The sequence below is a fragment of the Mixophyes fleayi genome, chromosome 3, assembly GCF_038048845.1.
Source record: "Mixophyes fleayi isolate aMixFle1 chromosome 3, aMixFle1.hap1, whole genome shotgun sequence".
NCBI classification, from domain to species: domain Eukaryota; kingdom Metazoa; phylum Chordata; class Amphibia; order Anura; family Limnodynastidae; genus Mixophyes; species Mixophyes fleayi.
The window spans coordinates 305,572,433-305,644,521 of NC_134404.1; the positions used below are offsets into that span (position 1 = coordinate 305,572,433).

The 72,089-nt window shown below is 38.8% G+C and overlaps 1 protein-coding gene across 1 annotated transcript; it reads right to left on the minus strand.

Moving 5' to 3' along the window:
• Positions 1–12,776: 12,776 nt before the first annotated feature.
• PROKR1 (prokineticin receptor 1) lies at positions 12,777–28,438 on the minus strand. The gene is made up of 3 exons (XM_075203935.1): positions 28,294–28,438; positions 25,457–26,070; positions 12,777–15,426 (listed from the first exon to the last, which is right to left on the minus strand). Exons 2-3 carry the CDS (start codon positions 25,903–25,905, stop codon positions 14,730–14,732), a joined length of 1,146 nt encoding a protein of 381 aa, XP_075060036.1. The 5' UTR covers positions 25,906–26,070; positions 28,294–28,438; the 3' UTR covers positions 12,777–14,729.
• Between the last annotated feature and the right edge of the window lie 43,651 nt (positions 28,439–72,089).

The window sequence follows — 72,089 nt, forward strand, 5'->3', positions numbered from 1 at the left end:
GCCAATCTGTGTTCTCCACACTACATCCCCATCACCCCCACACATCCTCCCTCTCCCTCTCCCCCCCCCCTCTCTCTCTCTCTTTTCTTTCTCCCTTCTCTCTCTCCCCCCCCCTCTTCTCTATCCACAGGCTGCGCCACGGCAAAACCAAGAATAGAAACAAAGAGACCGGCAAACGGAACACCCGAGGAATCCGTAACGGCAGCACCAATCCCTATCAAACCCCTGACAAGCGCAGACGTCCAAGGTAAGCTCACGAACGAGAGCCCCCCCACCCGACAAATATGGCTGTTTATTGTTCGTTTTTTATTCATTTTTAATTATGGTCTATTGGGATAGGTCCAAACCACTTGACTACAATTAACTTTTATATAAGAATGTTTTCATCTTCTGTACACCCTCAGCCTATTGGTTGGGGTAGCATTTATCTAAGGAATTTCAATAGCTCTCTATGCACCCTGAAAAAGACTTGTATAGTTGAAACATGTTGGAGCAAGAGAGATAAAGATTAGACTTTGCATGAGATTACACCCTTCCATTTTCTCCATCTTGAATGTGAGGAGGTTCCAGTTGCTTGGACTGATCCCAGGGCCCATGTGATTATATCTTTGCATACTGCTGAACATGCATACTACCTCTGGTAGGAGTGTATGTACCATTACTTGTCTGCTGTATATTATTTATTGCTGAATGTGAGTGTTCTCACATATGTTTTATATTGTTACATTTTTTTAATATATTAAACGGTATTATGCTAGATACCTTTTTATTTTTTTTATATATACCTACTAGAGACCATAATTCTATATTGTGACACACTGAGGAAGGTGGATGGAACAGGAAAGATTTGATTTAAAGGCTTATATTCCACTGTTGTCTTGTGAGTACCCTAACATTGGGGGACAAGATTCTGGATTATTCTACATTTCTCCTATAAACATTGCATGAACTATTTATTATTTAATATTGTGTAGAGGTTCATATTCTCTACAGTATTATACTATTTATTTTTATTTTTTATGTGACTGTGACCACACTGAGTGACCTGCCTTACCAGAGACGCATTTACATCTTGAAGACATCTATATACTAAAATATAAGTATCCCTTTATGAGATTACATTTGCACCTTTAACCTTCCTAGATCACCTAATGGTTCTAACAGATGAAAAAGTAAAAGAAAATCATGAAAACAAAGGAGGATTTGGATGTGTTAATTATTGACATTACATTTGTAGACAAAAAGCACCAGAGCACAATAAATTATTTGTAAAAGGGAATACAAATACAGAAAGTATTAAAAGATTACTATAAGTTTATCAAACTAGTCGCAGTCCGTTTTGGAAATTCAAGGAGGCCAGTTGAGTATTGAGTTATACAAATCAGCTTCAACGTATACACAATTTTGTTCACATTGAAAAAGATGCCAATTTTATTGATGATTACTTGTCTGAAAGATGGGACATTTAGAAATAGAGTGCCATTTCTATATTGTCTTTAATAAGACAATTTATAAAGGTATTGGCGACATTTTCACAGAACAAACTATTTCAAGTTCAAGTGAGCAACCAACTCATTCCTCCTACTAAAAAGAATATGGGCCTGCAATATTTCTTAATTTGCACAAGTGAACCTATTTCAAAGTGCACTCCAACTTCATTGACCTTTCTAAATTTGGAAGTGTGGGATGAACCTGAAAAGGTGCATGTTGAAAGAGTAAAAAATGTACATCAATATCCAACCTGCGTGTATGTTAGGATCACCCCCTTCATTAACTTAACTGCAGCTGGAAGGTGAAAAATGTATCACATTAAAATCCGATCTAGGTGTGAGAAAATTCAACAATTTATATAGGCTCCATCAAGGAAGAATTAATGAGCCCATATATATCCTTCAAGGTACTCTTTAATGTTCACATGACCAAAAAACTATTTTCTCAATCAAATAAACATTGACGCTGTCTGGATAACAGAACAGTTCATAAATATTCCCAAAGCATCTGTTTGTTATACGAAAAAATCTATTACAACAGAACATTCCAACTGTTTCAGGGTTAGTGTCCAAAAACCTTATTACAAAAAAACATTAATTCTATTCCAATAAAACTTTGTGATTATACTTATTGATGTTAAAATCTATAAATTGAGCAGATGGAATTGCTTGACTTGCCTAAAATAGTATATATAAATTTTAATTAAAATACATCAATCTCTGGCATTTAATTTCCTAATAAAATTAGATGGAACACAATTACATTAAGTATACATTTATATTTAAATAAGTTTACTTTTCACATGACCTAATTAGAAAAGTTAATCTATGAACACAGGAAAATGTGAATGCGGAGCACCGATATGTGATGTCATGGACCTATTTCTGAGTATTTATGCCACTTTCTATGGGTACACGTATGGGATAGCATGTCAATATGATGGTGATTGTAGGGTACAAACAGTTGCTCCCTCTGATTACTCATTACTAATTCATCTAAATCTATCTATTTCTCTCAATGCTGTAGACCATCAACTAAATTAGCTTCTTTGGTCTAAAAGACACTGTGATGTGTTGGTTCTTAGTGTATCTCTCTGAACATTTTTAGTGTATGTTTTTCAGGTTCTCCACTTCCTCTATCATTTGGGATAACCCAGTATTGAATGTTGGAACCCCCTCTGTTCTATCAGAATTATTCTCCACTAGAAAACACAATGAGCAGGTTTGCATTTTCAGTACTTTTTAACTCACACCAGTGAAACTTTCCAAACTGTCCAAAACTGAGCTCCCTGTCTTCTTTCCACTAACATCCCTACACCTGAAATCTCTATTTGTGTTTACAACGTTACCATCACTCCAAAACTACAAGTCCACTATACTTGTTTCTGACTTGTACTTTACTTCCCTACAATGTAATGTTATCTCCACCTCAAAAATATCTCCCACATACCCCCTTACTTCATTAATGACACCACCACAATACCAGCTACAAGGTGACTCAGGATGGGCTGTTACCAGGACTGAAGCAGACTTTACAATACTTATCATCTGCAGTTTCACTATGCTAAACATGCAGGGCTATGTTAATTATATAAGTGGACACAACGTTTACCTCTGTAAGTGTACAGTATTTTTAAACGACATATTTTATATAAGGTACTGCTCAAATATTGTTTTATTATTACAGGTTAAGATAATTTAGAAAAGCATAAATATGATCCTGAAGGGCCCTCCACTTCATTTGCTTTCAAAAAGCACTTTATTACTCATCCATAGGGTGTGTTATTTTCAATAAAATTCATATACACTTCAATTTAAAGAGTAAGCTCTATATTTATTTTTACTCAATGAGAACATTGTGAAGACTTTTCCTCACTGTACTTAAGTCATTGCAGTTATAACTCACAGATTATATTAATTTCTTGATATTGTGCGCACTACATTTTTTTTCACTTTCTGTCACACAATGAAAAGACATAATTCATTGTGACAGGAGAGAAATCTTATTAAAAGTTTTGTATTGAAAGAAAAGTTGTATTCTAAAGGCTTAAATTCAACACCATAACATGAGCACAATATACCACAATTATACATAAAACAACATTACATGGTGCACAGAGTTTGAATTTTGTGCAACTCTTTAAAATTACATAGAAAATACGCATTATATATAATACATTTTCTTCTTTTCTGAGTTCAATCTAAACTAGAGTATATACAATTCAGTTAACTAATGCAGCCACTCTCTGCCAGTCACTGCACTATTTCTTACAGCATTGCACTTTAAAAAATACATATCTAACAGGAGAATAGAAAAAGAGGGGAGGGAGGACAAACCTAATTCTATCGCACCAGTGATTCAGAGCATATTCCCATCAATTCCTATATTATGGCTAATCCTCAAATGGTGCCATAATCCAGAGAGTACAACCTATCAATAGTAATGGTTCATAAAGCAAAAAGAAGAAAGAATATATAAGGTGCACAAAAGCTCTGATTAACTATGATTCTCATAGAGAGGGGATGGAGCTAATAAATAAAACTTAACTTTTATTAGCTGTTAGAATTCAGCGAAATATTAAAACAAATAAACCTTTAAAACAACTGTGTGCTTTAAAATCCGCTGGATGAACTTTAGCCATATATTCAAAATATTATTGGGAATAAGCTGGAGGTGGCATTCAAGACTTTGCAGATTTCTAAAATAAAATATATCCTAAGCAGAAATTTGTTCTCAAGATAAAGCAATCGCTATTACTAGCTACCAGTAGTCACATAAATTAATCCTAATATCGTGTCTTGCTGACTACCTATCTAATGCTCCGTCTAAGTTTGGGTCTATTGGAGCAAGTAGATTGAAGAGAATTCCCTTGTATAATTAGAGGCAACAGATACAGCCAGCGGAACGCCTGGCGATTGCTTTATCTTGAGAACAGATTTCTTCTTAGGATATATTATATTTTAGCAATCTGCAAAGTCTTGAATGGCACCTCCATTATCACCATTTATTTATATAGCGCTACTAATTCCGCAGCGCTATACAGAGAACTCATTCACATCAGTTCCTGCCCCTTTGGAGCTTACAGTCTAAATTTTCCCAACACACACACACACACAAACACACAGACACAGAGAGAGAGACTAGGGTCAATTTGATAGCAGCCAATTAACCTACTAGCATGTTTTTGGCATTTGGGAGGAAACTGGAGCACCCGGAGGAAACCCACACAAACACGGGGAGAACATACAAACTCCACACAGATAAGGTCATGGTCGGGAATTAGACTCATGACCCCGGTGCTGTAAGGCAGAAGTGCTAATCACTAAGCCACCGTGCTACCCATAGCTTATTCCCAATGATATTTTGAATATATGGCTAAAGTTCATCCAGCGGATTTTAAAGCACGCAGTTGTTTTTAATGTTTATTTGTTTTAATGTTTCCCTGAGTCCTAACAGCTAATAAAAGTTAAGTTTTATATATTAGTTCCATCACCTCTCTATGAGAATCATAGTTAATCAGAGCACTTGTGCACCTTATATATTCTTTCTTCTTTTTGCTTTATGAAGCATTACACTTTAAATTCTGATTCATTTACAAACCCTCCACCATGTAGCACCCTCCTACATCTCGTCTTTAATCACTGTTTACCACCCTACTCATACTCTTTGGTCTACCACTGACCTATGCCTATCATCCTCACTTAGCCACTCCTCTAACCCACATCTGCAAGACTTCGCCTGTGATGTAGCTATATTTTAGATGCACTACCCATGGATAATCACACTAACATCTAACCTTAAAATTTTAAGCATGTCATGGGGTCCATTTATCTAATTTAGTAAATGTCATAGTACTATAGCTTTTAGATATTTAGATAGTGCCATCCCTTTTAACCTACACCTGCACTCCACAAATTATTAACTCTTCATCTACAACCATAGAAACTACCTGGATGGCCACTTAATACAGTATTTTCTAAGACTATGTTCATCTTTGTGATCACACTGTACTAAACAAGAACTTCTGGCGTGTATCTCATTTCCCTCATTTGCTTGATATTGTGCGCTATAGCAAGGAGGGTTCTGACTTCTTTTATTTCATTGCAGCGTTTCCTAATATGTTGCCCATTTATATATTGAAGGATACTGCTGTGTTCTCATAGTCTGCAAGTAGAATAAACCTTATCAAATTATAATGGTATTGTTGAGAACATGGGGGAAAACTACAAATTAGGATGTTATGGGTTATGAGAAAGACAATTGAAGCAAGACAATGGAATAGCACATTCTTAACACTGACAAGCCAGTGACTTTGTGGGACTTGAATTGATTTCTTATGAATAGCAGCCTTTTGCAGACCACAATCAAAGTCAATAAATCACTTGTAATTCAGTGAATATTTTCAAAAGCACGTATTATCTTAGTTGAAGATAATTTATTCTGGAACTGTCAAAAGGTTAACTGTCTCTGAAATCCGGAAAGATTTCCAAATTTTTATTATTGTGTCAGTATCCATAGAATTTGCAGTGTGTCAACAACATAACTAATTATGTTTAACATTGAAAGGAAATTTGATTAGTTTGGAATAATATCCACTAAATGGTTGCCTGGGTGTTTAATGCCGAAAGCTACACAAACCATTTGCTGTAAGGTGGTATATAATTTAAACACAGAGATAAATAAAAAACAAACAAATTGCAATTCAGGCTGTAGAATTGTAAGTGATCACTGTGGATTAAACTAGCACAGTTTTCATTCTGAACATTGCAAACGCTTTCTAAAATGCTTTTTTATGCCTTTCTTATCTTGTAACTTTATACTTCGTTTTTATTGCAGATGACCAACTTTTTCAAATTTCCCCTCAGTTCACATTTAGCTGCAACATTTCAAATGAACTTGACTGTATCCTGGAACTTTTGTCCTTCAGTTTGTTCACACACCAAAACTCAATGTGCACAACAGTACACCACATTTTCACTCACCTCTAATTTATACTGTTACTTTTTCAATTCTCCTTGTAGTTTGTTCTAGGTAGGATCTCTATTTCAATTTGACAGATGTGTGTCATTACATTCATTTCCTAATCTGTATGTATGCATTTATAGATATGAAATCTATTTTCTGAGAATATGTTATCCAGAGTTCCAAAAACCACAAAGAAAAATATATTTTATGTATATATATGTATATATATATATATGTGTGTGTGTGTGTGTGTATGTATACGTGTGTGTGTGTATGTACATATATATATGTGTGTGTGTGTGTATGTATACGTGTGTGTGTGTGTATGTGTATGTATATGTGTGTGTGTGTGCATGTATGTACATACATATATGTATGAGTTTGTGTGTGTGTATATATATATATGTGTGTGTGTGTGTGTATATGTACACATATATAAATATGTTTGTGTGTGTGTGTGTATATATATATATATATATATATATATATATATAATATGTGTGTGTATATATTAGAGATGCTCACAGACCTCCGTGAAGTGGTTTTGGTTTTGGATCTGTATTTTTTTTGAACAATTGCTGAAATATGCTAAAATCACATAATTTTGCCCTTTTTTTGATCCTACATTATTATTAACCTCAATAACACTAATTAACTGATTTTTTGGTCTTATGTCCAGGCATGACAATGGCCTTCTTCTTATCACGTGGCAGAACTGCTTCCACCGGTGCAGGACTTACACAAACAACATTATCCTCATCAACAACCTCATTAGTGCCCTCGTCGGCTACATAAATATCCCCCTCATCCTGTTGCAATTCCAAAGTAGCATCCTCAATTGGTGTATCACTGGCTACACTCGGGCTGTTCAGGCACACATCAGCAGAAATGCTGAAAGGAGCCTTCTTTATGGGTACACTATCAGAATGGCCACGATTACACATAGCACTCATGGATGGACTCTCCTCAGGACTTTGTGTCATTTCTGAATCTGAGCATACATTTTCCTCTAATGCCTTACTGTTTTCTTCCAGCTTGGCTTTTACACGTAAAAGTATTTGAACACCACTTTTGAGTCCGAATGACAAGGTCTTGCTTGGTCACGGCTGACCTTCCAAGAAGATGCCTCAGTGACAGTTGCAGAACTCGCACTCATAGAGAAAGCCGAAGGCCTCATTCTTTCTTTTCCACTGCTGGTGTAGAATGGTATGTTGGCAATTTTATTTTTTTCTGCACACAACTTTGCCTGGATTACAGCTCTTTTTTTCTTGACCAAGGTAAAAGGTGTTTTTTTACATTTTTGTTTCCCTGACTTAAAAACCCTATGTACTTTTACATAGGCTTTACCAGATGACGTACAGGGATTACAATCATCATGACTGGTGTCAGCAGCTGCTTGGTGCTCCTGCTCTTCTGTGTACTGCTGTGAATCCATTTTGAAAACACTGTACACTTTGACGGCAAATTCAGAAGAAAAGCCTGCAAGGCCTAGTACTTGTATTTCAGTAATGACAATTAGCAATGGAGCAATGAAACTCTTCTCTATGTGTGTTACCTATATAACACCGTACACTTTGACTGCAAATTCAGAAGAAAAGCCTGCAAGGCCTAGTATTTCTATTTCAGCAATGACAATTAGCAATGGAGCAAGGAAGCTCTTCTCTTTTTGTGTGTTACCTATATAACACAGTAGATTTTGACTGCAGAATTACACCAACCCTGCCAGCACTAGTATTTGTATTTTTCTGCAACGAGAATTAGCAATGGAGCTCTCCTGAATTTCACTATAGACTTTCTTGAACACTGCTACCCTTCCTCTTTCAATTCTGTCTATTTGGCTGCCCAACTGCTCTACACACTGTGCTACCCCTTCTGTGTAACTCTTTCAAATGGCGCTAGATTGCCACGGAGGGCGGTATTTATAGATTTTAAAACTCCCGAGATCTGACGATGTAACAATGACGTTTTGCCTAGTTTCCAATACCTAAAAAGCGCGAAAGATACCAAGCCGGCTCGGCTCGGCACTCGGATCCCCTATGTTTGGGTTTGTTCAGTTTTCCAGGAACTGAGCCTGAGCATCTCAAGTGTGTGTGTATAAGTATATATATATATATATATATATATATATATATATATAGATAAAGCATGGCATTCACTGGAGTCTCACACAGCTTGGCTGAATCATTTCACTGTTTGTTGTCAGTTGTCGGGATGAGTTAAACAGTTTCAGCGATAGTTACAGCAGACATGTCCAGTAAAAGCATCACAATTCTCCCACAACCCTACATCTGGCTAAACAGTAGTCCCCTCACTACTAGCCGGCCACTAACTGGCATCGGTGACCTCACCCATAATTACAAAAAGTGTTTTTATCCTCCACCCCAGCACTACAAACAAATCACAGCAAACAAACCAATTAGACCCATGTGGAACACCTGTGTGTGTGTATATGTGCTGAAAGAGGAGCCGTCGGATAATTTTATCCTGTCTGCAGCCTGCTCCCTCCTGCACACTGCCTGGGTTTCTACATGTTTCCCTATAGGAGAGGTGTGAAATAAGCCTCCTCGCCACACTATATATAATATATATATATATATACATATATATATATATATATTACTGTGCAGAAGTTTTAGGCAGGTGTGGAAAAAATGCTGCAAAGTAAGAATGCTTTCAAAAATAGAAGTGCTAATTGTTTATTTTTATCAGCTAACAAATGCAAAGTGAATGACCAGGAGATAAATCTAAATCAAATCGATATTTGGTGTACCACCCTTTGCCTTCAAAGCAGCATAAATCCTTCTAGGTACACTTGCATACAGTTTTGAAGGAGCTCAGCTAGGAGGTTGTTCCAAATATTTTGGAGAACTAACCAATCAGACACCTCCCTGATGGTATTGCATGATTTATAAGTACCTGCCTGTATTTCTCAGCATTGAGGACACCATTAATCCTGATCAAATCCCCAACTCCATTTGCTGAAATGCAGCCCCAAACTTGCAAAAAAACTCCACCATGCTTCACTGTTATCACCAGTTCAGTGTTTTATAAAAGTTTTATGATTCCTTATATAATCTTTTATTTTATGTACACATTTACACATACTACTGTCTGTCCTGTGTACTTACGTATGAAAAGTACTGTTTAGACATAGCATATTTTCACTCATATTCCAATCATAACATATCTTGGGATACACTTGAATTTGAATACGAGTGGAACTATGCACAAGTTGCATGCTCTTCTGAAATACGGAACTTAAGTCCAAGTTGTGTTCAAACACGAATCAGGCCCACATTATCTAGTTCAACATTTTATTTTAAAAAATCTGAGTGTGGAAGGAATATATCTTTCATCACTGTGCTCTGTAGGCTGCTCTCCTTCAAAGAACAGCCAGTCTCGTTATGCCTTGCTCCAGTGTATTGTTCTACTGGTAGAGCTTTTCCTTCAAGATGTGTCTTTGTCTTGTTCCGTCAATTTTGCCCCTAAGTTAAAAAGTTTGCCAATCCCTGAAGCCCAGGAGAATCGTCATAGCATTAAGCTGCCTCCACCATGCTTCACGATAGGGATTTTTCTTGGGATAATGCACAGTGTTAGGCTTGCTCCAAACATAGCGCCAAATATTGATGTCAAAACGTTAAATCTTGGCCTCATCAGACCATAGAATCTTCATCTACTTTACTCTACTACACCCTATGTGAGTCTCCCACATGCTTTCTGGCAAATACTGTCTGTGTTTTTATTTGTTTTCTACTTCTCTCTCCCATAAATCTCAGATTTGAGAAGTGTGTTGGGTAATGTTTTTCATATATCTGCCATGAAAGCCTGTAACTCTGTATCTGAAATAAATTTAAACACGTTAATTGGGCACAGGTGGAGGCTAATCGATTAAATATGTGACCGCTATATACAGCTGATTACACCAGGGTTAATTTAGATGCACCTTAGCAGCTTATATAATCAATTAGTACCTGTTTTTTTATTCATTATGTAATTATTTAAGAAAAAGTTTTTTGTTTTTTTTTAATTTGACACATAACGATTCATTTGGTAATTTAGTTTTTAGGTTTCTGATATAACAGGTTTGCGCAAGAGCGCGTGAATAACAAGCTAATCATTTCAGCAATATACTATTTAAGGAATCTATCGGTATAAACGATTTGAATGAACATCTAATGATGAAATAATAAGCAAAAGAAAGCATATATAAACCCAACTTAAAATCATATGAAAGACATCAATATCCTGGGTACCACAGAATGAATGAATACATGTGTTCAAATAAGCAGCTCACTGATTGAACTGTGGGGAATAATAATTAAATTATTCCTCTTCAACAAATATTATAATAGACTGAGTAATAATATACTATAATAGATTTCTGACATATGGAGGAATAATTTTATGACAGAATACCAATTGTAGTGAAATTACATACTATTCAATACACACACGTGAATCTGATTCATACAGCAGCCTGTCAGGGCTCCGTATAAGTGCTGTAGCTTCAAGATACTAATAAATAATTATACCCTATAGAAATAGGGATATAAGAGAGTCTAATCTTGTTAGATATATACATATGTGTACTGGTTACTTAATGTATCTTATATGTGGTATTGTGCTTATACTAAGCATTATTAATTAAACCACATGTGGAAGCTATCAGCAGGTAAAACACTAATGTCTGGGAGAAATATACACTGCTTTAAGAAGGAGATAGAACCTGATGATATATATGAATTATGTGAGAAATTATTATTATGACCGCGTGTTTATAGAATAGTGAACGAGGCCGAAAGAGATTCATACGGGTGTAAAAGAAAAAAATATATATTTTAGAGCTGATAAGAGAATACACAATAGTGTTACTAAGACAAAAGGGAAAGTTAAGTAAAAAAAATTAGTAAGTAGTCTCCTGGACAAAACCATGTTCCAATGCAAGGGGTGCAAATTAGTTTTCTATTTTGCACATAAGTTAAATACTGTCAGTTTTTTTCATGCAGCACACAAATACTTGATAGCTTATTTGTACACTGAAATTTAAAGTTGGTATTTGTTTGCTACATGAAAAAACAGCCAGTATTTAACTTATGTGCAAAATAGAAAACTAATTTGCACCCCTTGCATTGTGACATGGTTTTGTCCAGGAGACTACTTACTCATTTTTTTTACTTAACTTTCCTTAATGAATCACACCCTAAGCCCAATTCATTAAGGAAAGCAAAGCAAAAAAAAAATGAATAGCTTTGCATCTTGGCAAAACCATGATGTGGATGGGGAGGCAAATTTAAAATGTGTGGACACATTTATAGTTGGGGTAAAGCATGTTCTAGATCAACTTTAAATTTTCAGTGTACAAATAAAGCAAGTATTTGTGCGCTACATAAAAAAAACAGCCAGTATTTATCTTATGTGCAAAATAATAAACTAATTTGCACCCGTTGCATTGTAACATGGAGAAAACTTACTAATATTTTTGCTTTACTTTCCTTAATGAATCAGGCCCTAAATGACTAGAATTTTTGGACTCAATTATACGATTGCCCATATCTGACTTACATGTTTTAAATTATTTTAAAGGTATTTTATTTATGCATGATAAAGGTTACATTTTAAATTATTATATTTTGGACAACACAATGAAAAACTAATGTATTTAGATTTATTTTCTGTTGTTGAATTCACCAGTTTATGAAAATTTACCAAATATCCATTTATGAAATTTATAAAAAATATCTATTACAATAAGCACGATTTTAAGTCGGCCTGCCCCTCATAAGTAGTACTTCTTTTCTTTTCAATATACTACAGAGGGAGCACACTACGAAATGCTCTTAGGAAATTGCTAAGATATGTGATTGGATTTTTTTTGTGATTTCTTATTTGCCCATTTTGACTATTATGGCTACTTACTGCAGAAGGTAAAAGTAAGTCAATCCTATTGCCATGTAGTAATAAATAGACCCCTTAGTGTGTCTTTTTAAAAAAAATATGTGAACACAGCAATACTACTTGTTCAGGTGGTGCAGCTTTATTGTCAAAAGAGGAACATTGGGCAAAAATAAATGAATGAGTGACAGAACCTACACAAGTAAAGGAAAAGTGAATTGAGACCAAATACATAGACAATAATGTTATTTTAATGGAAATTAATTACTATATTGCTTTGTAATATCTGTAATTATAATGTCAATGGGACTGATGTGAAACAATCAATATTCTCTGGAAAGCGCAAATGTAATATTATATATAATAAAAATAATAATAGATGGTAAAGTAACATAGCTTTGATACAAAAAAATGTTTTAATGCTTCAATTAACTGCTTTACACAAGCTGAAATCATGTGTCCAAATAAGAGGCTTTTGTTTAAACTTTTTATGATGTTACTTATTACAAAGGCGTTTAATATTTCAAATTGTAGATTACTACAATGTTCTTTTAAATGCTGTGGTGCTTTATTTTCACAAGCATGTCAGTAAGCTCTTAGTAAATATCAAACAGCGGCAGTTAAATTATAACAGGCATAAAACACTCATGTAATTCATGAAGGTAAATTTACTAAAGCATTGATTGAGAAAAGCACATCTATGTTTGTGAATTTTGATTTGGCAGCAAAACACTGCACTTTTAATGGTGCACATTGTCATCTGCATATTTACATTCAGTGTGTATTGAAAGAGTGGAAACAATTTAATGTGTTCTACACAACATTTGGCACAATATAAGCTGCACAATCAACACTTAAAGAAGAAATAAGAAACTTAAATGTTAGTTTTATATGAAGTTCACTTATATATAATAGAATAGACAGTTCTGCTTCATTTTGGTGCCACGATCTTCTATTCCAGTAGATCTCCTCCGAGAGTCCACTGCTGTGATCCTATTTCCTACTACCACTGGTTTCATACAGGCAGGCAATGGGGTTATCAGTGCATCAACACCTCTACGCTGATGACACACAAATCTATATATCTTCCCCTGACCTCTCTCCTTCTGTACTATCCTCTGTAACCAACTGTCTTTCTGCTATCTCCACATGGATGTCCCAACGCTACCTAAAGCTCAACATGTCCAAAACAGAACTTATTATCTTCCCTCCTGCCAGAGTCACCACCTGCCCTCAAATCTCCCTCACTGTCAATAACAACACAATTTCCTCAGTCTCCCAAGCTCGCTGCCTTGGTGTCACACTTGACTCCGCACTCTGCTTTATTTCTCACATCCAAACTCTCTCCCAGTCCTGTCGACGTCACCTTAAAAACATTGCCAGAATATGCCCTTTTCTTACTCAACATGCTACCAAAACTCTTGTCCATTCTCTCATCATCTTCCGTCTTGACTATTGCAACCTCTTGCTATCTGGCATTCCTGACACCCATATATCCACACTTCAATCCATCCTAATTGCTGCTACAAGACTGATCTTCCTCTCTCACCGCTCCACATCTGCTGCATCACTTTGCAAATCCCTACACTGGCTCCCTGTGTCCTCCAGAATCAAATTCAAATTACTCACACTTACCTACAAAGCCGTCAACAACAACACTGCTGCAAACATCTCAAATCTCATAAAAAAAATACTCTCCCTCCTGCCCTCTTAGATCTACCTCTGACCTGCCCCTTTTCTCGTCTCTGATAACCACCTCTGACTCCCTCCTACAAGACTACTCCCGTGCTGCTGCCTACTTATGGAATTCTCTACCACACTCAATCAGACTTTCCCACAGCCTTCAAATCTTTAGATGCTCTTTGAAAACCCATCTCTTTCTTAGAGGTGACCTTATCCTCGATAACACTAATGCACCCTCACAATTATCCCAATCTCCACTCTAAGCCACACTCGCTCCTCTTGTTACAGCTGTGCCCTCTTCCCATTAGAATTTAAGCTCTCTAATGAGTAGGGTCCTCCATACCCTTTATTTTCATGTTTCCATTCATTTTGTCTGCCTTGGCTGTTCTTGTTTTACGTATGTACTGTTTTATGTATGTCCTTGTCTTCCCTACTGTACGGCGCTGCGGAGCACTGTGGCGCCTTACAAATCTACAATAATAATAATAATCAATACCTGCACAGCCTGTTTGAAAATGGTCCACTTTCATATGATAGAGGAGAGAAGCGATGGGCCATTGGAGTTTTTGGACAAAACTCAGTGTACCAATGGCATGCAGAACTATGTTTTTCCCCATTCCGTAATGAACTTCACCAAAAAGTAAATTTTAAGTTTTTGTGGCATTATCATTTAGAAGAACTTATAGTGTACAAATAAATTACTTCAATTTAATGCAATCAACCTCTTCTGTAACAGGCATGGCACTTGTCTTAATGTCTAACTCATCACTACATTTATTTGCATTGTAAGAGGATCTCCATTTTAGAAGCATGATCTTTTTGAAATATTTCATAGTATTGTTTTTGACAGTTACAAAGCACATTGTGTTGATCATGCTGTTACTCATCGCAATGCACTCTACAATGTAGAAAGCAGAAAGATAATGCTTTTCTTTCACAAAAACCGTTGGGAAAAAATCACGAACAATGGTAAATCCATAAAATGGGGCCCAGCAAAGAACGTAAGCTGTGAGGATGCACATCAACACCAAAACTGTCTTTCTTCGACATCGCAGGCGTTTACGTATTTGTTCTGTCTGGAAGCCAGGAACTGTTTTAAACCAAAGTTCTCTGGAGATCCTGGCATAACACAAAGTCATCGTCAAAACTGGGCCAACAAACTCAATGCCAAAAATGAAAAGGAAATACGATTTATAATAGATCTGCTGGTCAACTGGCCAGATTTGACCACAAAATATTTTTTCTTGGCTTTTTACAATAAAGAGTACGGATTCTGTGGCAAAATATGCAGATGGTATGGCAATGAGTAAAGAGATCATCCAAACCAAAGCAATCAGGAATGAAGCAGTTTGGTAATTCATCCGTGGCTTCAGTGGATGAACAATGGCCAAGTACCTGTAAACAAAACAAAAAACAGAATGGTTATAATTAAAAGAATAAACTACAGTTATTTTCTTTAGAGCGCACAACATGTTTATTAAATTCACAGAATAATATATTTTGGGTGAACTATTAAAAATTTTTACATTTGTCTTTAGATATAATCTGGAAAACAAATGCCACCTTTATTATGGCTGAGAATTTTGAGAATACTGAATTTTCATTCATTTAACATTCTAAAGACTGATTTACCGTATTCAAAAAGTTCAAATAGTCTTTTCTAAAAATGGAGTTTAAAGATAAATTGAACAAAATGTTTGTGAACTTGACAATAAATCTCGAGGCATCATTAGTTTCTCTGCACTCTACTGTTCTGTACTGGTTTGGAGAATGAGACTTTTTTTTTTTTTTTAATGCCTTTGGTAACACAGTTTTTTATTAAACTCTACATTTATGACTTAAGGGTAGGAAACCTTTGGCCTCATAACAATATATATTTTGAAGCATCTGGGGAACTTGGCAAGCAATGTCTTATCATTCTTTTGTCAAAGATAAGAATGAAAACATATCTAAAGCATTCCAGCTCTACTATCTCTATAAACCACAATTATTTTATTTATACATAGTACAGTTTCTTCTTTATGAATGGCACCAAATTAGGTTTATGGAAGAAAAGTAATACAATTTAACAAATTACATTTCATAATGCTAGGTACATTTCTTTATGGCTATTCACTAAGCATGGAAGATCTATTCATCGTAAGTCTTAATGCTTCCACTTACTTTTTAGCGTGCAATTATCTTGCCTGCTGTTATAGAAAAGTATGAATAAGTAGGAGATTTAGTAAGTGCATCAAGGAGAAAGAAAAGAAAGGTACAATGAATTTAAAAAAAAAGAAAAAACAGAAATGGGAAAATATGTAAGGTTTTACAGACTATGGTATACCCTTAATAAGTTATACAGTGAATCATCATCATCATCAACGTTTATTTATGTAGTGCCAGCAACTTTCGTAGCGCTTTACAATTGGGAGCAAACACAGTAATAAAACAATACTGGGTAATACACATAAACAGAGGTAAGAGGGCCCTGCTTGCAGGCTTACAATCTATGGGACAATGGGAGTTTGATACATGAGGGTAAGCACTATATATTACATATTGGTCCTTCTAGAATGCAACAGTAAAAAGTGCTCAGTGAGCTAGGAGGCACGAGGCACAAGGTACTTGATTGACCATGATAAGCAGAGCTCAAGGTCTTGCCATGAGGTAGAAGGTGCTGGATCGATCCGTGGGAGACAGAATAAAGGATGGTCAAACAAGCCAAGGGGTCATTTTCAGATGAGCCACGAAGGTACCAGGGAATGAGCTGGAGAGTAGTCAATAACGGAGCCAGGATCTGATCCAGTCACATAGCAATGTCGATGAAAGGGTTGTTTTCTTGTGTTAACTATGTAAAGGGCGGTAATGGGATAAACTCGCCTGAAGAGGTGGGATTTCAGAGAATGCTTGAAGGTTTGAAGTCTAGAGGAAAGTCTTATTGTGTGAGGGAGGTAATTCCACAAAGTGGATGTTGCCTGAAAAAAATCCTGTAACCGGGAATGGGAGCATGCAATGAGAGGGAATGAGACATGCAGATCTTGTGCAGAACGGAGGTGTCGAGTTGGGAGATATTTTGAGACAAATGAGAAGATGTATGTTGATGGCCTTGTATGTTATTATGAGTATTTTATATTGGATTCAGTGAAAAACAGGCAACCAATGTAGAGACTGACAGAGTGGCTCAGCAGAGTGTCATGGTCCAGGGGTATTTGTGGGATTCTGGAGCCTGCTAGGTTCATCGCCACCTACAGTGAGGTGTGGAGTTAAAAGGCAGAAGTTGTCACCAGTGACCCCCATAAGGGAGTTTGGACTTGGCGGCTTCTGCCCCCCAGGTTGCAGCCCTCAAGGTATGCACTCAGCGAGGCCCAGTGGTAAGTGCAAAAATGAAGGTCTGTGGGATGTGTACATGGAGGTCCAGGTAGCAGCAAGCAGGAGACTGGATCAGGCGGGTAAATAATTTGCAGCAGGTAGACAGCAGAATCCAGATAGTGACAGTAGGAAACTGGATCAGAGGGTGCGATTTTCTGCAGCAGGTAAACACCAGCGTCCAGGTAGCTGCAACAGGAGACTGGATCGGAAGGTGCGATGTTCTGTGACAGGTATACACAAGGGTCCAGATAGCTGCAGCAGGAGACTGGATTGGAAGGTGCAATGTTCCGTGACAGGTTTACACCAGGGTCCATGTAGATGCAGCAAGAGACTGGACCAGAAGGTGCAATGAAGTGCAGCAGGAATACACCAGGGTCCAGGTAACTCCTAGGATAGCAGAGCAGGATGTGCTGGTAATATGGCTGAATATCTCTGAGAGTCATAAATGGGAACACAGCTTGTAGAGGCAGTGCAGATAAGCTGTATAGCAGACCTAACTCAGAGGCTGGAGAAGCAGAGAGGCCTGGCTTGGTCAGGAGGCAAGAGGTACAGGATAAACAACGATATGCAGAGCTTGAGATCTTGCCAGGAGGCACGAGGCACAAGGTACTGGATTATCCATGATAAGCAGAGCTCAAGGTCTTGCCATGAGGTACAAGGCACTGGATCGATCCGTGGGAGACAGAATAGAGGATGGTCAAACAAGCCAAGGGGTCAATGTCAGGAGAACCACGAAGGTACCAGGGAATGAGCTGGAGAGTAGTCAATAATGAAGCCAGGATCTGGGTCAGAAGATAAGCAGCAAAGCCGAGGAACAAGGTGGGGTCAAAATCAAGTTAGACACAGAATACTCAGAAGAGTCAGCAAACAACAGGTAAGACAACAATGAACTGCCACAGATTACTGGGAGAGGCAGACTTATAAAGGCAGAGAACAAGTGTGGGTGTTGATTGGGGAATTAGATAACTCCTGCTAAAGAGGTGGTGTAATGGTGAAGCAGCAGCACCTCGGGTGGTAGAGGGGTACTGAAGGCAAGATACACAAAAAGGCAATGTTCAAGCATAGTTCTTCAGAAACAGGAGCTGCAGGAGGCAAGCAGTATCTCAATGGAAGATGCTGCTGTGCAGCAAGAGGCAGATCATGATACAGAGGAAGAACGATTTTCAAAGAAAAGCAGTCTAGCCGCAGCATGCACAATAGATTGTAGGGGTGAGAGCCTGAATCAGGGAATACCAGTAAGGAGGGAATTGCAATAATCAATGTGGGAAATATTGGGTGCATGAATTAAAGGTTTTGCAGTGTTTTGACGAGACTCACATCATCAGGCCTTACTGGATGGGTCCTGATGACGTGATTTGTGTCGTCATGGTCCCGCTCCCATTGCGCAAACACTGGAAATCCTGGAGGGTAGGTCCAAAATGTCGACTAATATGCTCTAAAGACCATTTAAAATGTTTGTTTCCTCTCCAAAATTTTTACATATTTTTACAACTTTTTATTCTCACATTTTCCAAGTTTAAGATGAATTTCACTTCATGGCTAAAGTTAATGGGAATATCAGACTTAAATTGAATTCCAGCTACACTTCTGCAGGAAAGCACAATGCTAGACACACTTTAACTAATATAATAAAAAAAACATTAAACATAAAATGGTAAAAATGAAGGTCCTGATGTCTTCTCACTCTCATGATAAATTTAAGCCTTAAATGAGATTAAACTGAGCAGCTTTTTAGTGAAAAAGGAAACGCTTACATGAATTAAGGAAGTGGTCTAAAAGTGATAGTACTTAGGTCTTTGAAGTAGTGCTTTTTTCTTTTGCAGCACTTCTATCATTGGGCTACACTCCTGCATAAGACCATGGTAAGCATAGATGACAATAAAGAGAGTAAGCAGAATAAGTGTGCACACCTCTGTCTGTGCAGGGCGAGCAAATTGGCTCCTATATGCAGAACAGAATGCATATCTGCATTTTGTACAGTTCATTAATAACCCACAAAATTTTGCAGTGAGTTGGATAACAATGTTATATCGGATATTTTACATTTCTGACTGTGAACCATATGTATTTTCATTCTTGATCGTCTTTTATTTCAAGATATTTGGCCTTTAGTGTGCACATGCCAGAGATCAAATGTCACACATGCGCTGAATATTAGCATTCTAAATCACAGTTCGATTAGTTTATCAGCTAATCTCAGTTTAATCTACACAACGCCAAAAGCATGACAGAATTATTTTTGTGTAAGTCTGATTGTATAGTTCTATTAATCTTAGTTCACACAATTATTGTCTTACATTAAAATATTGCAAAGGTAAGTGAAATGTATTATATGAAATATAATTTGAATGTTTTATAGAAATCCTCCTTATACAGAAGTGTTTAAATAGTAAATATACATTGTTTATCAGAAAGTTTTAATCTTGTATGAAAACTAATGACACAACCACTGCAAAGTGATAATTGATTTGCTGTATTCTGCACTTAAACAGAAGACACTATCCAACACCGGTGAGCCCAAATAAGGGATAAATAACCTGTATGGGTATGGAAATACTGTCTCAGCCCATGTCATGATCTAAACACAAAGGGCCTGCTTAAGAGTAGATTTTGTGTCTTGGACGTAGGCGGAAATATACGGGTGCAATATTGGAGCCATAATTGTGCATTTAGCATTGCACGATTCTGAAGATATGTACATCTGAAAGTACAGAGTAAATATGTGGCTGCATCAAGATCCACTCTAAACATATATGGATGCTGTCGAGTGTAAAGATACGGTAGTCATCATTATCAACTTAATGATGTTTACTGTTGTATTAAATATGGAATAATTAAACAAACAACTGTGCAATCCGTAAACATAAGTAACCAGCACATGTGCTATAGCCTGGGCTGGAGTCGCTAAAGCAAGGGGACAGTGAGGGTAGGGCGTCAACCAGCGCCAGGCTATGCTAGGCTGGGCTCGTCCAACAATAACAGGGTCTAACAATAACAGGCCTGCGGTTACATGTCATATTATGTAACCCGGCCCAGCCTGGTCCACACATGGATGGAATTCTCTAGAGATTAATATTTTAGCAGTACATTGAACTAGGTAGCTTGTGCCTCACTACTGCAGAAAATGATGGACAATATAGACCAACTAATAATGATATAAAGATTTAAATAAATAAAATGTTAAGAAAATGAACAGTGCTTCCTTTTTATACTGCCATGTTAAAACGTAGGCTAAAATGGCATCTTAGAAAAGAACACAATTGAATTAATAGGTCTTAATGCTCATTGCTCAAAAAACTTTGCACTGGTGGTAAGTTAGGATTGCTTTACTTTGTTTAAGACTATATAGTAACATACCATGCAACTTTTTAAGTTGGGGAATCAGGACATGTGTGTAAAAAGGGAGCGTGCAGAGCAACAGTGAATGGGACATACCTCCCAACTTTCCGACTCACCTAAATCAGGACAGCTGGAGGTGTGTATTAAATATGATTGGAGCACTCACATAACACAAAATCAATTGGTCCCATAGCAAAATTGTGTAGAGGTCCTAGCCATATATGTCCAGCACTGTTTGGGTTTTAAGTTCAGAAGCTTTGCATAAGAGCCGAGGCAGGAGCAGCATTGCGGTTGGGCCACCAATGTGTGGCCCCCTTACTTCTGAGACACATAGACATCATACTTTCTACCTACATGACATATATTATTCCTAACTGTGCTTTTTGTTCCAAGCACTGGACAAGTAATATCTTTCTGGAAAGATAAGAGTTTTGCTCTCATTAGTCATAAAATTGTCTGTTTTAAAAGAGTTGCTTCAAGTACATCAATGAATATAATGTGAGATCTTTAAAAGGGGTGCAGTTTACTACATTAATTCTACAAGTGTAGTCTACAAGCTACTAGCAATGTGGTTATATAATGGGACTGGAATTAAAAATTCCTTACCAATAGGGAAATATACCCTATTTATCTGTGTTTTGGCTAGATTTCCGTTACATACCAGACATTGATCGAGAGAAATACAATCCTTTGGGGATACAATCCAACTGTGAAGATTCCCAAAATTTAAAGAGTTAATCGATTTGTGGGAGCAGGCAATTTTTACAAAACATTTAGTACTGCATGAAATATTTTGAATATCTAGCTCTGCATCCAGATGGGATTAAACATGAGTGCAAATGGCAAGGTCTTCTATGATTTTACTACATGTTATTAAGTTATGATAATAAAGTGTTGAGTGTATGAAAAGATCATTTTTATATACCAGACACAAATTGTCTTACTGGCCTGAATCAGTCTGGGTATTTTGTGTCTATGAAACTGTTATAAGATATGTTATGCTAATTTACTGGTGAGAATTTTGAGAATCTCCATTAGTCACATAGCTGACTAATGGAGATTCGAATTTGACTCCAACACATCTCACACATCATTAAATCAGTACTTACCCTTTTGCAATCTATTACTTTACTTATATCATTAATTTAGTCTTGTTCTGTTACTCACCATAAAGAAATTGTACATTAATTATACTGCATGTGTGACTACTGAACCTTAGACTTAGGGGTCATCTACTAAAAGTCGATTTGTAGAAATAGTGCTAAATATCCCCTAAATACCCCTATTTTCTTAATTTATTTCAGGTCGAAATCCATAATCACTGACTATAATGAAGGCAAATCGACCTATAAAGCACCAGATTTACAAGATTCTGAAAAAAATAGCTAGAAACCACAAAAAAAACTGATCATTGAGTACAGAGCGGGTGAATCTATCAAAGATCAATTTAGCAAAATGAAAGTTAGAAAATCACCAAAAATGTTTTCACTGGTTACAGACGCTTGGTATGAGTTCAAAAACTGTCAGATGAAAAAACAGTCATAATAGTTTGGGCACTGGTGGCAATGTTTAATTGAAGCCAACGGATGATATTTATTTTCATGTTTGCTAGATAAAAAACAAGACAGTTCTTTATCGTGTAAGTGCAAACATTAAAGAGAATAATGTAATAAAATGTGCTCAGTGACTTATACATATGTTTACTAAAACATGGCAAAAGGACTTGCTTTCTATCGTAGTGATAGAAAACCACCTAACACCATCTTTTATAAACTCTCACCGATGAAGCTGAGCGATACCCAGCTGCCTCAGCGATACTCCCTGGGAGAGGTAACGCTTAGTTTAACACTTTGCTTGGTGGAACTCGGGGATGTGTGCATGCCTGACCTGGCTTTCTGGTTGGTGTAGAGGAACTGAAAGCCCAGACTTCTCCTAAGTTCCACAAAGTAACATAAAAATACAATAACATTTTTAAAAATAAAATAATGTAAAAAAATACTTTACATATTATTAAATAATTAAACATTTTGTATTGGTTTCCTTCTGCTATTGCCATCTTGAGATGATAATGTTAGAAGAAGGATTACAGTGGTACATGTTAGCCCTTAACCCTTATTAATTCTGCACTGCCCTATATATATAAATACAGTCTCAATAATAGTTTATCACTGTATTATAAGTACATGAAAATATTTGATTTTTAAAACTGTAGAAGATTCTGCTGCTCGTGCAGAGTTGGACATACTCCCAATTGCTTAGCGCAAATGTACACTGCATATGTCCACAAAAACAGTGTGCGCGTACGTATGTATGCAGATTTGGTACTTGCACCTAGTTAGGCTAAGAGAAGCGGAACAGGGGAGGGAATGGCCATGCAAGCGCAGACTAAGTACAGTAAGGGCGTGCTCGCATAACAGCGAAGTGAAACAGATCCGTAGAGAGACAAATGTACACCTGTCAGTAGTCCTATCGCTTGCGGATGTCAGAGGCTGATGCAAATACATGCTGCTGATGATGGTGGTGGCCAGCACTAGCTAGCTGCTTCTGATTGGCTATTTATGGAATCACCTCTGAAGCTAATAGGTTCTTTCTTCATTATTCTTGCCTAAATTATTTTCATTTATGAGTGTATTTTGGAATTCATTTTTTGCTACTTTCATTCATACATGAGCAGGAAGATTGACCAATTTAAAGTGTTGTACTTCCCACCCAGCAACTTGAACTTCAAGAGCGTTCTTGACAATGTACTACACCATATCTAAGTGGGTGGTTTCATCAGAGTTCACTTGGAGGCGGAGAAATGCGTTAGTAAATGCCGGCATAGCAAGGAGATTGTTTATACACAGAATTGTCTGTGGAGAAACACAGGAGGATATTGTGATTTATTTAGTTCCAGCACCTAGCAGGAATCCAAAAGGAGACACTGGACTATTGTATTAGGTACAGCAAGTGAATCCAGTTAAATCTGGATACGGAATACAGGCCTCTTAGATACAGAGACTATGGTCCCCAAATAATCTACACAGTAGGATATATTGGAGCCTTTAGTGAAAGGCTTTACACTTTTGGACTGCCAATATTATTCATAGTGTCAAACAAGGCTGTATGGTGACATAATATAGGAACAATACTATTTCCTTGATCATTGTAGCTTATATTTTATATACTATACTAAAGGATATCATCAATCAAGGACGGTTATTTGTTGCACCCATGGACAATATCGTTGAAAGAGAATAAAAATCAGTTTGGATACATTCATAATCCTTTTTACTATGCTGAGCATATTTATAGATTATATGTTTGTCAGTATTTAATATATGTATGGTCTTAATAAAATACAATAATTTTTATTATCAGCGCTTTTCCATATGTATATCTATATGGAGTCATATATGTCCCTAAAATCACCAGGATGTTTGCATATATGTGACTACTGAGTGTGACTATACAAATGAGTGGGTGTGAATTCATTGGATGGAGTCTGACCACCAGTTTAATGGCTAACAGATCATACAGCTTAAATGACCAGCAGAATGCTACCCCTACGAGCAGCACATTACAGCCTACATGATCAGAAGAGTTGAATAAATTACCATAAGAACACAGCCCAAGTAACCACCAGCAGGTTAATATCAGATGGCAAAGTGAATAAGGCTGATAATGTACTCCAGTCATGACATAGACTATTTTAACATGTATGTGTCTATGGACCAATGACCAGAAATTGTAGTGTGGAGAAGAATTTGATAGGTCAATCTTGACATGATTAAAACTGGCCAAGAACAGATTATAGCATAGACCTGATTGGTCATGTCAAAACCCTTAGTTCAGCTTGCAGGTATTTTTGGCCAGGTTAACCAAACTACACACCCTGTTGTAGAAGCTCAGATAGACTACTCAATGCTGCTGTTATCATTCTATTGCTATGAGCGGCTACAGGTTGCTCTAGGCCCACTCCAGTACAACAAACCTACAGTCATAACAGACTAAACACCATGCTGGACACAATATCACTCCCATAGTGCTGATTCTATATTATTCTTTGGTGGCTTATTGCATACATCATATACATTATCACAATCACTTTGAGGCTGGGTACACACTATTGTTTTTTTACCCGATTATTGGGCCAAACACACGATAAACAACCTTATATCACACAAGTGTGTATACTCCCATGATCAATGATTATCGCACCAAAGCACATTGTATCGTCTGATTTGATTTTATAAATGGACCAAAAATCTCAGGAAATGATCTAATGATGTCGTCCCAATTCTGCAGTTTGTATGCACTCATGAACAGCACTGTAGGCAGATTTCCATAGAGTTTACAGAGTCACAATCTTTTCAGCAGATGGTTATGACAGATGAAGAGCACAGATCTGAAGGTAACTCTTGCAAAACATTTACAGTGTGTACACATAAATCAGCATGCTGATCGGGACTTTCAGTCGTTGGTAAAATCATTAAAGATATTGCATCAGGAGAAATTTTCTGTAGTGTGTACCCAGCCTTATATTACTGCATATAACTGACATGCATTCTATACAATAATCTGCTTTAGATAACAGTCTAATTCAGTCTCCTTATCTCGATTGTAAATATTCTTTAGAATACATTGTGTGAATGACTGAATGGTTTATGACTATAGCTCTGGTTGAATCATAATAACTCTTTACAAATGTCTTTGTTTAAAGCTTTAGATTTGAATCTACATGATCATTACCTACCTGTCAACAGCTATTGCGAGTAGAGCATTAGTTGACACATAGAGTGAGACAGTTCTTAGATAATTGACAGATGCACACAGGATGTGGCCGTGTTCCCAAGACAGCTGCTTCACAACATAATAGTCCATTTCAAAGGGGCAGCACACTATGGCTACGATGAAATCAGAAATGGCCAAGTTGGCTATTAGCAGGTTGGTTAAATTCCTTAGCTTCTTGTATCTTGCAAGTGCTGCAATGAATATGAAATTTCCAATGCCACAAATCAGCATAATACAAACAAGAGCCACCCCAATTACAATTTTTGCGGCATAAAATGTTCTCGTTTTGGTCACATCGTCGTCGTTATCGAATTCATAGTCACTGTAACTGTAGTTTAATGGAAAGGTGAAGTTTCTCAGGTACAATTCTTCATTCTGGCTGTAGCTGGCAGCCACTTTGTCGTAGTCCATGGTTAGGGACGCCTTGAGAGGAATAAGTAATGTAAGAATAACTTGCTGTAGAGAGCACGCAATTAGTCACTTCTGATCAAAGACACAAAATGAAGGGAGGGAGATGCCATCTCTATAGTTAATATGACGTGAGTTAGAATACATATGTTCTGATCCAATGCTGTTCTGTTACAAATGAATAAAGATAACCAATTAATTACTTTTAGTCACAGACATTAATTAGAAAGCTTAATTAGAAAGTGAAGTATACTGTCATGCAGTTATATAGAACTGTAAAATAGGATATAATATTTTTTAAACAGAAAAATGCACAACTTGGAAAGCATTCTCACTCAACAAAACTTTCAGCATTGATTAGGAAAACTTGTAACATGTATGTTAATCTGTTTATAAACTGTTTCACAAAACAAAAATAAATTCCTCCTAAAATTAGAGAATTGCGTGTAAATACTTCAGGAAGTTTATTTTAATCTGAACAGCCTAAAAAAAAATCTACAAAGACCCAAAATATATTTTGTTTCTAATCATTAATTTGATTGTTAGAACACTGAAAAATGTGTATACAAAATAAAATGTAAGTGCTACAGATTGGAGGTACAGTTAAAAAAAAAATGTACATTACTTTTTTTTTTAATTTGTATGCCACACTTGTTATCAGTAGGATTCATTATTAAAGTCTACAGGAACTTTAATAATGCTAATAATTCACGTCACGGTACAGCCGCTAACTCTGGAATATTGGAGAATAATGTAGGACAACAATTTCTGTGCTGGAGAAGTTACGGAATTATGTTGCTTTTGGCAAAAATCAATAGCTTCGTGAGAAAGGTTGCAGAAAAGATTATTGCCGGTGTTATTATGCCCAGACTCCGTGTTTAATTTGCAATACAGCAACACAGTAAACACCATCATCATTATCATCATAATAATAATAATAATACAGTATGATTAAAATAATACAAATACATACTTTACAACTGACTAAAATGTACTTGAGTGAGATACAAGGCAGTTACGTACTTGTATACCTTAATGATAAACATAACATCCTTTTCCAATTAAAATGCTACATGTTTAACACTTTAAAGCCAAATGTTTCACTTTAAAAACCACATATTTCTCTACATAAAATAGTAATAGTGGTAAAAAAAAATCAAAATGTTACACAAATTTAAATAAATAACATAAACTTAATTTGCAGAATATGCAAATCTAGAGGGTATTTTTAGATGCACAAAACTATCTAATGAAGTCTGTAAAATACTGTATTCATGTTAGAACTTACAAGTCAATATACTGTGATACACAAGAAAGCAATAAGATGATGGTGAAGATATTTACAGCTATATAAGTTCCTATAATTGTAAGATGTTATATAGATATTCTTTCCAAGGTAACTGTCAGAATAGATATGTTGAAAAGTAAGTTTGTTGAAAATGTATTAGATCATTACACACCCTTCAGGGACATGCACCATTTCCAATAATGAGATAGGGATTTGTACCCAGACACTCTGTACCTGCGGTACACATGCTCTGTACATAATTTATAGACTACAATTATAACCAGACTTCACCTTGCATTCAGCAAATATTAAGCACGGTGTTCAGTGTAATGTTCTTCTTGGCAACATAATAGAATTTGTGCTAAAGATTCTTGCAGTTATTATACCTCAAATAGCTCTCACCGTAGGCTATGTATTCTATTGCAGGAACAAAATAAGCGTCCAATGGGAATTATCTGCAAACGCACAGTGCACAATTATTAGGTTATCTAGATATAGAGATGGGTGGGTCAATGCATATTACAACTATCTTATTAGCTTGAGATATATACATATATATATATATATATATATATATATATATATATATATATATATATTGTCTGACATTAACACTTTTCTAAAGTGGTAAATAAATAAAAGTTTTTGCTCTGCATTCACAATTTTAAGGCACTGTTATTTTTGAGATGCAGAGATAATTGTGCTATTGTGTGGATGGCATTAAATTTAAATCTAAATTCTTTTACATTTAAAGTATCTATCTATTATTGATTATGTACATACCACCGATCAGAGTATGCAGTGCAGAGAATTTCTATCCCTCTAGATATGTATCATTCATTCAGTTGTTATTAATGTAGCAATGAAATTTACTAGGCATTTCTGATTTAATTGAAACCATCTTTTTGATTACAAAGTAATTAAAAAGAGCATGTTAAACAATATATTAGCTTACATTTTCTGACATATACATGTCAATATTTTTTAAACATATAGTTCAAAACAAGATTGTTATAGCTGCAACTAAAATTAAGTTAGAGACCCAAAGAACAATCTTTTAAATATAGGTAGTAGATGAATGATGGTAAGTGTAAGGTCCTTACCTGTTGTTTGTAATAATTGTGAAGCATGCTTCATTGCAATCGATGAAAAAAATGAATCTGTTTCAGTAAATAAGTGTTTTATTATCCTCTTGTTAAGCTTTCTTCCCTTGTCAGTGATATCATGTGTGCTTCCAAATTGTGCTTCTGTGTGTTGAGAAAACTCCAAGGACCACCCTTTATTAAGGCTTATAAAGGATTGTCTCTGCAGGCTGTTGTTTTACTGCATATACTGCTGCCCCCTGCTGGACGCCTTCCAGAAATGCAGCACAGAATAGATATAAAGTACTTGGTAGTAATTCACTATTCATACAGTCATAAACAGGGTTTAGAAATCAATACAGAAGAAGAGTATTTATTTTTCTATAAGCTACTCTGCAGTATATGTTGCCTGAGGATATTTTATTATTATTATGTAACTATGATAATCATTGTGAAGAAAGCACTTCCCAGAGGGCTCTAATTTCACAAAACTGTGTAGCTCATTCTGTTCCGTGATAGGAAAAAGCATTCAGCAAGACATGCGGAAACATACTCTTAAAGTACTGTAGATCTGTTTTATATTAAACTTCTAAATTACAAGTCATGTAGCTAATGTAATGATAGCATGAAAGGATGAGATGAACAAACATTTCAAAATTCAAAATTGTTCTGCAGAATATTCACCTCATTCTGCACTTTAGCATACTCTGTCCTTAAATGTTCATCATGGAATATCATTCTGCATTATTATTATTATTACCATTTATTTATATAGCGTCACTAATTCCGCAGCGCTGTACAGAGAACTCATTCACATCAGTCCCTGCCCCATTGGGGCTTACAGTCTAAATTCCCTAACACACACAGACAGACCCACACACACGGACAAACACAGACAGACAGACTAGGGTCAATTTGATGGCAGCGAATTAACCTACTAGTATGTTTTTGGAGAGTGGGAGGAATCCGGAGCACCCGGAGGAAACCCACGCAAACACGGGAAGAACATTCAAACTCCTCACAGATAAGAACAAGAAGCAGAAGAGAGTATGTATAGAGGGGCACTCTAGGGGTTATATTGGTAATATGAGCAATCAAAACGAAAAAAATTTTTCTTTATTTATTAAAAGGAGCATAACTTTTATTGATATACATTAAAAATACTAAGTATCCCATTTAATATCCGGGATTCATGATAATACACAAAATTAGCGAAAATATTAAAAGATGTAAGTGACTGATAGTAACCAAAAATGAAAATACTGTTAAGAAGCAGTATTAACTGCTAAACTGTGTGGCTGTCTAACATATCTAGTATGGGTAAAATACCCTTAATATTTTAGTCAACATAACTGTTATCTAGACCTATCAGTGGCATAATAGAAAATGCCTAGGGGGAAAATTGAGTGTTAATACAATTATAACCTTGTTAAGAATATGTGTCAATATTAGCACACTGTAATGTAAATGTATACTCTAAATGGAGTTGAATAAGCTATTCATATAGCACAAATGAGTATAGTGTGATGTGTTACATGGAGGCTATATTAGAGGGATTATAAAATCCTAAATAACACCTTTGTAATAGTGGGTGATTAATATACCATGAACGTGGTTTGAAGAGTCAGCGAAACCCACTATAGAATGCTATACTTTGTAGAATTGAAACTAATTGTTATATTGGCAACTGGATTCCCTGTAGAGGACCCTATTATACAGCCTCTGTGGATAGTACTGCTATATGTACACGCTACAACCTTTTAGCTCCTCACAGATAAGGCCATGGTCGGGATTTGAACTCATGACCCCAGTGCTGTAAGGCAGAAGTGCTAACCACTTAGCCATCGTGCTGCCTATTTTGCATCATTACATATCATATTCCACTCTGCAAAACATGAAGTGTGGAACACTATCTGTTGCTGTGGGGAGGCAGGTGACTTATGGTTCTATTTATTATAGGGCAAAAAGACCTTTCTTCAGTAAAAACAATTATTTTTGTTGGACATAGGGCTTCACTCTGTACATCAAGATGCCGCTGGTGGTGAGATTTGCCATATCTTGCAGAGGAAAGCTGGCCCCCTTCTTCTATCGCCATCTCAAGATGGTTATAATAAAAGATAGGGAATAAAAAAAATTCTTTATTGTTTTTATAAAACATTTCTTAATTTGGTAATAGTTTTAAAATTCTTTTTACATTTACGTTAACTCTTACCACTCCAGGCTGTGACAGCTGTGTATCAAGCCTATTGATAAATGATGGCGATAGCTGATTTTAAAATTAACCCTTCTGCCAGTTATTAATAAATAGACCCTCTACAGAGAGAGGTGTTGCTAACACTTTGGTTGGTGAAAAAGCCTCCATTCCCATTGACCCTACCATTGTTACCATTGTATCTGGTATTGCAGAGGTTAATGAAGCGAGGGTTGATCTTGTCGTTTACACCTCAGCATGGATCAGTGCATGTACTTCTTAGGCATTCTTTCCTGATCCTGTCCCTGAGACTGAGCTTGCAACATGATGTAGGCAGTGATTCCTTGGTTCTTCCTTTGTAATACCAGATGATAAAACCATGCATGACCCTGGGATTTTCACTTGGCTCATCTAGAATGTCTCATTGTGATGAGACAGATGATGAAGCTACCTGGGACTAGTGTCTCCCTAGCACATTTGTGAATATTTCTATTGAATAAAAAAAAAGGGTTTGGCTCTGACACCTCTGCTTTAATTCATGGCTGATAAGCAGACTCAGCACCTCTCCTGCTCCTCCAGAGCATTGCACTAAGCATAGGTGCTGGTCTCTGTGTGGTGAAACTGACCATTCTAGGAACACCACTATACACTGCCCACAGTCCTTTGTGTGGGGGACCCCTTGATCTACTTTGTGTGGGTAGGTCTTTGTGAGGCTAGAAGGGGTGCAGTCACTCTGTCACCAGATTTAGCACGGGACAAATGTAATGGATTATATCCTGGGACCAATGGTTTAATGGCCTATGGCCTTCCACAGTTTGGTTTCTACTCGCATTGCTTTCTCCGCCACCATTCTTATTTAACAACACTGTGACCTTTGCCAAACTTACATTGGTGTTGAATGTTTATCACTTACAGTAATAAGCCTTAACATGCAAAAGAGGTTTTGGTGCAATGACAAAGAGGTGTCAACACTATGCAGTTCATTAACAATGGAGGTGGTTACCTGGAGGGTTCTGAAAGCTCCTCCATTGTTTTTGTCTACACCCTCATGTTCCTTAATCTCAAAATTCATAGTTTGATTGAGGTTAAATTTATGACATTAGGCCACTGGTATTAAGATTGCAATTAGTTTTGTTTGGGATTATTATATTATATATATTTTGTTGGATATTAGATTTTAAAAGAAGTGAGGGATTTCACCATTTCCGCATTGTGCCAGCTTATGCTACTTCTCCATAACATTTTGTTCTAACTAATTTTGACATCCTCTTTGCTATTTTCTTCTAGCTTTGTTCCGACATCTGGTACAAAGTAAAAATCGTTTCTCAATCTTATCCCCTATAGATTGCCATGTTCTCGCAGTTTTTTGTTTTTTTTACTTTACTTACACTATTCATCATTTTAGTTGGACCCACAAAATGGACACCTATAATAATTTGAAAAGTAACTAAGCATTCATTTAATATAAATACCGTATATACTCGAGTATAAGTCGACCCGAATATAAGCCGAGGCACCTAATTTTACCACAAAAAACTGGGAAAACTTATTGACTCGAGTATAAGCCTAGGGTGGGAAATGCAGCAGCAACTGGTAAATTTCAAAAATAAAAATAGATACCAATAAAATTACATTAATTGAGGCATCAGTAGGTTAAATGTTTTTGAATGTTTTTCTAATTACGGTACATCTTCCAGATATAACAACAACATACGGGTAATCCATTATATACAGTTAATGGGGGAAAATACCAACAAGACATTTCACATCCCCTTGTTAAATCCTAGAGGGATATGGGGGAATGAAGTGTTAACACACAACACAAGACATTTCATTGTGTCTTTTTTGCGATAATACAACCACCAATCGTTGATGGTGACTGTATTCAACCTACCAGGACCACAATGCACGATTACAATTCCACGGACACCATACTGAAGCTAAAAGGACTACAACTAATAATATACCGGTACTTATTGAACACTCAAGCGATGAGCGAGTTGTTCTACTGATGGCATGCAGCAACTTCTACATTCATGGTGCCTGCCTCCATAGCTTCAGCCCCTAAGTTCCGCTTAAGGGCTGAAGAGAAAGAGAAAGAAAATATTAACTTACAAGTTTGGTGAGAAAAAATCAACTTTCAAGAGCTTGGTGCCTGTTGCTGTAAGTTCCGCAGTGGAACGCATGTGCGTTCCACCGACCGGAAGTTCCAAATGCCAAACTTCCGGTCGGTGGAACGCACATGCGTTCCACTGCTGAACTTACGGGAACAGGCACCAAGCTCTTGAAAGTTGATTTTTTTCTCACCAAACTTGTAAGTTAATATTTTCTTTCTCTTTCTCTTCAGCCCTTAAGCGGAACTTAGGGGCTGAAGCTATGGAGGCAGGCACCATCCTCGTTACGGCCGTGCATTGGTGTCCTGGAGCATCACCCGAGTATAAGCCGAGGGGGGGCTTTTCCAGCACAAAAAATGTGCTGGAAAACTCGGCTTATACTCGAGTATATACGGTATATGAAGTTCCTATGAAAGCAACAGCTTTGGTGACAATCACAACCAAATTTAAGGGGTGGTTTATTTGACCTGAGCAGATTGCTTGAGCCCTGGGAATCCTGGTCTATTTGGTCCTGGTCTTGATGGCTGCAGCACTTTCTTCACTGCCCACAAGCCTGAGATCAACATCTCCTTGAAGGGCAGGAACAGTTGGCATACGTCTCCCACCATTGGCTGTTGCTTAGAATGTAAATAACAGTCGCTGATGGCTTTTCATTGCTTATGAATCTGCACAACATGTTAAGAATGTAATTACCGCTGGTAGAGTCCTCCATCCTAGTAACTATCATACAATACAAAGAGCATCTTAGTGACTGCCATACAATACTAAGAGCATCCCAGTGACCACAATACAATACAAAGAGCATCCTAGTGACCATCATGCAACGCAGAGAGCATTATTGTGCCCTCCATGAAATGCAGAGAGCATTCCTATGACTGCCATACAATACAGAGAGCATTCCTATGATCACCATACAATACAGAGATCATTCCTATGACCATCATACAATACAGAGAGCATTCCTATGCCCACAATACAGAGAGCATCCTAGTATCCAATAACAAGTGCATTTTTGTTACTGCCACACAATACCCGCTATTCATTAATTAACACCTCTTCAAACTCATTAACTCCAGTCCCATTATAACAACCCCTTCATTAACTCCTTCATCCAGTTTAATTATTAATCCTGATGTCAATTCTATTTATATGCACATGCGTGGACCCAGCTTAACTTCTTGCTGAATTCACATTGGCCGTCCTCAGGCTGGATCCCTCTATATAAAGCACTTAGTTCAGGTCGAAGGTACCAGATCTTTAGGTCTCCCTACCTGTTAGGGCATCTTCTCCTCTGACTCCTGTTTTCTCTGCTGACACACTACAGACCAGTGATCCTGCTCCAGGACTACACAGCTCATCAGGACCCAAGTGCATCACTACTCTGCAGACCTCTGCTCTCCAGTGTATACCTGTCTCACCACCTTTGTGTTCAGAACTCTGCTGACACGCTTGCGCCTTCTCTCAAATCCTGCTCCAGGGCTATCCAGCTCATCAGAACCCTAGTGCATCATTACCCTACTCTGACCCTACTAGGGATGCCACAGTCACCATTACATCCAGCCTGTTAAACACAGGTCCACAGAGAGATAGAAAGTTGCAATTTGAGTCAGATGGAGGCAATAGCTTACCCTGTATGTAGGGCTGCCATCAGAAATTGTGGGGCCCAGTACACAAGAAACAGACAATAATAGAGCCAAGGCAATGTAGACTGAGATTGCAGCAAATTAGTCACTGTTTACAACTGTCAGTTAAGATGGTGTGGGTGGAATGGCTTTCCACTGCCAGGCTGGTGACTTAGAACATGGAAAGGAAGACAATCACGCTGCTGTTGGGATCATGAGTGGGCTGTGGTCCCACACTGTGTATCTGGCCCCCTGGATGACTCTGGACCCCTTGCACCAGTACCCCCTATACAAAACACAAACACCTTGTGATAATAACTAGAAACAACATGGCTTCTGGTCGTATGATGGTAGCGATAGCTTGTGATTTTATTCTTTTAATTGCCAATATCCATAGTGTTTTCGGAGAGACTATCTCTTTCATTCACTCCCACAGTGCTTTTCAGTTTGTTTTTTTGTGTACCCAGGGGGCCTGTACCAGTGTATGTGTGCCCAATATATGTGTGTCTAGGGTGTCTGTAGCAGTATATGCATGCCCACTGTCTGTACCAGTATATGCGTGCCCAGTGTCTATCCCTGTGTATGTGTGCCTACTGTGTGTACCAATGTATATGTGCTCAGTGTGTCTGTACCAGTGTATGTACCAAGGATGTCTGTACCAGAATAGGTGTGCCCAGTGTATGCGTGCCCAGGGTGTCTGTCCCAGCATAAGTGTTTCCAGTGTGTCTGTCCCAGTTTATGCATGTCCAATGTCTGTACCAGTGCATATGTGTTCAGTGTCTTTCTCACATCAGACATGTTAATCGTCAGACTCCCAGGTATTACTCACTTTATTTCTGGCAGTTGTACTTTGCCGGGATTGACACACCGCGGCTCTTCTGGCAGAGCGTCATCTTCTCAGCTGTTCTGTGCATGAGAGAACCGGCAGTATTCATATTCATTCCTTATAGCCAATAGTACGCAAAGCTTCACTGTTTAAACACAATTCTTACCTGTGTTTGTTGCCAGATCTTCAGGTCTCTCCTCCTGATCAGACATCATGTACCCTATCTCCTGATCATTACTACCTGTTCTCCAATTCTCCAGCTCATCGTTCCGCAGATCATCACAGCCTCTGTGTCTACTCCACTATCATAGTGGTAAATGCTCTACTGATTATTGCTACCTGTACTCTGAGTCTCCAGCTCATCGATCCGCAGATCATCACAGCCTCTGTGTCTACTCCACTATCCTAGTGGTAAACACTCTGCTGATTATTGCTACCTGTTCTCTGAGTCTCCAGCACATTGATCCGCAGATCATCACAGCCTCTGTGTCTACTCCACTATCCTGGTGGTAAACGCTCTGCTGATTATCGCTACCAGTTTCCTGTGTGGCCACCATACTGTTCTACTGACTTGTGCTCCCAGTATATTGACTCCACTTTTTACGATGGAAACCGTTTCCTAGGCCCTCAGTTATCCTGATTCTTATCATCCATGGTATCCTCAGTTATAGACTACAGTTTTGCTCATCACCTAATAGGAGATCCGCGTCCTGCGGTCTGGGAGCTGCGAAATCCAAACTCCCTTGCGGGAGCCTCTGGCGATAACCTCCCTCTCAGTTAGACTCCGTGCCCTCAAGGAGGTAGTACCAACCTGAGCAGACATTGTACGGGCACTCCTCTGACCCTAACGGTTGTGACACTGTCCCTGTATATGTGTGCCTAGTGTATGTACCAGTGTATGTGTGTCCCTGTAGTTTTTAAAAAATTAATTAGATTAAGATGCCCAGTTGTTTTCTGGTACAGTAAAGCACAGCCACAGTGCGGAAGAAGTGGGTCCCGCCGTGAAGTTTGAGCAGGAGAGACCACCAGACATGAGGTTGGGATCATGCACTGTAGCAATAAGGAGCACGGCCCCTACTTTGAAAATGAGGCAAAGGGAGGGATTAAGGGTGGGCCAACTGTACTAATCAAGGAACAGGAAGCTGTGGACCGGCCCAACTACATGTAAATGTAAATAAACATTGTTAGGGTATAAACCTTCCTCCGCGCATAGTGCACCCGCACCAAGCACTGACGTACTCGCCAGGTGTACTTGAAACAAAATACAAATTCATTCATTCATTACTTAGGTGGCCTCTGGGTTGCCTTGCAGGCATACCAGCTTACTGGGTAATCTCCTGGTAAGGCCTATCACCAATCTGCGCCTGCCATTATCATAATCGCCATCCCCCATTCGTCATGTGCATCTTTTCCTTTATTCAAATGTATGTAAACTATACTTTGCTCTTGTTGCCTTTCCCACTCCTCAATATCTTTATTATTTTCAAAATAACCTTGCATCAGTTTTGCAGAATTGGGTAATTGCACACTTTCAGCTATCAATCCTGCTAGCTTTGTTGTAGGTTATTAATTAAAAAGTGTGGTTTCTCTATATTAGCAATACCATAAAATAAATTTTGCTTTTTACCAAATGCTTCTGTCAACAGGGAAACTATGGGGCTCATGTAGGTTTGGACACAAATAGAGTATTCAGTGTATATTATGTTTTTTTTTCCTTCTGCCCATCCCACAAAACAGTATTAAAGTTTAAATCAATGGGACTTTGTACTTCTGCAAAAGACTTAATGAATTTCAATTTACGTGAAATTCGGGCAGTATTTTCAGCCGTAGTTTGGGCTTGATCTATTAATGACCTATCATAGTCTCGTTCAAGAAACCTTTTCCTTAAAATCTCAACTTGCATGTTATATTGTCTTAAAGTAGAACAATTCCTCTTAAGTCTTATTTATATTATTTATAACTAGTATTTGTAAGTAACACAAATAACACCGGAAACATTCTCTAGCAATTGCTGACACGTTGTTACCAAACAATGTATTTCAGATATAGATAACATTACTTAGCTTCTTCAACACTTTATATTTTATTAAAAAGAAAAAATAGACATTAAACATACTTAAATGTTATGCCAAAAATTACGATCCGTATAAATCGCATCAGAACTGATTGTAGTATATAGAAATTGTTTATTTACCACCTTTATCCGATTATTTAACTTTACCAGTAGTTCTGTCTCTAAGCAGCCCCTCCAGTTCTTATAAGTAATTTTTGTTGTCTTAAATAATAATCCCTGCTTCCTTGTTGGCAGGTTTGATGACTGACAATATTATAGTTTTTAAACTCTTTAATGGATTGTCTTTCTATTTTAGTTGTATTACATTTTTTGATCCTTCTGTTGATTGACAGGTTGTCTAGATATTTCTACACTAATTTTTCAAAAGTTGTTATAAACGGGTCTTTTTGGTGATGGGGATAGAAGGTAGATTTAATTCTGAAATCAGTATGTCGATATGTGGTATCTTCTCCGGTATTGCTTTTTTTTGTCAGATTGGGAGCTTCCCATCTGGTTAAAATAGTATTTTTTTTAAGGTTATTCTCCTGATAACTTTATGCAAGTCAATATAGGTCTCAAATTTATTGAGGTTTTTATCCAGGGCAAAATTTAGACCTTTGTTTAATATTCCTATGTGTGGTGCTGTTAGATCAGTCTTACTAATGTTGAAGATTCCCTCTGACTGTTGCCTCAATTTCTGAATTTCAGTTTTGCCCCTTAATCCCTGTCCTCCTTGCTTCCCTATACGGACTCGTGTTTTTTTTTTTTCCTTTTCAGGGATAGGGGGCTTTTCATGTATGTCTCTGCATTGGTCCCATCTGGAGGAAGGAATTCCTTCCATGCCATATTTGTATTTGCTTCTGAGTCTTGGAGAGTAGCTTGACTTTAAGGGTAATATTTACTAAACTGCGGGTTTGAAAAAGTGTAGATGTTGCCTATAGCAACCATTTAGATTCTAATTATCATTCTACAAAATGACAGCTAGAATCTGATTGATTGCAGCACAGTGGCCTAGTGGTTAGCACTTCTGCCTCACAGCACTGGGGTCATGAGTTCGATTCCCAACCGTGGTTTTACCTGTGTAGAGTTTGTATGTTCTCCCTGTGTTTGCGTGGGTTTCTTCTGGGTACTCCGGTTTCCTCCCACACTCCAAAAACATACTGGTAGGTTAATTGGCTGCTATCAAAATTGACCCTAGTCTCTCCCTCTCTGTCTGTCTGTCTGTGTGTGTGTGTGTGTGTGTATTAGGGAATTTAGAATGAAAGCTCCAATGGGGCAGGGACTGATGTGAGTGAGTTCTCTGTTCAGCGCTGCGGAACTAGTGGCGCTATATAAATAAATGATGATGATGATGATAGACAACATCTCCACTTTTTCAAATCCGCAGTTTAGTAAATATATTCCTAAGTGTCCTAATAGTGTCTGTGTCAATTTCCTGTCCCCCCTCTCCTATAGACTTCTCTAGCTACCTCTGCATAGCTTTTGTTTTTAGGTAAGTTTGTGATATAAGATCCAAGGTTTCTTGAGTCAAGGGGTTTGTAATGCCTCCTATTGGTGTCTCAATTAGGTGTAACTTTAATTAGTGGTGACCTATATGACCCTCTCTTATGTGTCTTAAAGGGGTGCTTATAAGGCCTCTTTTATTTTTTAGGGAATTGTTTGCTTTCCCACTGTTTATGATTGTGGTGGTCTACTGTATATGTGAGGGGTGATAAACATTTTTATTAATTCTTTTTCCGTCAGAAATTGTTTTGTACTTAAAGGTTTTTAATGATTTGATTCGAATTATTTAATATCACGTATGATTTCTTTCTTCTTAGGTCTCAATATCTGTTCTTCAGTCTTTTTAATTTTACTAAAGGTTAAGAGTCGTTAAAGCCTTTAGGTGTTGGATGGATCTAAGTTTGTACTGTATTAATTTAATTTGTCCTTATTTTTTTAATCTTAAATTAATAATTGGTGAGAAGGAACATCAAGAATTTTGTTACATTTTTTTCATGAAACTTTCATTGTTTACATTAAATGTTTGATTTTCATAAATTCTCAGACCTCTTGGAATGAACACATTTTCTATATATTTGGTCATGGTGGATTCCCACCACTGCTTTATTTCAAGTGTTAAATTTTTTTCTCATACCTCAAGACGTTCAAAGATATATTGTCTTCAATTATTTGGGGTCCTAGTACCCTGTCCTTCTTGGAGAAAATATCTCCCAACCTAGAAATTCTTTATTTTCTTTGAATTTGTAACATTCCATTCCATAGGAATTTAACGCAATGGGAAGGGATGCTGCTGATACCCTGGAGCCCTTAACAAGATAGAGATAAAGGGGCTGGAGGTCAGCGCTTTCTTTATGTGTGACTGTATATTGCTGCCACTAAAGGAAATAAAGGGGCAAATTAACCTCAGAGGGATGCACACCCCATCCCATGACAGTCGTTAAAAGGCTAATAATGCACTAAAGGTAAGGTCATTTCTAGTTATCATCAGTATTTTGTTGTAACTGCTATATACTGGCTTTAATTGAAACACTGCTGTTTATGTTGTGTACAGCCGACTGACTAGATTTGATGACTATTTTCAGAAGCTCTTACCAACATTCCTATTAAGGGCCACAATAACTATAACCTGCCCGTATTTGGGCTAAGTCTTGTGTTTCTCATCTGAACAAGGTTTATTTCACCCATCCTATACTTTAGTAAGTTGAGACCCTCTATGGACACATTCCCTGCTGGGTTGCCTTCATCAAACGTATTGTTCCACAGATAGATTACTCCCTGGATCCATTGTATATATGAGCATAACTTTTCATGTATGGAATCTCTAGCAAGTCTCCATCCAGCATATACTGGATGTATATTAGAAACACGTTCATCCTGCATTTTATTGCAACATGCACCTGACTATATTCTGCCACATTATTTGTACCTATTATTCCTTACGGGAAATACTGAGTTCAATTTGCATTAGATGATACTTTATTTATATTTATGGTACTTTTAGTTCAGGCCTGTACACTGCGATTTTATGTCAATAGATGTTTTTCAATTTGTTACATTTGCTGTGAACACCTATATTTACAATTGCGAGATCATGTTTGTTTTGCCAGTAAAGAACACTAGTGTGGGTCCATTTACATTGATACATTTCTATATTGTTTTCATTTTTTGCACTCTGGTTTTTTGAAAATGTTATTCTCTTTAGGGCATCTGAGGAACCTTATTACCCTCTATGCATGTGAAAGAGAAAGGATCGACTTGTAATTGATTTTAGATGTTACCTTAATGATAGCTTTCTACATTTTGAACAACCTTTTTTCTTTTTTTTTAAATCCTAAAATGATTGGAGTTTAAGCTCAAGGTTGAGTTTGGGGGGATGGTTGTAGTTTGTAGTTTTGGCTGCTTTGTGGGGTTTTGCTTACATTGGGATGGGGATTCCCTAGTGACTGTTACCAAGTGCCCAGCTTGCATCAATCTATAAATAACCAGGGTTGCAAATAGGAAGCTTCAAACATGGACTCTACTATTTAAAAGGGTAAAAAGACTCAAAGGGGTATATTTACTAAACTGCGTGTTTGAAAAAGTGGAGATGCTGCCTATAGCAACCAATCAGATTCTAGCTGTCATGCTGTAAAATGCACTAAATAAAGTTAGAATCTGATTGATTGCCATAGGCAACATCTCCACTTTTTCAAACCCGCAGTTTAGTAAATCTAGCCCAAAGTGATTGTTAGTTAGGTTGAATTGACTTTATAGAATGCATAGCTCCTTTTGCAAACATTTTTGTGTATACTGAAAACTCGAGTGGTTGTAACACAATAACCACTTTATGCTTACTGGGGTCTAATATGGAGCAGATACAGTATTTATAAATAGTGGATTGCACGGCTATCTAGAGAGCTGTAAACCAAACTTCTCAATCTATGATTCACTGCAGCAGCAAATTTCTGACATAAAATGAACTTCGTCTCTTCATATATAATTACTGCTAAAACCTGACATTCAATGCTTTGTGCGGCATTTACCTAAATCACCCCAGCTCCTCTAAATTTTAATAGCTTCACTGAGACAATAAGAACAGATGAGAAGGTCTTTAATTCACTCCTTTTCCAGGAAATTGACTAATGACTAATGCCATTGACATAACATCCTTTTGAGTCAATGCTTTATCCACTGGGTTATTAGTGCTGATACTGTATAACCACCTACTGATACCTAACTAGAAAAACCTATTCTGCCTTGATGAATCCTAACAAAGATGAAACAGTCTGTCTCTTGATGTTACAAAAAGCCTACCATACTCTAAAAACCCAGAGGGGAAAGCATGGATTCAAAAATTATTTTTAATTGGAGTGGCTACAAAAGTGGAATAATAAAATAATACAAAACAATGGACAAAATCCATTGATGTTTCTGTAAATAATACCTGTATAAACATTGCAGTCTGATGTCAGAATGCACTGATTACAGAGTAAAGAGGATGTACTAACCTTTTGTCTATGTATATAATCACTTGCTTCCCTTGCACTCTGGTCAAGTTTCACAGTCAGAAGATGTGGACTGTACTAAGAAACAGGAATATGCAATGATGGGACTTCCCGTTTCTTAGTACATGTCACATTCTCGTATTCAATTATTGCTGCTTCCCTGAGGTGACTACCAGTAGTGCAGATGACAGCAACGGTCATAGGAGGAGTGGGAGCGGAGCAGGTGGAACTTGGGTGCATTGACAGTTGCATTTTTTTAAACTACTTTTTATGTAGGAAACCTGCGGATGAGAGCAGGGCCACCCCCATTCTTGGAGACAAGCAGCATGCAGTCATTCTTTACCCAGGGGGCACAGCTTCATCCTATGCACAGTGCTCATACGCACACCTGACCTTTTTGTTCCTCCTCGACCGGGCGCTTGGATCATGATAATCTAGGCTCCTCCTGCTTCTCTCATTGTTAGGCTTACCCCTCTTTAATTATATATATTCACCTCTGTCTCCACATCTGTCTCTCTTTGTTCCACTTTTTGTTTGCTTGTTTCTTCTCTCTCCATATTGTGGGGTCCTGTACTCCCCCCGCCTTTGTGTGTCTCCCTTTACCCCTTATCATATTTATCACCCCATCTTCTTCTACCATTTGCCCCCACCACTATTCCCCACTTACTCTCAAAACCCACTTTTCCACTTGCCTTGCACCTTCTCCTGCCAAACCCTTCTTCCACCTCTACCATCTTCAACCCCTTACTTTCCTCCTCTTCTTTAACTGAAGTCAATGGTGTCCTGCTGGCTGCTGATTTTCAATTACATTTTAATTATTTTTAAACATTTTTTATTTTTTATCTCCACTGTTGAAAGTCCAAATCTGTGAAGATTGATGAAGTATTTGCCTGGCAAAGTGGTAGGTCGTCCCTTACGATTTGGGCCAGTATCTCTGGGGGAGCATTGCTGAGCAGCCTTGGTGATATTTGTTTAATAAATTGTGGTGATAAAGGAATTTTTACATGTTATATATCCCCACAGAGGGGCTGTTAATGATAAACAGGTCATATATTTTTTATCTGGATCTCTTGCTGTTAACAGAAATGAAATTCATCAAGATTATTGGTCATCTTGATAATGCTAGTTTAGGGAAGCATTATCATAATTAATCAATACATTTTTTTATTTTAAAATTTAGTACTTGTGATGCGTCTTTTTAAGTATTGTAAGAGACCTTAAAATAACAGCCATCAGGGGGTGTGGCCTGAACACCACCTTAACTAGACATCCTTTTTCAGTGCTCTTCCTTCTGAGGTCGATATCTACCACCTATTGAGACCAAGTGAGACTCTCCTATATTCTGACCCCTCTTTGAGTGATTCTAGCACCGCTGGATCTAGAAACTGACGTTTTTTGCCCCTGAAGCCTCACACGCTACCTTTCTTGGCTGTCGCGTTGTCGCTTCTGTTGGTGTCCCTGAATAGTCCCCCCTGCATTGCCAGCTCTTATCAGGACCCCTCCTGGCTGCTCTGGCTCACTGTTGTGGCCGTGACTGCTGAAGTGGACCACGTCCAGCCACTTTTGTTTTGCGGCTGTGGGACCCAAACCCTTGAGCTGCATATGTCAGTAGCTGCTGCTTTCCCACTAGGCCTGATTTAGCCCAGCACAAGTCTCCCCAGACCTCCAGACAAAAACATAGGAGTCTGAGAGAGGACACCCGTCTGGACAGGAACCTCTCCAGCGGTGAGAGGTGGGAACTCTGGACACTTCTATAAGTAGGACCATTCATTAGTCCCTTTAATAGCTATTCATAACAGTCTCAGCTGGGGTGCCTCACATAGAACTGTATGTAGCCTGCATGTTGGTACTTACCCTCCCTTATAGTGATGTCTTATCTACTACCTTCAACATCATACACATGAAGGGAGCACACCTTCTCCAGAACTGCCTGTCCAGCTATGATATATAAAGTCTAAATAGATGGGGAGAGTCCCCCCTGCCTATATGTGATTCTACCTTCAATGTACCTGCGCCAGACGCTTGAGCTACTACAGCCCTCACTGCTAATCTAACCCAGTCTCAGCAGATCTCTAGTTCAACAACATCGCTTTCAATTTGGTCTCAATGTTACTATGGGAACCAAAAAGAATAAGCCTGTGGCATTGCCCTCTGCGGTCCAGTTCTTTACACCACAAACTTAATCGAATATGGGGGCTTTACCTAAGACTAAGTGCTCTGGAGTCTCTAGCAATGCACAGTCGCCACCTTCTCCTACCCCAGCGCCCCATACTGACTTACTCTCACAGAGCGGCCCCGACGGTCCGCTTACTGTTAAATAATGCAACTCATGCTGACTACGTTTAAGGTGGATCTAATGTCTGTCAAGTGCTCCTCTCTTAGGGAAGTTAATGCACAAGTCACTGAGCTTGCCGGGCACACCTTACACATCGAGGATATAATGGAAGAGCTGGTTGCGTTACATAATGAGCTCATCATTTCCCATGAACAGCTGGAGGCCCAAGTTCTTTCCATGTCTTTCAAAATTTCTGATCTTGAGGACCGCTGCAGACGAAACAACCTGAAAATCCGTGGTATCCTGGAGTCAATCTCTCGCTCTGAGCTTTCTACCTTTGTCCAGGAACTTTTCCACAAATTGCTCCTGACCGCTTCAGAACAAGACATTCTCATGGACTGTATATATAGAATTCCGAATCCGAGGTCTGGCCTGGACACTATGCCTCGTGACACACTTGGTCCATTTCTACCATATCAAGGAGAGGATCATGAGGGTGGCTAGGGTTTCTGACTCTGCGGAGATTATACAGGACTTGCAACTTTTTCATGACTTCACCTCAGCCACAATCGCCAAGAGGAGGTCCTTCCATCCTATTACCAGAGCTCTGCGCAATCAAGAGATCCACCACTATTGCTGGGGTTTCCCAGTCAAACTGATCATTCAACCCAACAACTCCACCCATATTATTGCCTCTATTGACGATGTAATACCACTCCTACAATCTTGGGACATACCGGTATCTTCCATTGGTCCGACTCCAAAGAACAGAAACATATATAATAAGTAAACAGATGTGACGCTTATACTCTAAAAAATCTACAAAAGCATCATGGGTAGTCCTAAATTGGTAATTTGTATATAATACTCAAGTCCAAAAAAGTACTGTTCAAAGAGGAAAGAAAATATCTTCAATATCCATAGGTTCTCAACGTTTTTTGATCCATAAACAGATGTTGCAAATCCGAATGTATATTTTCCACCGATGTTCATACATATGAATAAAAGAAAAAAATCGTATTATCCTATGTTAAATATACAATCTTCCACGATCAATAACCGTGCAATACCCGTGTGGTATTAATAATATTTAATCATCACCATATGTGACCAATCACTCTCAGCTGAATGATACACTTACACAGAGAGGTTTCTGTGATTCAAATGATAGAAGTAAGGCACATCTGAAGATCTTCAATCAAATCCACACTATTCCCTGAGTATTTTCTCAAAAAAGAAAAGAAGGGTGCATTATCTCAATAAAAGAGTTTGTCAGGACTGGTTGCGTGTCCCGGGAGATTGAATGTTGGACCTTCTGTTTCCTCTATTCATTCAAGTTTGTGCTGCACCAACGGGACCCGTGGTAGTGCCTTGCTGATCTCAAAGGCCCCTCTTGTCTTCAGACCGTGACTTATTTGTTGCCTCTATCACCATGAGTGTTCTCCTTGTATGGACTAAGGCACGGGTCTCCGGTTGGTAAGCAGGATTGTGTGCAACATTTTTTCTTCTACCTTGTTACCTAGTTATGTAGGTCTATATGTTTAACTTTAGTACGACCTATAGTTATTTGAATGTCTAATGCATGGGATCCCATCGGGTTGTAATTCCGGTTGTTGAAGCTAAAAGCTGAGTTAGTTTTTTTTTTTTTTACACTGTTCATAATTTGTCTATTGTTATCCCTTTTCGTGTTAACCAACTTACGCAGGTACTGATACTATTGATTGTTCTCCCCCCTGCAGGTCATGTTCCCTATGATACTGATTTTGACAGCTACATTAACCCCAGGCTTGGGGTTATTTGTATTCTTTCCCCCCTCCCTACTTTGAGTACATGCCGTGACCATTCACTGGTTTACTTCGGACAGTCCTCTCTGCGCAGCTACAGCTTTAACCCACTCCTTTAGAAAGTTAAATTTGTCTCGCTCAATGTAAGGGGCCTTAACTCCCCAAATAAAAGACGCTTACCACTTTCCTTTTTCCCCCATCAGCGGGCGGATTTTGTGGCTGTGCAAGAGACTCATTTCCTAGTTAAGGCTTTTAAAGACCAAAGGTTTCCGCTCTGTTATGCTGCCAATGCCCCATTTAAACATAACGGAGTAGCCCTACTGTTTAGTACTAGGTGCAATTTCACTCTTATTTCTTGTGTAACTGAAAAAAAAGTCCGCCATCTGATTGTAATAGGGTCTCTAGATGGCCAATTGGTAACCATTGTGTCCTTATATACCCCTAATTCGCGCCAGGTTCCTTTTCTCAGATCTGGCTTCTGTGACATTGAAGCCCATACACAGAGCACCATGATTATCATGGGCGATTTTAACATAGTCGCTGATTCCAAGTTAGTCCACTCTCATACCCCTTTTTCCCGGTCTGCAGATAATTTGGTGGGTCCCTCTGCAGCATTCTCTAAGCTCATCGTGAAGTTCGGCGTTTATGATGTCCGGAGGGTCCAGGCTCTGTTGGAACATGATTGTACTTATCACTCCACAGTCCATAATACCTAATCTTGACGGATAAGTGGTCATTACAGAACACTAAATCAGCTGATATCCTGCCGATATCATGGTCCGACCATTCTCCCGTAGTCTGGACATGGCGATTCACCAAACCCTGGTTCCTGGCACCTGTCCCTGTACCTCCTTTCTTTGTTGGAAGCTAGAGATGCACTCAAGCAAACGTTAGACACCTACATTAAAACCAACTCCCCAGTGACACCTCTCCAGCTTCTGGTGTGAACTTAAAGCTGTGTTTCGGGGCTCTGCTATTGAAACTGGAGCGAGACTTAAGCGTTCCTCTCTTCACCATCAGAGAGAGATGGAGACGGAACTGTCTTCCCTTGAATCCCTTAACAAAACTCTTCTACAGATCTGAAATCCTAAATTGCCCTGTTAAAAGGCCAACTGCAGTAACTACTGTACACACATACCAAACAAGCTCTGACTAGGTTGAAACAGAAATTCAACATGACGGGTAATAGGACGGGTTGACTGCTCGCTAGGAAGCTGAGGGGACAGCAAGCCCAAAATCATATTAAACACTTAGCAACTACCTTGGGAACAAGAATCTCTAATCCAAGGATATTGCTAAAGCCTTCATGGCTTATTACTCTAAACTTTATAATCTGTTAATAGCGGATTTTCTGTAGGATGTCCATCTCCTATGATACCCGATGACTCGAAATTGTCCCTCAATGCCCCATAGACACAACTCGAGATCCTGTCTGTTATTAAATCCTTGCCCAAAGACAAAGCACCAGGGCCAGACAGCTTTATTAACTTCTACTCCACAGTTTAGACAGAGCTTGTCCCAATTCTAGAACGAGTGATCAATGAGGGCTCACAACAAGGGCGCTTTCCAGCAGAAATGCTGGAATCGCATAAAGTGACGATACCCAATCTGGGAAAAGACCCAACCATGTGTCATAACTATAGACCTATTGCCCTTCTCAATTCCTACATAAAAATTTATGCCAAATTAATAGCTTATAGACTTAACCCCCTTATCCCGACTCTTGTACATCTCGACCAGGTCGGATTTATCTTGGGCAGAAAGGCATCTGACAATACTCGCAAAGTAATCAACATTATTGAACAGGCCAATAAACACAGTCATGAATTAGTGCTACTGTCATTAGATGCTAAAAAGGCCTTTGACAGACTCCAGTGAAAATACATGCACCAGGTCTTCATCCAATTTGAGTTCGATCACAAGATCCTGGTGTCCCTTCTTGCCTTGTACAATGGCCTCTCAGCTTGTGTATACAGCAATGGCTTCACCTCTGACAGTTTTCCAAACACGAATGGCACTAAACAGGGATGTCCCCTGTCACCTCTTATTTTTGTACCCATTGAACCTTTTGCTGAACAGATTAGACTGAACACTCAGTTTACTGGTGTTGAGGTAGCCAAAAACAAAAATAAATTGTGTTTTTATGCAGACGATATTTTGTTGTTTGTGATCAGCCCGGAGACCTCGCTACTAATCCTCCATGACACGTTGTCTAGCTACGCTGACGCCTTGTATTTCAAGTTAAATACCTCCAAACGGAAGCCTTACCTATTAATGTACCAGAGGCTCGTTTGGCCTGCTTAAAAGCAAAATTTCAGTACACCTGGAAGACCCTTACTCTCCCGTATCTTGGCATATTGATCACTCCACCTATAGATACTTTGCTTGAAGCCAACTACAGTCCCCTTTTTTTGCATTTGACCAAACTAACATAGTCTTGACAGTGTCACAAGGTCTTCTGGCTGTGCAGGATTGCTGCATTTAAAATGTCTTTACTGTTGTACCTGTTTTGCATACTCCCTTTTAACCTTCCTAAGATATATATTGACAAAATATGCTCCTTACTCACTACATATGTTTGGAAGAACAAAGTGCCAAAACTTGCAGCTCGGGTCATGACACGCTCGAAGAGGGCTGGAGGCCTCACCCTCCCTGACATGGCTAAATATCAGGAAGCGACAGTTCTGGCCCAGATACGGGAGTGGTCTCTGCCAGCTAGCTCCAAGCCTTTGGTCGACCTAGAAAGAAACCTTTCCCAAGCCTTACCCAACTTACTCTGGGTATCTAGTGCAAGGCACCCAACATCTACCTATCTTCCTAGACTCACGAAAGATGCCCTCACGGTTTGAGATAAAAATTTTAGGGCAACGCAAGACTTGACCCTTCCTACGACCAATCATACACCGTCTGCTCTAACCAAACTTTTCCCCAACCTTCTTCTCTCTCTTTGAATTACTAAGGGCATCACCACCCTCAAGGCCGTCTACTCCGACCAGACTCTCTTATCCTTTACACAACTGAGAGAGCATTTCAACATACCTAAGAATGACTTTTACAAATATTTACAAGTCCGACATTGGCTCCCCTCTCCCCGCTCCCAACAGCTCTTATTACAACACTCCATCCCTTACTCTGCACTAGACTGACATCGGATTCCACTACGGCAGCCATCTTATTTTGGTATGAGCACCTCTCCAATGGGAAAGAGTTTGAGAAAACCTCTTACCAGCTTCTGTGGCAAAGAGACATCGGCAAGAGTTTGATCCAACCCAATGGGAGTTTATTGTCCGCACGACTAACCGTATGTCTCGCTGCTTAAACCATATGGAGATGAGGTATAAACATTCTTCATCTATTTGACCACAGTCAAATTCCATAAGATCTGGCCATAACACTCCAACTCTCGTTGGGGTCACTGTGGAGAGACCGTTGACATTTTTCACATCTTTTAGACTACCCTGGATTTGGCCCTCTGTGGACCTTAGTGTTTGCATTAATAATGACTGTTACTAAACTCACTATCCCTCCTTGCCCAGACTTTGCCCTCCTACACACCTTCCCTCCCAGACCTCCATGGGAGACCGTTATCTCATTAAGCATATACTCATTGCTACCCGAGCTGCAATTGCCCAGGCTTGGAAGACGCCACACATTCCCCCATCTCCAAAATTATCTCTAAAGTCCAATTGAGCTGCGAAATGGAAACCATATGGGTCCCGTACTCCTCCTCCGCCGCATCCCCCTCACATGAAGTGGTTTCCGTGGCAAGAATATATTGTGACCCACCCTATCTACCTTAGCTCCCCTTCTACACAAGAAGCCCTCTCACAGTAAAATCTATTTACCTCCTCGATGTTGTGCTTCAGTCAGACTGGTCACTTTAGATATGTTTCTTGTTTTTTGACTGTAATGTATACTAATGCTGTATTGTTTGATTTTTTTACGTGCATTCTACCCCCTCCTCCTTCCCATTTTCATTTTCCTTTCTGTACCCTTAACAATTAAAATTTTCAATCAAAATCCTTGTTGCAAAATAAAAGCGATTACCTAACATATTTACTTTGTATAGCATTACAAGCTTCCCCTGTGGATCAACTGCACTCCCCTGCACTGCTCCAGAGAATTTACAGAGGAGAAGCAGACAGAATGCAAGCTGCAAGGTAAGGGGGGCCTTCAGGCAGTTACACTAACTTTTTAAGTGCCTCTGGCTCTTAAGTGTTGTAGAGCTACTAAGCACAGATGGCAAGCTGGAATTTGTATTTATACAATAGCAGGAGAGCTGCAGGTTACACTGGTAAACAAACAGCAACGTAATACACACAAAATGTTCCACTGGCATCTTGAAATGCATTCCCTCTATGGGCCCTTAATGCTCCAGTTATACACTGCTGTTTTCTTTTCCTTCAACTCACCCCCACATCCTGGCCACAACCCTTGCGCACTTCAGTAACCGGCGGATGTGCGGGGGGGTACCCTGACAGCAAGTATGATACTATGCAATGCTATTATGATATTATGCCATATAGTATACTGTATGAAAAACACAGATTTCCAATGAAGTTTGCCACCAGACAATGCTCACAGTGCAAATCCACCAGAATACTTTGCTATTGGCAAAGCCGGAACAACAATGGACCTGGTGGGGCTGCAGCCTCAGGCCTCTCCATAAATTTAGGCCCAAGCCAGCCAGGAGCAAATTCTATTTCTGTTATCATTTCTTTTTCTGCTTTTCTTTTACCCAATTGAAAGCAATGGCAGAGGGCGGAGCTTAATGTGGAAGGGAGCAAATCTAATCGGGTCAGCCCTGTCAGTTATCTAGTTGAGACAGCAGCCAGGCAGCAAATCAGACTGCTGTTAGGCTGCCTGTCATAGCAGAGCAAGGCTGCATAGCTTTTAGCCTGGACAGATGAGGCTTTCTTTCCTGCTCTCTGCAGTAAACTTTCACTCACAGATGTCAGCAGGTAAGTACAAGGGGTGGGAGGATGGGGGCATTACAAGGCTGGGGGAGCTAGTGTTATATGCCTGTGATTGTGCATGTATATTGCATTGGGTTTTGTATATATATATATATATATATATATATATATGGCAGTGTGTGTATGTAAATGGCACTGTGTGCATGTTTATTGCATTGTGTGTGTATGTATATGGCATTGTGTGTGTTTGTGTGTGTGTATGTGTGTATGTATATGGCATTGTGAGTGTGTGTATGTGTATGTTTATGTCATTATGTGTGTATAGCATACTTACCAACTTTGGCAGCAGGATGTCCAGGAGGGGGCTCCATGATGAGGGTGTGGCCATGCAAATTGCATCGTTAGGCCTCAGGATAACACATTTAGATCTGCCCCCACCAACTTCACTAATGAAGAGGGTGAGATGTTGCCCTTCTCTACCGGGAGTCCTGGAGTACTCCCAAAAATTCGGAAGTCTCCCGGACATTCCGAACTGATGCTCACTGGACGATTTTTGTTTTGGACACCGTTCTCTGTAAATTGTAGGGACTGTTTTGTGCAAAATCCCCGGAGATCAGCAGTTTCTGATGTATTCAACCAACCTGTCCTGCACCAACAATCATTTCACTGTAAAGTCACTTTTATCACATTTTTCTCTATTCTGGTCTGAACAACTATTGTAATTTCGACCATATTTGCATTAACTAGCAGGTGTTCAGGTATACCTAAGAAAGTGGAAAGAGAATGTGTGTGTATGTATGTGCAGTGCCCTCAACCCCATCTAACACCTTTTGGTTGAACTGGAATGGAGATTGCGGGCCAGGCTTTCTCATCCAACATCAGTACCTGACCTCTTAAACGCTCTACAGAATGAATGGGCACAAATTCCCACAGAAACACTCCAACATCTTGTGGAAAGCCTCCCAAGAAGAGTGGAAGCTGTAAAAGTGGGATCAACTTCACATATAAGTATATGAATTTTCAAGCGTCCGAATCCTTTGACCATACTGTGTGTGTGTGTGTGTGTGTGTGTGTATGTGTATGTGAGTGTGTGTAAGTGTGTGTGTGTATGTATGTGTGTGTGTGTGTGTGTGTATGTATGTGTGTGTGTGTGTTTATTTATTGGTAGATACTTCAAAATTTAAGAGGAGAGGCAAGGACATGCCTTCTCAATTAAGCTACAAATACGCACTTCAGTAAAGCACAATTGGAAATTAATACATTTTAGGCTATTTCATCTGTTATTAAATTAAGGGATTTGGGAACCATTCAAATAGAAATAAATACACCCATCATAGTTTGCAGATCCAGGCTTGAGAACACATAATCTAACACAGAGTAGTGTTCCTGTAAAAATAAACCAGACAGAATAAAATTATATTTTCATAAACATATGTTGGCAATAATAATTAATAAGTTCATAATGTAATACATTTGCATCCATCAGTCTGAGCAACAAACACATGAATTCCACTTTGACTCATAATTAACATATTTGGCTGCCTTCACGCACAGTAACACATTTATAAATTAATTAACATAGACTGTATTGAACATTTATGTGCGCAACACTGTTTCAGCTTAAAGGTTATTTAAAAGCTGCATTAGATATGTTTGCTGACCTCATTCCCACATATAACAGGCGTGCATTTACTTTTGAAGATCAATTTAATGATGGACATTATTATTTATGGTGCACAGTTCAATTGTTTTCTGTTTTGAGAAGGAATCCACATGAAATGTGATAACCTTGTTCCGGACCAATCTGCAGTGGCATTGGAGCTGGATCGGTGGTAGTCATTATTTCAGCTACAATAATGCAGACAAAACTTACACCGATGTAAAAATTCCAATGAATATAAGGGAGGAAATAGAGATTTACCATATAACCGACATACGGCTTTAAGATGGCGATGGGAGGACCCGCCGCCTGCATAATGTAATCCAGGCAGCGGGTTATAGAGTCGCAATTTACATCTGTCAGGAATGAAGCGTGTGGGGAATGTTGTATGTCTGTTATATGGTAAGTCTCTATTTCCTCCTTGTCGCCCTTATGCTAATCTGAATTTTTACGTTGGTGTAAGTTTTGTCGCCATTATTGTAGCCGGGAAAAAGCACCTCACCCATACATGCCAACTCTCCCGGAATGTCCGGGAGACTCCCGAATTTCAGGTAGGTCTCCCGGAATCCCGGGAGAGCTGGCGATTCTCCCGCATCTGGCCCATCTGCCCACTTTAATAAAATTAGAGTCGGCATGTACGGGCGGAGGGGGTGCAGGGGGCCGGGCATCGTGATTTGCATAATGTTGGCCCCGCCCCCAGTGATGTAGTGCTAGTTTGGGGTCTTTTTAGCAATGTAAAAAGACCCAAAACAGGCATTACATCACCAGAGGAGGGGCCAAAATGATGCGAATTGCGAGGCCCGCCCCCTCCACCCATACACCCCTCATGCCCTCTAGGATCTCCCAGACCCGGCCAAAATAAGGTTGGCAAGTATGACCTCACCCAGCTGGATTGTGAGCTGCGACAGTAACTGCATGGACCATGAATGAATTAGCTTTTTATTGGTTTGTGTGGCCACACTCCATAGACACTGGTATGGCTTACAATAATGGTGGCATTATATTTGTAATAAGAGACAGCCTGGGCTGGTTCCTACTATTAACAGTGAAGCTGACAACATGGGGTCATCATGTTATAGACTGGGCTAAAGCTTCTAAGTGTCGGCATACAAAGTACACCCTGACCACACCTATTGATGTGGGGGGAAAACATATAACAGTGCTTTGCAGCACCATTCATGTCAAAATATAAATAGTTTTTGCTGTTCTTGAGAATCTCATATGCAAAGAAATAATCTCATTTTACAATTACTGAGAGGAGCACTGCTAAACAATTTAATGAGGAGAATGCAATGGACAGTATTTTTTAATGTGATGTAGCATATTTAAGGCCAATTGCTCCACGTTACAGAAAAATCCCTTATTTGGAAAGCGCATTCAGGAATAATTGTATATAATTGGTGGGTTTCCATTCATATTTTAAAATGTAAAGACAAAAAAAGTTTTAATAAACTCCTAAAAGTCAGGGCAAAATATAAAATTAAAATGACACAATTAAAAAAATACTGAAATACTGAGAAATATTGAAATAAATATAGCTATTATTCCTGTCAAATAAAATATAAAATATTTATATAATCATGCTGTCACTGAAAATCACAAACAATCTATGGTCTTTATTTAGATTGTATTAGTGGGGCTTTTGATTACCAATATGGTCAAATGGCCATGCAATGTTTTGGGAGAGCAATCTGCTCTAGAACTGAGCAGTGTGTCTGCATCCCTGCATTGCGTTCCTTGTTATCATGGCATTTCCAAATAATTATACACAGTCTTATCAAGATATTTACAGTTTTTTATGTAAAATTCAGGTGTACTTGTGTGATCCCATCTATTTATAGAGACAAATTCCTAACAATTTCTTCTAAAAATGATAGACTAATAATGTAGGCGTAATTACATATATTTTCACAATTGTTTCTTAATGACAAATGGTAATATTATTTTGTTTATTATATCAAAGAAACATGAGACCCATATGCTTCTTCAATATGCCCTATCCACAAATTGCTATAAATTGATTTTATCTGTAATCATAGAGAAAAGTGCAATTATCTGGTTTTATTGAAGTGCAGCATAGAGCAGATTATATAACATTTCTCTATGACATTTCAACTAAGATCTATTGATGTCAACTGAAAGCAATGATCTTATTTAACAGCCCAGCTGTGATTTTAATGGGTGAAGGAAAAACAAATCTGGTCAACAGACTATTACTGAAACATCCCGCCAGCAGTATTAATAGTCAACCAGCTGTTTTTCTTTAAAATGCCCTATTTCATGATAATACATCTTGAAATGTTATACATATTCTATAATTATGTGTTTATTTACCTCCCATTTTTTTCTTTATTGCTTCAGTCTGTAATTTAATATGTCCTTTAAAAGAACAGTTTTAGTTTTACTAAACTTAAAATGGATAGTTTGGTTAAACAAAATATTTAAATTTTCACCAACTTGTCACCAATGGACATACATGGGCCTGATTCAAATCAGAACGAAATTTGGACTCAACTTGCATTTTTAAAAAGAGCACGTAACTTTTGTGTATGTATGCCAGTATTCAAATCCAAGTGTATCAGAGGAAAATGTACTGATGTGAATACGATAGTAACTCACTTGCAAGATGTAAAGAGTGCACAGGCGTAATTTTGTTTTAAAAAATGTCTTATTGTTTTTGGAGCAATTGCACCTTTTCTGACTACATGCATGTTTACTCCTAATTCACATCTGAACACACATCCGTGCATTTCCTTAATTATCCTACTTTATCTTATTACTCCAAAACACTGATGTTTCCAGACAACGAAATAATATTATTCCTTTCACTGCATTACCTCATCAACCTGCACTAGTCCAATTTATATTTTTATAATAAATAAAGAAAAAAACACATTTAAAAAACTTTAGAACAAAGTTATAAATATTTTTTTAATCAAATCCAGATATGTTTGTATTTTTTCTGTTGCTTTTTTCTATTTTTTTTTTTTTAAATCAAAATGTGTAGTAGGGTGGGTTTTGGTTCTGTAACTGGAAAATAAAAAAAATGAAATACTACATTTTAACATCACTCCATTTTTATATGTTAGAAACATATCTTTGCTCTATGGGGCTAGTTCAGAGGTGCTACATTAATAGAAATTATCCAAAATATTCATCTTAGTGTTAACACATTACTACCCAGAGGGCTGCATTTTGGGGACACATGCAGATGTATTGTTGGGGTCCGCTGTATTTAAAGACAAACACTTATTAGGGCCACTAAGTCATACGCCTGTATAATAATAATCTTTGCCTAGGCAAATTCAGATTTAGCAAATAAATGATTTCAGAGTCTTATACTTTTCTGCAGAAACAACATATTAAAATATACTACAATTTTATTAAATTAAGATGCTTACATTCTTCTTCTGGGGCCTGGGATTGGCTCCCTGTCTCCTTCCGCTGTGCTTCCTAGGGGTTCCTCCAGGGGCTCCTACTCTGCCTCCTCCCTGGCCTACTCCCTCCCTTCCTGTTGGTGGTGTTGATAGCAGCATTATGTTTGAAGACACATTAAACAAGCTACATTGCTATCTAGAATACTTCTCTTCTACACTGGGATATAACTACATGGGCCAGATAAAACTTCAATCATATGTATTTATTTGTAATTGTGAATTTTCCTCCTAATGTCTGCAAGGAGCTGTGTGGTTGTATCCTGCGGAGGTCATTCCAGTGACACTGAAGCTGAGCAATAGAGCACCTACTACCCATTCTGCATCACAAACAAACCCTTGGCATCCCTATAGGCTGCATTTTTGTCTCCATTGCAGACATACTGTGGGACTGAACTCAAGACATGGTCAAGCAGATCAGCTCCATCCAAGAGAAGCTTGCTGAGCATATATTTGCAAGTGAATGAGGCATTTCAACATTCTTCACACTGATTGGCTCTCAAGACACGTGTGGGCACAGGAACGCAAATCTCGGTACTCTTCAAGACCATATCTAAACTGGCGGATATAGTTTCATTTAGTTTATCTATACTGGAGTTTGGAGTTCCTGCATATTGCCATCAGACAATGTCCCAATGATCCAGCTAATAATGACACATACTGTACATACTGTATGCTGAACTACTCTTGGGCTTTATATATATTTTCATTTTATATCACCTATAGTGGAACAGCCACTCTAGATAAGTAAAGAGATGAGTAGAGAAGACATTAGCAGGAGGGTGAGGGCTGACAGAACCTCATTGATACATTAAAAAATTATATCAATGAATCTCACTTAAACGGTGAAGTTCATTGCAGCTAGACCACAAGTGGGATCTAGCTACAACTAACCAATCAGAGCTGTCAGTTGTGTTGTCTATATCTTTTTTTCTTCTCCCCTTCAAGTTGATCATAATGGCGTCTTGAGTACGCAGCTGCACAGCGATGCACTTAAAGCATATAATATACTTTAAACATCTCTTCATGCATGTGACAGGCCAAGAAAAATGTCCACTGAACTCCATTTTATTGTTCTTATACTTTTATTGTGTGTATTATGAAATGCTTATGTAAGCAAGGCAAAGTCGGGATATGTCTATATACATATATAAGCTAGGTGTTGTCCCAGTGCTAGCTGCGCATGTACTGGAAAGTCCTGTGCAGAATAAGTGAAACTGTTACTCATAGCTGTACCAATACGAAGTTCTTAATTTTGCTTATACCTTATATGTTAGTAATACCCTTAGTTTCCTTTCTATAAAAGCTGGTTTTGTTGTGACACAAGTTGCCTCATCCTGGACAGTCGGTAATAGTGCTAGTCGTTTGTCGAGAGAGAGAGAGAGGCCCTGGATAATTGCTGATTAAACATATTTCTAAGACAACTATCGAAGCTAAGTATGTTATTATATTTTTTACTTTTCAATAAAATATTGATATTTGATCTTTGTGGTCACGATTCTGTAACTCCTTGCAACCTGAAAGAACCTGTAAAACGTTTCACCGGAAACAATGCAGTAGAAGCATTTAACGTGCATTGCCGAGTCGCACAATTTCGCTGCCTGGCTCCCTCACTACCTTTCCTCCGACCTTCCATCCATCATACTTGGCGACTTTAACATCCCTATTGACCCTGCCACCATCAAACTTCTCGCCCTCTCCACCTCACTAGGCCTCATCCAATGGACCTCTTCTCCCACCCACTCTCATGGTCACGCCTTTGACCTCGTCTTCTCTCATCTCTGTGACCTCTCTGACTTCTCTAACTCTCCCTTCCCACTCTCTGACCACCATCTCCTCTCCTTCACTCTCTCCTCTTGCCAAGCTCCCACCTCGCCTAAATCTACCTTCACTAGACACAACCTTGATGCTATTGACCCTACTGCTTTCTCCTCCTCTCTCGAAACTCTCCTCTCACCTCTTCCCTCCCTGACCTGCCCCGACCAGGCGTCCTCTCTCTACAACCTTTCCCCCACTACTGCCCTTGATGCTGTTGCCCCGGCCTCCTCTATCCGCCAGCGCCACCTCATTCCCCAACCCTGGCACTCCAACCTTACCCGCTTCCTCCAAAAGTGCTCTCGCACTGCTGAACGACTCTGGAGGAAATCTCGCTCCCTGGCCGACTTCCTCCATTTTAAATTTATCCTCACCTCATTCTGCTCCGCCCTCTCCCTTGCTAAACAATCCTTCTTTAAATCCCTCATTTCTTCTCACTCTTCCAATCCTCGCCGTCTCTTTGCCACCTTCAACTCCCTCCTCTCTCCACCCCCCCTCCCATCCCGCCTTCCCTCTACGCCTCTGACCTCGCCACCTTTTTCACTTCTAAAATCGAGGCCATCAGACTTAACATCTCCTCCTCCCATCCCTCTCTTCCCGCCCTTTTCCCTCCCCCTCCCCCAACATCCAACCCTGGTGCTCCTTCTGCCCCACCTCGGGTGAAGAAGTTCGCTCACTTATTCTATCCTCTCCACCCTCCACCTGTCCTCTCGACCCTATCCCCTCTCGCCTCCTTCGTTGTCTCTCTTCCACTGCCTGCTCTTACCTCGCTCACCTCTTTAACCTTTCACTCTCCTCTGGAGTAGTCCCCTCCTCATTCAAACACGCTCTTATCTCTCCTATCCTCAAAAAACCTAACCTTGACCCCACCTCACCTGCTTACTATCGCCCTATCTCACTTCTCCCATACACCTCCAAACTACTTGAGAGGATTGTCTACAGCCACCTCACCAAACACCTCTCGGACTACTCCCTCCTCGACCCTCTCCAATCAGGCTTCCGCCCCCTCCACTCCACTGAAACTGCCCTGGCCAAAGTTACCAACGATCTCTTATTAGCCAAATCCAAGGGTCACTTCTCCCTACTCATCCTCCTCGACCTCTCTGCGGCCTTCGACACCGTTGACCACCCCCTCCTGCTACAAACTCTTCTCTCTCTTGGCCTATCTGGTTCTGTCCTCGCCTGGTTCACCTCATACCTTGCGAACCGCTCCTTCTCGGTATCCACGTCTGGCTCCTCCTCCACCCCCTCCCCTCTCCCTGTAAGAGTCCCTCAGGGCTCTGTTCTCGGCCCTCTTCTTTTTTCGCTCTATACCTCCTCCCTTGGTGCTCTCATCTCCTCCTTCAGTCTTCAGTATCACCTTTACGCTGAAGACATCCAACTCTACATCTCCTCGCCCGATCTCTCCCCCTCCCTTCTCTCTAGTGTTTCTGACTGCCTCTCGGCCATCTCCTCCTGGATATCCTCGCGCTTTCTTAAAATTAACGTCTCTAAAACTGAAATAATTGTCTTTCCTCCCCCCAGGCTCCCCTTCCACCATGACCTCTCTATCACTGTCAGCAACACCTCCATCTCCTCTGTCACCCAACTTCACTGCCTGGGCGTTATCTTCGACTCCTCTCTCTCCTTTACCCCCACATTCAATCCCTTGCCCAAGCCTGTCGCTTTCAACTTCGCAACATTGCCCGCATCCGGCCTTTTCTCTCTCAGGATGCCACCAAAGCTATCATCCACGCTCTCATTATCTCACGCCTCGACTACTGCAACCTCCTCCTCACCGCCCTCCCCCTCTCCCGCCTCGCCCCCCTCCGCTCTATTCTGAATGCGGCTGCCAGGCTCATCTTCCTCTCTCGCCGCTCCTCCTCCACTTCCCCTCTCTGCCTTGCCCTACACTGGCTCCCCATCCCCTACAGAATCATCTTCAAACTCCTGACCACCACATACAAGGCACTCTCCCAGTCTACAGCCCCCTACATCTCCAACCTCTTCTCCATTCACACTCCTGTCCGCTCCCTGCGCTCGGCCAATGACCGTCGCCTCTCCTCCTCTCTGATTACCTCTTCCCACTCCAGAATCCAAGACTTCTCCCGGGCAGCCCCCTTTACTGGAATGACCTCCCTCGCTCCGTCCGTCTCTCTCCCACTCTAAGCTCCTTCAAACGGGCACTAAAAACCCACCTGTTACTCAAAGCCTACCACCCTTCCACCTACCCACTCTCCCCTCCCTCCCTCCTCCCGTCCCCTCTTCTCTCCTTTACATCAACTGGCCCATTTTGTACCTGAGTTTTGTTCACCCTCCCTTAGGATGTAAGCTCTTTTGAGCAGGGCCCTCTTCCCTCCTGTGTCCTTACCTACTCTTCTGCTCCGTCTTTTCTGCATTAGCCTGCTTGGAGCTCCTGAATTGTTGGTATTTTTGTTTACTGCTCAGTAATGTTTTACCCTGTACTGTCTATCGTCTGTGCATTGTACGGCGCTACGGAACTCTTGTGGCGCCTAACAAATAAAGGATATTAATAATAATAATATCTTGCAACTCAGAAGAAATATGCCAATGCAACATTTTTAGGACATAGATTGTCAATGAGCATTACGAAATGAAGTTTGGGAGCTGGTGAAGCAGGGAAGATGGCATTATTGTAGAAATTTTTGGATTTTCTGTTCAAGTTACTGAGCATCTCCATTTTTGACAGGAGATTGAATAGTGTTAATAGTTTTAGAAATGGTTTGCTTTTTGTTTGCGTCATATATTCATGTTCCATCTGCACACTTGAGTGGCAAAGTTCTATTTTGTGCATATTTATCATTCAACTTCTGAGCAAGAAGGGAATCCGCCCTATCTCCCTCTTTATAATACTTCTTCTGAAGCCAGGGGAAGATTTTAGCCACATTCTTAGAAAGTATTTAGTTTGGTTTTAGAGGACTTGGTGTTCAGTGGTGAAGATACAAATTAACCACACCCCTTAGGGATGGATTCAATTGTAACATGACACATGTCTTTAAAATATTCCTTTTAATGAGGTGTATCTGGCTCCTCTGATAGGTCTGGTGCAAGATTCCAAGTTGACGATGGTCATGTCTTTGCACCAGACATATCTATATATGCTATATTTAAAATTTCACACATATTCAGTAGAAGAATACTGTACAGTCGCATATTTGCTTGAATGTAAAATTCACACTTTTACATTTAATTCTAATTCGGGTTCAGTGTGCTTGTCATTCACTCTAAGCAAACTTTTTTTATATAATATAATTTAAATAAACTGTATTTAAAGAATGATGTGTAAAGACATTTCAATTTCAATTCATATGCCAGATGTATTTTCAATTGACAATTACACAATACACTTTTATGTAATCCCTCCATGTGGGTTTATTTCCATCTCAGAGATCTCTTTCTTTGATTTTCTTGTTGTGCTTGGTCTATCTTATGAAAAATATACTCAAAGTTAATAATTCTAAATCGTTCTGCGATCTCTTGGTGCAGAAGCATTTAAGGAAATAACACTAGTGAATATCAAAATGTATTTTGTGTTCTTGAATAATGTAATAAATATATGGATAAACTGGTCCAATGACGTTGTCTTAGAAGTTACCAAACATTCTTACAAATTTTCTTTTGATGCAGTATTTGTACTTATTAAAGAAATAAAGGTAGAGTAGCACATTTGGAGCATAACTTTGAGGGATTGGCTATCCACATCCCTTACATAGGTGTTACTGGATTATGCTTGATCAGGAGTATGCTGTAGTATATGCCAGTAAGTGTTACAAAGGGTAGTTTTAGCATGACATTTATAATCATTTTACTATTAAAGAAATATGCGTGACAGCAGAAACAAGTGTGTGGGGGAAACACCATTTTTTTCATTGGTACTGGGAGTAATATATATTGTTATAAGTTTGGGACAATGCTTCCCACAATAGTATATGTAATATTTTTGGCTTTTTTCCAAAATATCATTAGTCTAGGACAGGTCATATGCAGAGGTGGTAAATGCAGTCTGCAGTAAAGGAGGAAGTGTAGAAGTGCAATACATGGTCATTGCTGTCCATGCCTTAAGTACCATTATTGGACATAAGGCTATATTATATACCAGTTAACCCGTGCATGATACTCATGCATTCTAGTCAAATCAAGCTACTTAAGGTGTTAAAAAGGTTCTTGTCATGCATTTGGGCCATAGCCCAGGCCTCAACCACCAACCACTCCCCACTGTCACCCCCGGCAACCACCAACCACTCCCAACTGTCACTTCTTCAAGAAATATATATATATTTTTTAAATCTTTATAAACACTTTTAACAATTAACAAATTAAATTAACAAATTAAAAACATCTTAGTATACCAAATTTCAGCCCTTTCTGAATTTTTTTTTCCACACACACTAAGAATTTAGTAGGTCAGTGTATAACTCCGCCCAGCAGGTGGCGCTTCAGCTTGGTTTTATTTTTTCCACACACAGACAGACTAACACACGCCACTAGACATTTATATTATAGATTTGTGTTTGACCTCTTATATTCCCCTGATGAGGTCCGCTGGAGGGTATGCAAAACTTTTTTAAGCCCGCTTCAATCACACATTTTATTAAAAAATTATACATTTATGTCAAGATACTCTTTCATTTTGCAGTTGTGGTGTACTGTCTATATTTTATTTTATCTAATAGCATGTTAACTGCTTAATGCTAATGTAACAGACCAGTAAACTTTAATTTAAATTAGAATATATAGATTTAGAGCAGATAATTGTTTCTTCAAAAGATGTATTAAAGCATCGCAGAAGCCCCTGGAAAAACTGATTTAGGGCACTAGGGGGGAGGAGCCACTCGATTAAACTACAGCTTTTAACATAGAGTAAATGTATGTGGCTGGAGCCTCCACAAATCTTAACCTGGCTATTTTAACACAGGTTTTCACATTAAACTGCAAAATAAGTCACACACTTTATATTAAATTAAAACTGTCACAGTGCTTGATTTTCGCTATAAACGTATTTTAGTATAATATCAATTAAAGTCAATAGGATTTAACATTTCAATAATTAGGTCAGATTTGTTTTTTGTTTTGCTTATAATACTTGGTTTAACGTGTTTAAACTTTACTCCAGGTTAATCATTCTAAATTATGATCGCTATTGTAGAAACATTCAAGGGAACAATGCTAATGAATGTCAGAATTTATTTTGTGTCCTTGTATAATGCATAACTATGTGGATAAAACAGAGCCAAAGAGATTATATTTGAAACACCCAAAATATTCTTACAAATTTTCTTTTTTAAACAATGTGTATTGATTGTGTTTCTATTGTCACAGATGATGACTCTTTTATAGACAAGTGCATTATTATTATTTTTGCTTTGACTTGGGACATACAGTATCTCAGCATTTATTTATTACACAGTTAAGAATACGCCCAACAAGTGCATATCCTTTTCGGCACAACACCCACAATTACACTTTACCATACATTTCTAGAAATGGTTTAGTCTTTTTTGGTTTCTGTTTATACAGTATAATAAGACTGTCACTCAGCTGTAACATTAAACCTATGACCTGTACTCGAGGTGTCATCCATAAAGTTTCTGCAGATCTTATATCTTTGGCTCTTTGAAGTGTGTAAGGTATGTAATGGAATGGGGTCCAGAACTTCCCTATTCAAAATCAGTGTTGGAAATAAGAGAAGGAGAAAAAGTGAAGTTGGGGTGAAAGTTTTGATATAAATTTCAGGAAACTATGATATTCTTGCTGTTCATTAACAAAAACTTAGAATATGTGGCTTGCTTTGACTATAAATAAACTTGGTGTGAGGGGTTCATTGTGTGTTTGAGGTGAATGGGCAAATGTATTATTACCTAGCTCCAGACTGACACTTGCAGGTTATGCACTTGGATACATCCTTTTGGGTAGTAACTGGTAGGATTGGAGAGTCTGTATATTTGAAGTTGTGCTCAGACTTTATGTGACATAACAGAGTTTTTCAAGTCTGCAAATGGGTCTGAAAAATCAACAAAGTACAAGATGATGTAAGCAACAAATTTTAGCAAGAAAATGCATTCTCCAAATGTTCAGCAAGGTTTAAGCAACACAAAATACATACAAGATGCTGTAAGTATAACAGTGCAGTAAAATACAGGACCGTCTCTTTAATTGGGTGAATACGGCAATTGCCCCAGGGACCCAGTCAGCGCTTGCATTTTATTGCTGTCAGTTTCGGCACCACAGACCACCACTTACAATAATTGCAGTTATGGAACTGCTGCTGCTGCTGATGGTGCAAAGTGTCTGTTCCCTAAGATTGTATGTCACTCTGCAGAGCACTAAAACAGATGTATATGGCAAGGGCTGTACACCAATATCTACCTAACCCTACATACTATGTGCAGCTGCAGAAATAAAGATAACCTCCAGTGAGTCTATTGGGGGAAACTCTAATTTACCTGATTACTACAGTGCTCCCCCCTTATATGACCATACTTTACAACACCACCTTATCGCCAGTTAAGGTACATTCCATTATATATCATCCACTTTATGTCACCTTTTCTATAACACTAGTTTTGGTCCGCGTTTTAAGCTGGCGTTATAAAGAGACAACACTGTACTATGTACAGTGCTGTCTCTTTATAACTAAACTATCTTTATAACTACTCTAATATAGTAAAATAAATTATGTGGATCTCATGAAAATGTACTGCATCAAACTGAAAGAGCTGTTATCTTTCATTTTCTGGTATTATTACTAATTTTAAAAAGATGTATGTCCATAATGTGAAAAACTGTTTATATTTACAATAGTTTATCAATTTAACCAGAATTGGGGTGTGTGGATTGATAACCAATTCTCTGATATGCATCGTACACTACAACTTATTCAGCTTAAAAAAAACACAGTTTTTCTCACTCCTAAGCCAACTGTTCTGAAGTGACCACCAATGAGTCCAGATCTAAATCCCATAGAACCTTTAGAGAGATCAGAAAACAGCAGTTGGGAGAAGATACCCTACAAATCTGGGAGAACTGGAGCAGTTTACCAAGATGAGTGGAACCAAATGTGATTAGAGAGACCCTGGAAGCCCATCCATGGCTATAAAGTGGTTGCTAGCAGCTATTTTGACCAAATATTAAGTCTATGGTGTCAATAATTATGTCAACACCATTTATTTTAATTTTCTGCTTTAAAAGTGTCAGGACGAGGGCCCAAATAGAATTTTAAATGCCAGGGCCCCAAATAAAAAATTTAATTGATAAATAGAAATTTACATGCCTTCCCCTAAAATAAAAGTTTTTCTTTTTTTAAACATTTGCGCAATAATCCCAGTGGGAGGTAATTAGGTTCAGCAGACACTCTGCCAGGAAGCTAACTTAAGATATGCAGATCACAACCATGCATTGTCATTGATCCTGTATTTTCTATTTAGAGGAGACTATCTAATTAGGCAGGGTAATAACAACAGTGTAAATTAGGGATAGCTTTGTGCTAGGAGAACTGTTTTGTCCAATACTAAATATAGAAATATTAACTTCAAAGAAAATGCCTCCATGTTTCATATTTTCGGAAATTAGTGTGCCACTCCGTACTCAGGGGCGAGAACCACACAAGGGTTGTGAAGCATAGATTCCAACTGTACAGGGAAACAGCCATAGCCACATGTCTTTCAGAATGAGATCTGATACTGTTGTAATTCCAATATATTTGATATGTAAATGTGCAGGAGGTTATGACCGGTTTATTGAAGGGGGAGCTATGTCTCTGGGATATATCTGAGAAAAGCTAAGAAAGGTCAAAACTTTTGAAATATTTTTGAGCAAACCATAGTTGACACCCAGGGGACTTTTCCACCCACCACACTGGCATCAACACGGCCCCTCTGAATGCCGCTCCATTTCAGTTGGCTTAAAAAGCCTGCGTGTGAAAGGAAAAATTGTCAGCTCTTGGGGTTCAATCTAATTGAAGGACTGTCCATCTCTTCTGTCTGCCCCAGACATACAGATTATTATACATAAAGTTATTCTCTGTAATTTATCCACTTTGTTTTAATAACTGTTTTGTAATTTTTATTTGTTTGGTTTGTTTTTATATCTAAATGCCTTGTACCTTTGTACATTATAGCTAAAAATGTAAAAAGTATTTTTCTTGATATTCTAACCAATCCATTAGCCTGGTATGATGAATATTGCTTGACCATGTTAACACTTTGGGTGCTGGTTTGTGAATCATTAATAAATTTTACTAACAAGCCTAGGATGTGCTTGCATGTACATTTGTGTCTTGAGGTGTTACGTGTTAACCCTTCGATTGCTGGTGTGGGCATTGCTAACCTGTGTGTGCCAGTGTGCGACAGTATATTGGTGTCCTATTGCCCTTATTCAGTAGGTGGTGGCAGAACCTAGGGGTGTATGGGTGTGAGAGTGCTGTTTGGGGATGATTCAGCAGATCTATAACCTGTGTGATAGGTGAGAGAAATATTGAGCGCTGGAATCTCGTGTAACCCCATACAGTAAACGCCCAAAGACAGGGAAGCTGGGAGAGCATTCGTGACAAAATGTATTAATGTGTTAAATTCAGAATCAATTACAATGGTTCTGTAATGTTAATAGAGAAAGAATTGTGGAAATTAATTACTGTTGGTAATTTCAATTTATGTTCAGGGGAAATTGTGAGTTATTTGAAAAAAGTTCAAGGCTGCCAATATTTTTTACCAAGATTATATTGTTGCACTTAAGTGTACAAAATTGTACCTCTTGTGCAAATACTACTGTTTTATGAACATATGAAGATAGATACACTATTCTTATACGTGCATATATGCATCCTTTCTTATGTTTGGAGCACAAATGCATCCCCTTCTAAGTCTTTTGCATAACTGCATATGTGTGTAAATGGTGTAGATGATAATAAGGAACTAAGAAAGGTGAATGTGAGCTGTATATCCTATTATCATCATCATCATCACTATCATCACCATTTATTTATATAGCACCACTAATTCTGCAGCGCTGTACAGAGAACTCACTCACATTAGTCCCTGCCCCATTAGGGCTTACAGTCTAATTTCCCTATCACACACACACAGACAAACACAGACTAGGGTCAATTTGTTAGTAGCCAATTAACCTACTAGTATGTTTTTGGAGTGTGGGAGGAAACCGGAGCACACGGAGGAAAACCACGCAAACACAGGGAGAACATACAAACTCCTTACAGATAAGGCCATGGTCGGGAATTAAACTCATGACCCCAGTGCTGTAAGGCAGAAGTGCTAACCATTATGCCACCGTGCTGCTCTATATTATGTCATAACATGTCTACAAATCGAGTTTCCTTTTCGTTATTTAGTACTTGTGGGCTTGGGGGGTATCTATAAATCAGTAATGTATAGATTACAGTACTTGCATTTACAAACATAAAATTGAATTTAGAGAATTCAACACTTTAAAGCGAACTTGTCATCTACACACAGTGTAAGCTACCATTTTGTGAACTGAACCAGTTTAAGACTATCAATGTGCTGTCCAGTGACATCATTATAGTTTTCCCTGACTAATATACACAAGAACTGACTTATAATCATCAGCAGGGCTCACCGTTAGCATGGCAGCAGGGCGCTGTGCTTGCTGAGGAGCCCCACCAGTCTGTCCACTCTGAAAAAAATGTAAAGGGGGCTCATCGCACATGCGCAAAATTCCAGGGAGGGGGTGTTGGAAATGCCAGCCCCGGCCCTGTTTATGAGGTACTTCAGAAAGAAAAAAAACATTCACGGGTCCTAATAAGTTCATAAATTATATCTTCTGTCCAGTCCACAAAATAGCTTCCTCTACTGTGTGTAAGTAACAGGTCCACCTTAAAGAGAAAATAAAATAGGAAAAAGAAATGAAAATATGTATGTTTAGTTATAAACACAGCCAATGACACAGTGAACTATAAAAGTAAATACAAGTAATAATATTTAGGTAGCGAAATGTGACTGATCTGTTCATTATGGAGAATACAGACACTTTATATTATCGTTTTAATCAGATTACTGTGTAAAATTTGTATCAGCATGTGCACGGAGTCTAGAAAACTGTGCAACAGAAATCATATTAACATGCAAATCATACCATGTGGCAGTAATTTATACTGACTTATGGGCAGGATGGATTCATGACCATGCATATAATTATCAGGAGAAGTATATTTAATTACATAATTGTGATGAAAAAAAGAATTAATATTGATCTTTGGGTGATATATCAAGTGTGACATAGATTTTACTATTTCACTCAGCTATAAGGTAGGAAGGGTAGAATTCTCTATCTAATTTGTGTATCAAACTCATTAATGTAGTTAAGATTAATGCCAGCAATTTCCCACAAATTCCTGCTGTCTTTGAGAAATCAATGTGAGGTAGTTTAAGAATATTTGGTAGTGTAGGGTATAGAACATATATTTCATACGCTGTCAACATATAACATCTATATAAATAGCTGGAATACTTTTGCTAGGACTTTTCAGCTATAACTGAACATGAACTGTGCAGTAGAGGGCTAGGAGAGACGAAGATTGCTCTGTCTCAACCCATTTTCATTCATCTATGCCAACATCAGATTCATGGGTATCAGGTGAGGTATCACAGTAATTTAGCAAATCCTGCTCTGCAAAGTACAATATCTCACAATAATAAGAAGTTAAAGTATTAATTTAAGTATTTTAAAAATGAGGTAATCACGAACCCTCTGTACTTAAAAAAAACAGTTATAAAGGGAAATTGCGTTCTTTCATTTGTTTGAGTCTCATATTCTTAAGAGTACAGGAAGAATGGAAATAGAGTCAGATACACAACTTCTTTAAGTTATAGTAGAAACACATTTGTTACTTTGGAATCTACAGGTGAAGGGAGAACTTGGGTTAAGAAAGGTAAATTAACCACAAATTCTTCGGCCAGTCATAAATGCAAAGTACAAAGATCCTACACTTAATTTTTACTTTAAGAAATAATTTTTCGAGTAACTGCAAAGGGTGGGGAGGATGGTTTAAAGCTATGCAGCCGTAAATAGCCAAGATTTGTTATCAAGTCCCTCAGACTGGTGAGGAAAAGTTGAAAACATTGAGTCCTCCCTGCCCAACTCAATATATTGGACAAAAATCCAACTGCACTTTGCCACACTGAGCAGTAATTTCAGTTAAGCATAAATTGCATTTGTGCTGCTGAATAGCACTGGGGCTCTTCCTGGCACTACTTGTTAATCAAAATTAGATTAACTACTGCTGTGGAAGTCCCATTGACTGGACACACTGATGCTTTTAATACTATAAATGCCAGCATAGCCATGACTGCCACAGAACTTGTTGTATTAGGTTCAAATAGCAAATTCAAAAAGTGACCAAAAACCACACACGTAAAATAACTACTTGAACTTTTGCCCTCTTTTTACCCCAGGGCCAACAGTTGGTTGAGGAACACATGCTGCATCAGGTGGTGGAGGACCAGCAGAGGGCAGTGGGGCATGAGAAGGCAGTGGAGCAGGAGATTGCAGTAGGGCATGAGATTGCAGTGGGGCAGGAAATTGTAATGGGGCATGAGATTGCAGTGGGGTATGTGAGGGCAGTGGGACAGGAGGGTAAACTTGGGACTTAAACTAATCGTAAACTTGGGGTGGATAAACAGGGAAACCTGGGGGCAGATAAAAGGGAGACCTGGGGTCTGATAATTAGGGAAACCTTGGAAAGGGAATCAGGGTAACCTTGTGGTATAAAGCTAGAGGGCTGAAATGTTGCATAGGGGTAGAAGTGGAAACATTGGGCATAGGGCCACTAGGTGTATTGGTGACATATTGGGCAACGAGGTTGTTGAGGTGGACCAATGTAGTGTCTATGTTTTGGAAAGTGGAAAGGATATGGGTGAAGGTTGTGTTAATTTGCTCTGTATTGGATTCTAATTTTTGATTGCTGGCATACATGTCTGAATAAAATTGATTTAGCCATGAAAACTCAAACCCCTACAATCTATTGTAGCACTTACCCTTGTGTATCAAATTCCCATTGTTCCATAGATTGTAAGCTTGCAAGCAGGGTTCTCTTACCTCTCTGTCTGTATGTATTACTCAGTATTGTTTTATTAATGTTTGTTCCCAATTGTAAAGTGCTACAGAATTTGCTGGCGTTATATAAATAAATGTTGATAATGATCATGATGAAGGCTGCCCACTGCCCCCTAATTTCTCATCCTGGTGTTGTACAGTAGTACAATCACAAGTATCCTCCACAGTGACATCATCTTCCTCCTTTGTGTCTGCATCTCTAGCTAACATAGTGGGTAAAAACAGCATAAGCATCTATGTTTTAGTCCATAACATCCATGTTTTGCATCATATTACTTTGTCATCACAATCATTTGACAGTTCACATTTTTTTGTGGGGGGTATTTATGTGTGTATACGGGGAGTCATGTGTAGCAAAAATAAAACCAAATGATTGTATAAGCTTAAAAACTTCAACCTGCATATCTTTGGCTTGATGCTGCTTCACGGAAAGTATTCTGCATTGTGCTTCAGTGTTTTTAGACCTTTTTGTCAGATGATGCTATGATATACTGAAGTAAAATTACAAGCATTTCATAAATGTCAAAGGCTTTCATTGACAATTACATTAAGTTTATGCAAAGAGTCAATATTTGTAGTGTTGAGCCTTCTTTTTGAATACCTCCGCAATGCTCCCTGCTATTTTGTCAATCAACTTCTGGGCCACATACTGACTGATGGCCACCCACTCTTGCCTAATCAATGCTTTGTCAGAATTTGTGGGTTTTTGTTTGTCCACCCGTCTCTTAATGATTGACTACAAGTTCTCAATGGGATTATGATCTGGCGAGTTTTTTTGCCATGGACCCAAGATTTCGAGGTTTCGATCCATGAGCCATTTAATTATCACTTTTGCCTTATGGCAGGGTGCGCCACCATGTTGGAGAAGGCATTGTTCGTCATCAAACTGTTCTTGGATGGTTGAGAGAAGTTGCTCTTGGACGATGTTTTAGTACCATTCTTTATTTATGGCTGTGTTCTTAGGCAAAATTGTGAGTAGCCCACTCCCTTGGCTGAGAAGCAACCCCACACATGAATGGTCTCAGGATGCTTTACTGTTGGCATGATACAGGACTGATGGCAGTGCTCACCTTTCCTTCTCCAGACTAGTGATTTTCTAGATGCCCCAAACAATCTGAAAGGGGATTCATCAGCGAAAATGACTTTACCTCAGTCCTTAGCAGTCCAATCCCTGGACCTTTTGCAGAATATCAGTCTGCCCCTGATGATTTTCCTGGAGAGAAGTGGCTTCTATGCTGGCCTTCTTGACACCAAGCCATCCTTCAAAAGTGTTTGCCTCACTGTGCATGCACATGCACTCACACCTGCCTGCTGCTACTCCTGAGCATCTCTGCACTGGTGGTGCCCCGATCCCGCAGCTGAGTTAACTTTAGGAGATGGTCCTGGCGCTTCCTGGACGTTCTTGGATGACCTGAAGCCTTCTTCACAACTATTGAAACTATTGAACTATTGAACCTCTCTCCTTGAAGCTCTTGAACATCCGATAAATGGTTGATTTAGGTGCAATCTTACTAGCAGCAATAGCCTTGCCTGTGAAACCCTTTTTGCACAAAGCAATGATGACTGCACGTGTTTCCTTGCATGTAACCATGGTTAACAGAGGAAGAAAAATGATTTCAAGCACCACCGTCCTTTTAAAGCTTTCAGTCTGTTATTCTAACTCAATCAGCATGACAGAGTGATCTCCAGCCTTGTCCTCGTCAAAACTCTCACCTGTATTAATGAGAGAATCACTGACCTGATATCAGCTGGTTCTTTTGTGGCAGGGCTGAAATGCAGTGTAAATGTTGCTTTTGGGATACATTTCATTGTCATAGCAAATAGGGACTTTGAAATTAATTGCAATTCATCTGATCACTCTTCATGACATTCTGGAGTATATGCAAGTAGCCATAAAACCACTGAGGCAGCAGACTTTGTGAAAAATAATATTTGTGCTATTCTCAAAACTTTTGGCCATGACTGTATATGTCCAAGTAATGATGTGTGATTCTCTTAATATAACAACCCATTTAGGTATATAACATTATATTGTACTGTATCATATTATAGACATTGCCGTAAGGAGGCGTCCAGATGACTGTCAAAGATGTGACAGTCATCATAATCAGCTTCTTCCTTAAGCTGTATGAAAATGACATTAAACTAAATTGACCCAGGCAAGCCTTCCCCCCTCAACCAATAACAAACAACCTTTGTGGGAAAACAGTTTGTGGTTGGCTGAGTGGCGAAGGCTTGTAGCTCCACAATAGTATTTAATCTAATTTTTTGCATTGCGCCTTGGCACCCACCACACCAGCAATGCCAGGATATGCTCCAGTGTTATTCAGCGCAAGTCTACTTTTCCTTTGGGGACCCACATTTTTTGCAGGGCAGATTCTCCTGGGGCTGATTTTACATTATGACCCACACTGTGAGCTTCCTTGTTAAAGTGTCTGGCACAGCGTGGTGCTGGCTACATCTTTTGCACATTCTTAGTACCCTATTTTGGGAAGGAGACATTTTTATTTCATAGATATATTTTCAATTTCTAAATAGCTTTGTATGAAGGGG

Bases quoted from the DNA above. Each gene is read 5' to 3' on its own strand.
- PROKR1 (XM_075203935.1), bottom strand. From the start codon at position 25,905: ATGGACTACGACAAAGTGGCTGCCAGCTACAGCCAGAATGAAGAATTG. The intron at 15,427-25,456 runs GTAGGTAATGAT...TTTTGTTTACAG, and splicing joins CTCGCAATAGCTGTTGACAG to GTACTTGGCCATTGTTCATC.